Consider the following 71,850-nt stretch of genomic DNA (forward strand, 5'->3'; position numbering starts at 1 on the left):
TGTGTTCTGAATGATTGTTTAATGGTCACGCTTATGTAGATATCAATTATATATGTGTTAAATGCATAACCAGGTAGGTCCATAAAAGTATCACTTGTTTCATTATATTTTATGCTTTCGATAGCCACATCGACGATAGCCAGCATGTTAAAGTTTTTTCACGTCAAGTCTTTGAAACTTTAAAAACTTATATAATTATAATGCAAAAACTTGAAATCAAAGTAAGGAATACTTGTTCAAAAAGCAGCTGTATTGATTAATGGATTAATGTATAAAAACGGGACAGAAGTAAGAAATTTAATACCCCTTTTCACTAAAAAGGAATTCTACAATGGTTTTGGTGAATTTTAAATGTTTACTTATACAATTTCTTTCGCCATTGATTTATATTATTTACATAAATGAATAAATAATGTTTCTTCGTTTTCTTGCTTCTGTAGTTTTCAATTCAAAATGTGGTTTCAAGTAGATTCAATTGTTTTTGTATACATGGGAATTAAAAAGATGGAAAATGGATGATAACACGAGATGAACAAGGAATTGTAAAACGGTATACAGTAATGCAATGCAGTAATAAAAGTAGGTACACTTCGTTCTTACATAAACACTAAAGGCTTGGGGACACGAGAAGTTTTTTTCGCGTTGGTGCAATGCAACACGCTCCATCCCACCAAGCTGAAACGCTTTCTCGTGTCTACACCCCATTTTTATTTCTACCAATAAAAGTGAAATATCTCGCTTGTCCCAGGGACAAAATCAGCGTGTTTTTGGGTATTTCCCTCACTTTTTGTCCCATAAACAAAAAAAGAAACCATGGGACACGCACTTTTTTTCTTGTGTTGGTGGGATGGAGCATGTAAGAGCATGTTGCATTGCACCAACGCGAAAGAAACTTCTCGTTTCCCTAAAGGCTTGTGCATTTTTTTTGAGACTGCACAATTTTTATTTTCAGAGTTCATTCATATTCATTAGAACAGCTAGGCTCGTCAAAAATAAGAACAATGTTGAGCCTGGAATTGCTGAATTTCAAGCATGAAAAAGATGAAAATCAACTTCTTCTAAAAAATAAGAACATGATGAGAACAATTTGTTTCTCAAAGTGCCAAAGAAAAAAAAAACAGCTGAACCTCAACAAAATTTCACTGGTTCTTATAGAAAAAGTGTAATTAGAGTCTGCTTGGAGATTATGATTTTCGTACAAGAAATTTATTTATTAGAAACAGCAAATATTTGCTTTGAACAATGCAGGAGTTCATCTAGGTTTCGAGATCATTGTTGTTTGCTCATTTCAGCATTATCAATGATAAAAAACTGTATGTACTTTTTTGTCTTTTCCATGTGACTTTTTCTGTTAAATGATTTTGAGATAATTTCTTGATATGGGCAGAAAAGATTTGAGTAAATTCTTCCCGTTGGCAATTTCTTCCCCATTTGGAAGAATCTTCCCGATCGGGTGTAGACTGTCAGTGATGTGTACATCTTGAAAAGTGAAAAATAGTTTTATTTTACAAGCTCATTTTACTAATGGCACTTGGATGTATTTCTTATATGTATAACACGGTTTTTTTAAAGAATAAATTATATGCAATTTTTTACATAAGAACATCCAAAATTTTCTTGTTTTCGCCATTTTGTAATTATTTTTGTGCAATTTCCTATTGGGTGTTTTACGTAGAGTCCGTGTGACCTTAACCCTATTCAACCTAGGCTTTTAGGGGCGGTTCAGAACTAGGGGGGGGCTTTTCCTGTACCACCCCTTAACTTTTGATCTAGTGGGTCTTTTTGGATGAAATTTGGCACACAAGATCCTTGTCACGTAAGGTAACTTTTGACAAAAAATTTTTTGATGACGTCACTCATCATGCCCAAAGTGAGCAAAAACCAATAATTTACATTGTTCTGATAAATAGCTATTGTATTCTAACAAAGGCTTTAGAAAAAAGTTGGCTGAGTTAAAAATGCTTATTTTATCCTAAATATTCAATAAATTACGGTTTAAACGATATATTTAACATTAAAAATAAATTTGTATTGGAAAAGTGTCAATTTTTGTGACACCTTACTGTCAGAAATGTCATCATGCTCAAGGTGTGAAAATATTTAGGTGTCAAATTTTTTTTTATTTTGAAGCAAAATAAAAGTTAGGAATTTACAGAAAATTTCACGGCAAAAGCTCTATTATTTCAGGAGCTATTACCAATAGTTTGACTGCCGAACAGAAAGAGCCCCCCCTGAGCGCTTATGTTCTTAATATTTTGGCCATCGAAGCCTTACGTTCTAAATAGATAATTTTTTCCTTATGAATAAAAAACGTGTAAAAACTTTGGCTTCGATGGCCAAAATATTAAGAACGAGTTAAGAACATTTTAAGATTTTGATAGCTTGTTCTTATAAAAACGTGTATGATATGACTGAAAATGTTAGAAATATTACGATCAAGCTCCTGTTATTGGAACTAATTTTCGCGGGAATTAATTTGAAAAATCCCTAGGAAAATGAAAGAAATTTGTCCAAAAAAAGGCAAAACTGCGAAAAATTAAACCCGCGAAATGCAATTTTCCGATTTTTTTATTTTTCGACCGTTGATTGAAAAAGTGTTCAGATTTGGGGAGAAGTGGAATGTGGCTAATTGTGGAAGGTCTTTTTATTTGACCATTTCTAAATCTTTTTGAACAGAAAAAATATTTCAGGTTGGCATATGTGCTTACTTTATGCTTAAGAAATCTGCAAATCTGAGCCTTCATATGCTATAAGCGTTCTGCTTATAAAAAAGCATATAGCGAATTAAAAATAATGTTTATTTTGCGGACAATTATGCTTTTTGTCCAGTTTGGAATTGTGATTTTTTTCCAAATTTGACGAAAAAAAACTTACAAGTTAGTTTCCCTTTTTTGACACCTATTCATCAATTTGCCAAATTTAAAACAAGTTTTGAGACCAATGAATTTTTTTAATTGGACGATAGGATACGATTGGATAGAGAAGTTGAAAATTGCTAGCGATTTATGGTCTTTTTATTTATTTATTTATTTATTATTTGTGATGTTGCCTAAGATACTATAAAAGCTACACCATAGAGGCAGTACACATTTTTTATTGAACATCCAAAGTTTTCGAAGCCTTTGGATGTTCTTAACTTTTCGAGTTTTCACAATTTCACAAATCGGGTCTATTAAAGTCCATAAAACCTTAAATTGTTCAAAACTTGTTCCTAATATTTTGAATATTTTAATATTTCGAAGCCTTATGTTCTTATATAGTTTGTTCTTATAAAAAACGTGTACCTCAATTCTCTCAATTCCGAACAACCAAAATCTTTGATCGAAGTTTTTTGAAATTGTCGGTGTGAATGCACTTTAGATCAACATTTTCCTTGAATAATTGTGATGATGTGCGACGCTTAGACGGTGTTTATCCGGATTTCAAAAATGAAATTAAGAGAAGTCAAAGTACCTCGGTATGCGTCATTTTTCCTATTCATTTCTAAAAAATTTGAGTTTTTTTTTTTTTTTCAAAAAAAAAATCATAGTGTTCTGAATTATCTTTTCAACGGAGGTACACGTTTTTTTTTATAAGAACAAACTATATAAGAACATAAGGCTTCGAGGCCCAAAAATTTAAGAACATTCTAAGAACATACTAAGGCTTTGGAGACTTAAAAACATGCAATTTCTTAAGAAATTACATCAAAATGCTCAAAAAATGCTGAAAATAAGAACATTTTAAGAACATTTTTAGGCTTCAATTCCAAAAAACTAAGAACATCCGAAGTCTTCGAAAATTTTTGACGTTCTTATAAAAAAAACGTGTATCTGGTTTGTTGGATTTAAAGCGTTGCTTAAATGATGGCAGGCAAAACAAATATTTGTGCACACGAATGAACTTTAATCCTTTTTCAAATCAGAGTCCTTCGAGCCGATTCTTTTGTAGCCTGGAGATCGATGCTATGATTTTTTATTCTATATACTGATGGCGAAATACATAGCATGGTATGTGCTGAGAGTTTGAATTTCCCAGATCCTAATAATGGTTGAAAACATAGCCAATCAAATTTTTTTATTCTTTTACTGGTCACACTTTTTTAGAGAAAGCGCAACTTTTGAAATTTGGTTTTTGTTTTATTAATGAGGACAGCGCTAAATTTCCCACTGTAATTTTTTTGAGGCAGATTTGTGCCCCACAGGTCATACAGGTTTTTATAAGATACTTCACTAATTGGTCATTTGAAGTAATAAAGATGACGCGTTCTTTAGAAAAGGTAACAAAATTGTTTACTACATGTTAACGACCAACCGAATCGAATAAGAGCTTGTAAAAACTCCAGCTTGTCCCCAAAAATACAGGACGGTTCTCTTGTCTAATTCTTTTGGAAAAATCAATTAAATTTTTTTTTTAATTGCAATTTCTTAAAAAAGAACCATGTCATTTTCATCGTTGCGGACCCTAGCGGTCCCAAATCTTTTTTTTTTCTTCGGAATTCAAGCATTCACAGCGATTGTTATTTTAATCGATTTTATATGCAAACCAGAATGAGCATGCACTGTAATTAAGTTTAAAGCGTTTTGATAACATATATTTCCTTAGGGAAGAATTTGTTTCTAGAGAAAATTTATCTGATGATGTCTTGTGCTTGGAGACACTTCGTAATTTTTGATTTTTGAAGTGAAATCTATGGAATTGAATTTGTGATTTTTGGTATACGCATTAGCGACCCTTTTTCTCAGCTTTATAAACTTTTCAATATAAAATAATTTTTCCTCTAAGTTCAAATGCACTCTTGAAATAAGTGTAAGGTAAACTAATTCTTTACTTTTTTGTTTTGTGTGTTGTCATGATTGTATGTGCTTTTTAATTAAGTTGATGTTTGTCTTCATATTGTGTTCTTGTTTAGCGATATCAAACTGCATCTTTTGTAAGATTTTTTTTTAAGTGCAAAAAATATTCTTCGTTTGCATTTGATTTCAAAACTCCTGGTCACGAGAAGTTATAGGAGGTAGGTTATTAGTCATTCTTTGTTTTATTTCTATACGTTTTCGCCTTCTTTGAAGCAATTTGATGGTGTTGTTGTTTCAACGTACGAAAATAGATATATATGAAAATGATGATCCAGGAGCAGCCGGCGGAGATTTTTTTTATAAATATGTGTTCTTATCTTATCTTCTAGGAGATCATGAACTTTCAATTTTGTATTCAAATGATGTTCTGATTTCTAGGAAACCTTAATCGCACTATTTGTCTCCCTAAACTTATGACTATTTTATGGTTTGATGTGTTCTAAAATCTAGGAAAAACAGTTTGTCAAGATAAACTTGTAAGATATTTGTTTTTCTCCACGAAAGGTGTGTTCTGAAAATTTCTAGGGTTACTATAGGCAACAAGATTACATCAATATTCTCTTGATTATACTCCTGTATCCTTAAAAGATGTGTTCTGAAGGTTTCTAGGGTTACCTAGACAACAAGAACACGTTGGATGACCTTAATTATACCCCTGTCTCGTCAGAACACATCATTATTTCTAACTGATTAATTTTCGAAGATCTGATCAGAACAGATCAAAATTTCTAGCTGAAATATGCTCTCAGAACACATCGGAAAAAAGGCTGCTTTCTATGATTGGGTATCTAGAAATTGTTGAAATACAAAGTAGTAGCATTACTTTTGTTAAACTGACTTTAGTTAGTGGTAGAAATTAAAAACTGGTATAAGATTAAAATGTTTCTTGCTGAAAGATGGAATTATTTTGCCAGCAGTTGATTTTACGGTGAGATTTTAACTCGGCCGGTCGCTTTTTAAAAACACACTATCAAGTTTTGTTATTTTCTCTTAATTGTATCTATTTATAATATCAAAAATTTGATAATTATTTTCAATCTTTCATCGATCTATATAAAAAAGATAAGGTCAACATCTCTGATGATATATTTTTTAGATCGGAAAAAATTTCAACTATCGCAACAATCCTATAACAATCGTACCGGGATGAAATTGGAATCGATAACCTAAAGAATAACCAAGAAACCAATAATAAACAATAATCACAATGGCTTCAATAAAGACCACGATGAAGCAACAGATATCAAACTTAGTACACGGTCTTATATACAAGCCTGGTATGAGCAGACTTCCATGGCCTTTTGTTGTTGTTGCCTTCTGTACAGAGGTAAGGAGTTATTTTCTTCCCTTTTTCTCGCCGCTCTTCTCACTTATTTTAAATCAATCCTGTTGTATATGACATAGGGCACAAGCGTCTTTTGGACGTCCAATGTACGTTTGTAGGACGTCCAAAGGTCTTAAAGCTGTCCATTGAATGTCCATAAGACGTCGTGTGCCCACAGGGAGGACATAGGGCTATTTTGGAAACAATACCCCTCTTTCCTTGAGCAGCTGGAAGCCCTTAGACACTTACCGGAATTTGAGAGACCCTTGTATTTTCATCTAAATTTTTTAGACTTTCCTTTGATCTCTGAGTACCTATTACTAAGAAATTAGAAATTTTCATGAACTTTCACATATCCCCTTAGCTTTTCTTTGCGCTCTGCTTTTGGACAGGCTCCTGACACGGAGTAGAAATTTATTTTAGAATAGCCAAAACATTTCACTGACCAAGCAAGTGTGTTTAATCCATAGATCATTTTCCATAAGCTATAATTTAGCAAAATGTCAAGAAATGAACTCTAGTCATTAGATTCTTTATGTACTCTGGATCTGTATGACTCTAGGCTGCTGGCATCCACTAACGGATTCGTGCTCCTTATAGAGGATGCTTAATAAGCGATATTTCCTTTGTCCAGAGATTTGCCGCCTTTAGCCGATATACGGCTAAAGACATTTTTAGCTGGCGAGTGTCTACAAATATAACATTACGTAATGTTTACATTTTCTGTGAGGCACCAAATCATAGATTGGAAAATATATTTGGATTTTGAAAAAAAAGTAGGCGGAAGGAAGTTTGCTTCTTTTTCTTCCTCCTTTCTTGTTTAATGTGGAGATTTTGTAAAAGAAAAGATTAGAAATTAAATTTATTGAATTTAAGTGCCCTGATTGATGTATCTTCTGTGTGCACCAACAAAATTTTGCTTCATAAAACTACATTTTGATGCCTGAATTTGGACTTGTATGAGTGTATATTTTTTTTACCACACTGGATTCTTTGATCACTTTGGCTCCAGATAATTGTTTTGTCAGTTCTACAGATATGTTGCAGATTATTTCAAGGTATTTTAGTTATGTATATACAGTACATTTTGGGGGTTGTATTGAATATTTCTGACATTACTTCTTTATGATTCTACAAAAGGGAGTCTTGGGGAGTGTTGTTGTTTCTTCAGCTTTGGCATTCCACTTTTCGATACTGTGTGGCCTTTGTGTTTAACTTTTTCATGTACTTAGCTTCAATCCTTTTGAAGAGATTGGAGTGTTTTTGGTTGTTTTCTTTCACTTTTTTGTTCATATTTGTATTTTTGAGCTTCGACCGAAGAGCTGAAGGAAAAGTCTTGATAAATTTACAGACCAGATATCTTATAAAAGCAAAAGTCAAAAATAAATCTACAGACTGTACAAAATGCGCGCATCAAATTGTTTTTTATCTTTCTTTCTGTTTTGTTTTTCTGGTCTGGGATTCGAATTTCGAATGTAAACATTTTTTACTCGCTAAGATTCTGTAAAATACATCGAATTAAAAAAAACCGAATCGGAAAGCGGTTGGTAGATCATTAAGCAGACCTATACTACCAGGGGTTTTGTAGAAGTCTGCGATTCAGACTAGTATGACTCGAGCACATGGATAACGCAATTTTTTTCGAGTAATAGGAGTTCTAGTTATTGTGACTCAACAATTTTGACGTTTCAATGGAAGCCAAATTGTATTGTAATGTCTTGCTTTCTACATAGTGCACTTTCCTCGCTCTCTATTTTCAGCTTGTCTTCGGCATGACAAGGGCCTCAGCGTACACCTACCTTCCAAAGCTTATCAAGGTATTAATTTAGACTTTTATTTCAAATTACGTTAGACAATAAGGCTATATTGTTCAAGAAAACGAGATTTTGATACACTTCTTCCAGTGTTTCGAAAGAAAATGGTCGGTGTTCATGATTCAAAATGACATGGTTCTATTTGAAGCGCAACGTTTCGGAATATTACATGAGTAAAAGTAAAAGAAACGCATAAACACGTCTCGTATGAATAAACGTTCCAACCTTTTCATTTATTTTAGACTTTTGGCGTATCAGAGACAAACACAGGTACAATAGTTGATACAAACTGCAATCTTATCATAAGGGTATCTGTTATGAAAATAAAAGTTATGTAGTTTTTCACTAGACCTGTTGTTTTTTCATTTTGTAATACCGAAAATCGTAATTTCGAAATGATACCGTTATGAATTTTTGATCAAGTGTTGTTAAAATGGTGCTGACAAAAAAGATTTTTGAGATCGATATGAAATTTTATTTTTTGATTAAGTTTACACCATCATTAAGTTCCCAGCTGGCACACAACGTCAAAAAACGTCCATTAGACATTCATAACGTCCAAACAACGTTGTGTGCCAGCTGGGTTGGTACGATTTTAACAGGCCTTTCAATGGCACTCCAAGTATTTTGAGAACACATTATTTTTGGTTACTGTGTTTTAGGAAAAACGATGGGCTATATTGGATCGTCTCTTGTTGTTGGCAGTTTTATTGCAAGGTAAAAGCTTAAGATTAACTCTTCTATAAGACTGATGATTTTTCTGCCCACTTTTCAAAGAAATTGCTTCCTTCAAAAATAACTTTGAATAGATTATGATGGGCTTTGATGGGCTTTTTAATTTATTTAGATTTTTTAAAGGGTAGATTTTAAATTTGTTCATTAATTTAGTTCAGTATTCACTGCAGACGATTTAAAAAAAAAAATGAAAAGGATATAAATCTTAAAGCTCACGATAATCTCGTCAAACTTGTCTAGATTTTTCTGACGCACTCAATATCACAATTAATAGTAAGTTCATAAGCCAACGTTTAAGCATATTTACATCTAAGAATGAACAGTATATAATTAAACATGAGCGAGATAATGTATCTGGAATTCTCTACGGCTACAGTTAAAGCGGCGAGGGAAATGGAGAGTAAGGCAAGTTATTTCGGGTGAAAGCAAGTCCGATATTTGATGTACGGCATTATGTTGACTTTGCTTATACGGTGTTTTGGTGTTTTTCCCGTACATAGAAAACGACATGTCGCCTTTGGTGACGACCTGAACGGGCTGCCCCGCAACCGCAACCGTAGAATATCTTCGATACATAATCTCTCTATACTCTTAGCATGTACAACTTTTGGTTACCTATTAAAAACACTATATAGGGAAAAGTTTACTTACGCTGACATGACTCCCGCTTAGCAGCAAAACGAGTAAGCACTTCAATTGCAAAGAAACAACATTTCATTCAAGCAAAAGCTTTTCCTTGCAGTTTTGGAGTTGGTTACTTGGCGGATCGTTTGAATAAAAAGCATTTGCTGATGTCATCACTATTTCTTGCTGCAGTTGGTTCGCTTGCTTTTGGTGTCACTCAATCCATTCCATTCGCAATTTTTGTGAGATTTTTCCAAGGAATACCAGGTACGTTGATTTCACCAGAAAGTTTGCTCCGTGATTTTTTTAATATTACCGAGTTTATGTATGTGTGTTTTTCAGCGACGAAGACGGTAAGGTTCTAATATGACTAGATCATAACCAACTGAGGACGAGTGTAAATCAGCACTTTTACCGTCCTCGATTTTGCGGGTCAGAACTGTGGGTTTTTCCAAATCGCTTCAATCACTTTGCCGTCCTCAAAAGTGCAAATACATAAACCCGCTATTGCTCGTTTGGGAAAAACTATACTTGTGTATTAATTTTGAATTTCCTTATTGGTAGGTCTTCTGGTGGTGGCTCAATCTTTACTACTCGACCAATGTGACACTACAAACAGGGTAAATATGTAATATTTGATCCATTTTTGGCTTTGAGATATTCACATCTCGGGGGGGAGATTAAGCAAATTAGGCACGGGGATGTGCCGCTGGTCAGGGTCCTTTTCTTAGGCTCTGAAGATATCTGACAGGGTCTCAAATTTACTAATTATCAAATTGTATATCTGAAAGGGTCGACTTTTGGTAATTTTTGACAATTTTCAGGGTGGAAATTAGAAAAATTTCCAATTTTTCGTCTTTCGTCTAGATTTAGTCATTCTAGTCAATTTTCAGGGTGAAAATGGGAAAATTATTTCTCTCTAACAGGGTCCAAAAATTACCAAATATTCATATTTGAGAGGGTCCATTTTTCAAACTCCAGTAGCACGTCCCCGTCGGCCGTCAAGGTCAGTGCCCCCTCTGGGGCTCACATTTCATATAGAATAAGAGCAACAAAGACACGCTTAAGAATTTCCATCAACATTTCCAAATGGATACAGATAGAGGAACTATTTCTTGATGGTTATCTGTCAACGTATCTCAAATACAGTACACTTTTGTATTTTAACCAAGTCGTCTTTAGCACTTGGCAATATGACTATATCTTCCTTTCCTAAGATTGAATGCGTAAATGCACAATTTAATAGTATTTTGATTCTTTCGACGTGGGTTTTACTTGTCTACTTGTAAAAGAAAAAATTGATTGGAAATAGCCTTAAGAGACTCTGATGAAAAAATACAATACCACATAGTAAGACAATATTTAGATCTAGTATCAAATTTGGTTCTTAACGTTAGTTCGTTTGATTTTCAGTCGGTTGCAATGGCTTTCGTTTTGGCAGCGTTTTCAGTTGGAATGGTTTTGGGTCCTGCCATTGGAGGTTCGTGTTTTTGACTTTTGCTTAAAGAGGTAATATAATGTGAATGAATGTGGACCTTTCCAAAACAAAAGCTGCTATACTTTATGTCGACGAGGTCTATTACCCACCCCTAATGAAACAGTAGCGTAGACAGGAGGGGCGCAAAATTTGTGTAGGAGAGCAGATTTTTATGACACTGATTATCTATCTATAATACTAGGTCAGCGTGTTTCAAACACACTGTTGGCGATCGCTTATTTCCGACAAAATCATCGGAGAAAGAACCTTCTGTAGTACGTTCACTAAGAAATTAATTTTCACTTTGTCCATTTATTTGTTTAGTCGTAGAAGGCAAGGTTTATTACTTTACACCCTGCGATGCGGATCTGTCTCTGATAAATTATGGCAAGATTAGAGCAGCTAGACGATATTATAAGTCGAGTAAAATGGTCGAGTGAACCTTACCTCCTTAAAACCTAATACGATCGTTTTTTTTGTTACTAAGGCCATGCAATTCCAATTCAGCAAACTTATTTCACTATCAAAATCGTTGTAGTAAAAAACAAAATGTTTACGCATGCGTTTTAAAACAGCTGTGAAATTATTGTCTCGCTTAACGAAGTAAATCAATTTAACAGCTCTAAGCATAATGTGGCATAATGAACATGGATAAATGAGACGAACATTGAAATGATAGGGGAATGACGTCATAAACAATACAAAAGTGATGAATACAATAGACTACTTAAGGCTGTTATACATTTTATTTGATCTGCAACTTTTGCCATTATTAGTCGGTACATAACACATGATCAAAGCAAAAGTAAAGCGTAGACCCTAGAGAAAAAAGTTACTTTGAGGAAGGGGATGGGATATAGCCTGAAAAAAATTTAAAATCTCTCCTATTCAGACAAAATGTAAGGAAACTAATGAGTTTATAAAGGTAAGCGAGTCAAACATTTACTTTCGATTTCAAAAACGAGATTTGACTTGTATATCTACACTGTTAAAATCGCCCTCAGGCGATCGATAAAAAGATAATTGTTGTGTCATAAAAATCTGCTCTCCCACACAAATTTTGCGCCCCCTACTGGAATCTGGATTTTTATAGGATATAAAAATTACCCCGTTTTTTTTACTCCTTTCTATTTCAATCGCGCTTCTAATTTTATTCCTCAATTTGAAATTTACAAAGAATTTAAGTTAGTTCGACGCTTTGCTGTCGGGATTTCTTGTACTGAGTTATAAAAAGTCATATTTTTTCTGTTTTGTTTATGTGGTTTCTTACATTATATACTTTCCTGTCAAAACTCTTTTTTTCATATTTAAGGCTTTTTGGCTTTCCCGGATGATATTTTCAATGGAATATTCAAAAGTCAGTATATATTTTCTTCGACCTAAATAGCTTTAATATGACATTTACATGTGACGAAGCCACATTAATTTTAAAGATGCTAAATCTATATTTTCACAAACGATTTGAACCATCAGTGCATGACCTGATTCCTCTCACAGGACATGGATCGACCTAGGCGAAGGTACATTAACTTGGAAAGCACTGAGTGGGAATCGAACCGCGATCTTTAAGGCTAATAACCACTACACTACTATTCGGTCTTTTTTTTAGATACTGTTTTCACGGAATATCCAATTTTACTTCCAAACCTGGTCATTGCAGTCTGTTATATTGCATTGCTGATTGGGACGTCTTTTATGTATTATCAGCCTTACTACAGGTATGTCAATTTAAAAGTTTTGTTTTTAAACTGAGATTGATATCGTTTGCTTACTCATCAATTCTAATTCACAAGCTTTTTCACATTGGATTGACACAGATGTGAAGCAAGAGTAAAAGAAAAATAATTTTATACACTGTCTTGATACGAAATATGTGTCTGATATGAAACAGGAACACTCATGTAAAAATAAAACCTTTAATTAATAATTTTCCTAATGACAAAGATATCGAGTGAAAGTCTGCGACCGCAGTCGGAGGCAACCAAAGGCATCTCTTCCAATAGCTACCTACCTGAATGTAGAGGAGGGCGCGACCGTTTCTCCCTGGATATCTCCACTTATATCATTAATCCTTTTCTTTAGTCACTGACTGATGCAGGTCTTTCAGATTGAAATATTAAGGGAGCGGTCATAAAGTATCTACTAGAGGGGGGTGGAGGATATTTTGAAAAATCCAAAAAAAATTTCGCACCCCCTCCCCTAACCTGGAAAAAAATTTCGAACCCCCCCTCATAAGGTCCAATATTTTTTCGCACCCCCCCCCCCCCTACTAAGAAAGTTTTTACGCGAAAAAGAATTCATCCAGATGCGGTACAAAGAGTATTATTTATTTGTGTGACAGTTTTTTATGTCAAAATAAGGTAAGGGAGATAGTTTAGCCCTGTTAAGTTAAAGTATAACAGGGTTAAGACAAGAATCATCAAGTGGTTTTCTCTGAGCTTCTGTAAAATTTGGAAATTTGGCTTATTTTCCCCAGTAGCGACCTGGCTTAATTTTCTGGGGGTGCAAACTATGAAATTGGCGCCCCCGGTATTTTTTGTCCTTACTTGCGCCCTCCATTATTAAGTGAAAATATTAAACTGTAAGAGCAGTATGGTTGAAAGTAACGCCCGGAATCTTTGAGTCAAGAAACTTGGAATTTGTTTTTTGTAATTTGAAATGTTAAGGTGTTTTGACATTAGCAGATGCTAAGGAGGCGCCACCATGGTTTGCGCCGACGGGCGAAAATTACAATATTTTTCACCCCCATTTTAGCTAAAAGACACTTTGTTTTGACAAATTTCTTTTAAGAAGTACTTTTTCAAACCACTCTGATGAGCTGTGAGAGCCACTAATCTACTTCCCTCACCTAGCTCAATGTTACAAACCAAAAGGGTAAGGTGACGATGCCCAAATAATGCCAATATGAAATGTACATATATCCAATGAGATAAATTATGAGTTGTCGGCCGTAAGGGCGAAAAATTTTTGAAATCTTCAAACGTAAAACTATGAAATTAGACTTCCTACATTTTCTCTTGAGTTTCCCAAAAAAAATTGGAACCCCCCCTAAACCCTCAAAAAAATTTTGGAATCCCCCCCTAAACCCTCGAAAAAATTTCGAACCCCCCCCCCCTAGAATCCTCCACCCCCTAGTAGATACTTTATGACCGCTCCCTAAGCATACAAGTAATAATTTTTTGTATGAATTTTGAGAATTTTTATTTTTTATATAAATATTTGTTCGTTTATTTGGACACACTGTATGCAAAAACGGAAATATAAATCGGTATAAAGGAAAACCCCATTATCAATGGTATCCTTAGGATCTGTAGTATATTCTCTGGACGCATAAATTTATTTTTCAGGAGGATTGCGCCATCTGAAGCTGACGAAGAAGCAAAAGAAGAAGCCTACGTAGAAACAGTGAAAATGATTCTTCAAAGTGATAATGAAGAAGATGAAGATGAAAAACATGGCAGGAAAAAAAGTCTGTCTCAAACAATCAAATCTTCCAGATTTTATAAAGTTATTACGTGAGTACAAATGTGTTTTTTGCTAGCCATAATTAGGCTCAGAATTGGATCTTAAATGGCGGTTTAAAAATAGGGGTATTTAGGCAAAAATGGGCACTGTGCATATGCGTGCCTTAAGGGTTTGGTTATCACCTTCCCAAAGTCTCTCTAAGGGTTACCAAAACAACAAAAACTAACAACAGTCTCTCTAAGGGGTCGGTTTTTTTTACAAACTGAAGTTAAAAAAGAGTGAAAAGTCAAGAAAGTAAGAAAGTTTTTTGAAAGTATTGGAGAATTTATTTTGAAAATCGAAAAAATCTTTATGAAAACGTCTCTCTTATGGTCACCTTTTTAACAATTTTTCACGACGCAATTATAAAAGCTCCCTTACGAAAATTATGTTTAAAGTCAGTTCACTTTAAGTGTGAACTTTTATTTACTATACCATGTGGTAATTAGTGTTTTCTACATTGTAGCAGGGTGGTAGCAAAAAAAGAGTGCGAAGGACTTAAAGGTTTTCTACGGGAATAAAAGGAGATTATTTTAGGAAGTGTGTTCATGCTGAGGCAGATAAATTAAAGCTACTTTTTTACACAACGATATCCTGCAAACAAGTGAAAAATTGAAAGTTGTTTCGAGATGTGACCTAACATTCTATTACTTTTGTAAACAAAAAAAAAGTTGATTTCAATTCATGATATTCATGACGTAATGTTTTCTACGGAAAGACCCCGGTTTTTGCCAGTAGTAGCAAATTTTATACAACTTTTGTCTAGTTTAAATTTGCCACAACTGGCTAATACCAGTTTTTACAATTGAATAAACAATTGTTTACAAAAGTAATATAATGTAAGGTCACATCTCGAAACAACTTTCGATCTTTCACTTGCCTGGAGGCGGCCTGGAGGATATCGTTGCGTAAATAAGTAGCTTTTTATTATCTGACTCAGCATGAAGACACTTCAAATTCTGTCGCTTTCTTTTACCCCCAAATACAGTCTTTAATTGTTGTTCATTAAAAGGAGTTGAGAAAGTAATACTTTGATCTTATATGTAGGGATACAAATTTTCTCGTATGCGCATCATCTTATTCCCTGTTTGGTTTCACTGCTACTGGCTTCAATCAACTGTATCCGTTATGGGCTTCAACCATCAAAGTGTATGGTATGTATTCCTTTAGCTCATTCTCCCGCCTGCCTACCTTATCATTTTTTTTATGAAATGAGAATTTTGACAATTTTTTATGTTTGCTAATTTACCTCATTCAACTCTACACCTACTGCTTATTGGTTTATTTTTGGAAGCAACAATCATCAATTAACAGCACCGACAAACAACAAACTTAGACAAGCAATTAGATTAAATAAGATAACTAACAACAACAATAAACAAAATAAACAAAGACGGTCTAAGATCTTTTTTATCGTCCAATACACCTGCCAACTATCTTTTTAGTTATTTTTTTGCGATGACAAAATGAGAATTTTTAATGTCGCCGTGTGTTGACGGCGATTAAATCCGTTTGTATTTCTGTGTCGGTGAGCCCCATACTTCCAACACAATTAAGCACGTAGAATACCATGTAGAATATCATTTTTGATATACATATATTCAATATCTCGAATCGTTACCCAGCTGGCACACAATGTTGTTTCAACGTTTATGTAACGTTCACAGCGTCCATATAACGTTAAATGAACGTTGAAACAACGTTGTCTGCCAGCTGAGTATTACTTGAAATGAACACGTTTGATGGTCATTTCAGTTGACAATACTTTTTAAACCTTTCTTCATAACCCGAAACTTGCTTAAATCGAACAGATTTGTGTTCCCTTTGCGTATTCGAGTTAAGACTCTACGTAATAGTTATCGGACAGTTGCGAGTACAACATGAGAAATATTTTACGAGTTCGGAGATTTTCCCGTACAATATATGAAAAAAATCCAGAACGAGTGAAATATTTCCATATTGTACGAGCAAATGTCTGATAACTGGTTTATCGGTGACCCAAAAATGCACTTTTTGTGTTGGAAAAAAGCGCAGGGCACTTTTGTAACAAAGGGACTAGATAGACGATGCTATCGTCCGTTTAAAGGTCAGTAAACGCGGGAAAAAATTCGGGCGTTAGGGCGGTTTACGGGAAAAAAGTGACGGTAGAGTTTTGGAACAAACTCCACCCGAATTTATCACGCCTCTCCTAAACTATTCCCTTTTTTAGTGATCTTGTGTAGACGATAGGATCGTCTAGACGTTAGATTACTGCTACCGCTACAATGCAACGACGTCTTTTCGTCAATTTATATTTTTACATGTAAAATACAAGATATATTGTACACTTTTAAACCAATCAGATTGCTTATATTTTTTGGATCGCCGATAATGTATTGTATTCTTTTTGAAATATTTTAGGTGGTTTGAATTTCACTACCCAGCAGATTGGCAAAACATTGATGTATGCTTGCATCCCTTTGATCTTTTTCCTTGTCATCATAATATCGAAGGTGAGTGAACCAAGCATTTCAAAAAATAGATCTTTCCCAACGATACGGAGACTAATTTTTACAGGTAAAATATTCTATGCACCATGGGGGGGGACTTTCCTTGACGTACCGTTGAAACTTTAAAAGTAGATCCTGTCAAAAATGAATGTTTCAAAAAATTTGGATAGATTCTCCCATTGTCAAGCTGAAAAGAGTTAAAAAGACTAAAATTTCCACCCTGAAAATTAACAGAGCCTAAAAAATGGACTCTGATCAGTGACCCAATTTTGCCTTGGTGCCCCCTCCCGGCTCTATACGACTGATTCTGAAATTGTTGAAACTAAACAAAAAAATGGAGGGGACAAATTTCGACCTGATATTACCATGTAACCCTTACGTGTGTGGGGGGGGGATTCATGCAAAAAAAAAAATTTAAATTTGCAAAAACTGCCGCACAAAGGGTAGTAATTCCCTGAGACTGAGCTATTAAAGCAATTTTTTTAAAGTACACTGTTTGAGTCTGAAATTTTTTGTTTTTAATTTTAGCTGACACATTGGCTTGGGATCAAAAAGGTAGGTCTACAAAATGAAATATATTTGACAGAATTCTTTACTCAGAATAGTGGGGGGAATGGGAACTCACAATAATGGGGCATTGGTACAAAAGTAACCTCGTTGTTGATGAGCCACAAGTGAAAACGCATTGCTGTCGAAGTTTAAATGATAATAGCTGATTGCTATTTGTTTTGAATACTTTTGCATTTCAGATGTATCTACTGAATTTGTTCATGTTATCAATTGTTTTTGCTGCTTTCCCTTTCTTGTCCAAAATTCAAAATGAGTAAGTTTTTTAAATTGTGAAATTTTTAATTAAAAAAAGCTATTAGAATTACCTTTTTTCAATCGATATATCTTTGTGACCGGGTAGAGAGTCGGTAGAGCATTCGCCTGACAATCTAAGGGTTGTGGGTTCGATCCCCGGTCACCTCCAACTCAGTGGATAAGTAGCTTAGATTGGGTAATCTGGTCTAAGCGGTAAGTTACTGGGAGCTGAGAATAAGTGTGGCGCTCCACCTCAGCATTCGATCTGCCAGGTCTAGCGCAAATAGAAAAGGGGATAGACTCCCTCACTCCCGGTTCCACCGACAGCCACCAGCTGAATATACTTACTTTACTTACTATATCTTTGTTGATGTTTTGAACTTTTTTTTCATTAAAGATATTCATATTATTTCTTGAACTCAATTTCATTCTTCTGAAATCAATCAAACGTGTTCTCATCCTCACTGAAAGTATTTATTCTTAAACGGCTTGGTTTTTTTTTAGGGGTTTTTAAATTATAAACAAATCAAGAAGATTATTTCAAGTTCTTTCTGGATCAGTTGGCCTTAAGGCTTGGGGACACGAAATGTTATTTTCGCGTTGGTGCAATGAAACATGCTTCATCCCACCAACCTGAAACGCTTTCTCGTGCCTCCACCCCATTTTTCTTTTAATAACATTTGTGCTTCTCTCATTTTCGTCCCAGGGACAAAATCAGCGTGTCTTTTGGGTATTTCCCTCACTTTTTGTCCCATGAAACAAAACAAAAAACCATTAGACAAGCACTTTTTTCTTGTGTTTGTGGGATGGAGCATGTATTGCATCAACGTGAAAAAAAACTTCTCGTGTCCCCAAGCCTTTAGAATCCAACATCGTTCTTGTATTTTAGGAGTTATCTTTGGCTATTCATTATATTATCACTGATATTAGTTCGAATATCGGTTGGTTGTTGTTTTACTGCAGCATGTGTGATAGTTGCAAATTGTGTGGATAGATCAATGTTGGGTACAGCTTATGGTTTATTTAACGCTGCTTTGAATTTAGCCAGGTGCGTAAGATTTAATGAAGATTTTTTGCTACGGTAATAAGTTATATTATCTATCGTCCTAGGGCCTTGTCAACCGTAAGAAAAACGCTGCTCGGCAGGTGTAACACTTGATTAGCTGTTTTAAACCAAGATGGTTGTCAATTACGGAAGAGCGCCTTCAAAAGTGTTTTAATATAGAAGTGTGTGCTTGGATAAGATAAGAGTGCTCAAAAGTGCTTTGTAAATCAAAAAATAATCTTTTTTTTTCAAGGTTCAAAGTGCTATTTTTCTCACAGAGAAGATTTTTTTTCACCATTTTTAGCATTTTGAAAAGGGGGGACCCTATGGTCTGTGACACAGAACTACTCTTATTTCTGTGGTCGAGTCTTCTCACCAAAAGGATATCTACTCAAACTCCACACCGATAGACCATTCAGAGACTGACATCTCTCACATCGCTATACCTACAGTGAAAAGCACAGGTCGAAATCATATATCGACGCTGTGCCGACCAATCCAGATTCTATTCAGCGCGCAATCAACGTAGAGAAAAGCAACCATGACGACCATCCAAGATCTTGGATGAAGTTCAAAGTTGATATTTTTATTCCTTTCGTTGAAAATACAACCCAAAAAAGTCATCAATGCTTTTTAAAAAAAGTCAGTGATAGAGAATCATAACATAGAGCCTATCTGTTATTTTGATTCAATCAAAGTGGCATTTCTATAATTAAAAGTTTAGTAATTACTGTTATACATTTGGGAATCATGTAAAATATTTCTTTCGAAAGAACCTCATTTCAATTACACTTTGAGGTTTCTGGGGAATTCGTAAATAGTAAACTGCATACTGATACAGTCTGCTAGACATTAATATGGTAATGTCTGCTCTTCATCTTTGATTTTTTCTACAGTGGGGGGGGCACTTAGGCAAAAATAGGTACGGGGACGTGCCCCTGGTCAGGGTACCTTTTTCAGTGTTGCAGAATTACTGACAGGGTATCTAAAATTGCAAAATCCTGATCTGACAGGGGCGCAATTTCATGATGTGTGTCTGACAGGGTCTGTTTTTAGGGGCAATAAATTAGAGTAAATTTGGTTTTATAAATAAATAAAATAAATAATTGAAAACAATAACCGCTAGTGGCACTAGACTGTAGCTAGCAGCAAGTGACAATGAGTCTAACCTAGGGTCTAACGAAAATGACCGATTGAAAAAGAATGTAATAGCACAACTAAGTAGTTGCGCCGGGCTGTAAACGAAACAAAAACTTGAAAATTTCATAAAAACTCAATAAATTTATAAAAAAAAAAAATTAATTAAGAGAAACATTAATTATTGCTAACTCTTGAACGAGAGTTAGTCAGTTCAATATCATTTGTATTCAGTTCTCTACTCCAAATGGAATGGGATCCACGAATACATAACAAAGACGATCTCAACAAGCTGAATGATATTTTTGATCGAATAAACGAAATTCGAAATTGATTCATGGAGACGTACACCACGTTTTTCAGCAAGCATCACGGCCAATCTTTTGTAGAATGTTTGGCATTCACGTCCCATACCTCCGTTTGTAGAAAATACTAATGGGGTGAAGGTACCATTTTCGACACTGTTCACACGTTCATTGTAATGTCTCTTTTTCTCGTTTTCGTTTCTTTGGAAGCACTTTCTGAGCTCCAAACCCCTGTACCTTTGAGCGCTTAGGTCAAAGACCCTAATATCAAAAAATGCTCTTTGGCCAGGTGTCCAGAACCCAGTTGCGCTAACGTCAAGTCGTGCTCCTTCGGACGTATTCGCGGTTTTGTGCGTCAGTCCTTCGCCGTCAAGGGTGATTAGTCTCGGCTCGTTTCGTACGTTGACACATACCTCATCCAAAAGTTTAGCAGTGATATCTCGTACCTCGTTATGTCTAAGAGTAACGTAGCCTCCTTTCTTGCAGGACAGAGCATGGCTGATATCAAAACGATTACCACAGACACATTCACTTGGTAGACGGGGATACTCCAGTCATAACGAATTCGCAGTGCATCGTGAAACTGTTCCTTGTTAAGATCATAGCCTTGATCTCTGATTGAAGGTTTGGTCAACCAGTTCGATGCTCCGGTTATAGAGCAATTGGCTTCGTGGATTCGTTTTTGATCATCAGTCATTTCCGCCCTGATACGATCTTGTTTGTCTTGATTTCTTCGGGTTTTTCTCAGTTTTGATCGCTGCTTTAGTTTTTGTTCAGTGTCATTTTGGTGGTTGGAGGTTTCAAAGTTTGGTTTTGTAGATGTTTGGTGAATTGTCTCGAGTTTTCGTGTTCGATGGGTGCGATCTCGCATACGTTTTTGAGACCGAGGCCTCCCAGTCTAGGTGGTAATGATAACAAGTCTCTTTCTAAGTCATTTACAATTTTACCCCCTGTAATGGCTGGAATGAGTTGGTGTCTGACGATTGTTTCGATGGGTGTTAAGTAGTTTTCCATTTCTGGAATTGTTCTTAAAAAAATACGAAAAACGATGCTGGTAACCGCTGGTGTAACACGTGTATGCTGATTGTGGTTGAGTCACCGCTATTTCTGAAAGAAGAGTAAGTTCCTTGCACCATTTATCAACAATTTCTTTACAGTAACAGTCTTTAAAGTTTATACTACCAATTACTGCACCGAGATGCCTTTCACCGTCTTTCGAAACCTGGATGTTCGTTTCCCGGAAAATTTCTTCAGCCTCGTCTAGGTATTCCTCTTTAACGATAAGCCACGATTTAGTCGGCTGTGGGAAGTAGCCGAAGTGAGGACCAACGGTTGTAATTCGTGACCACCAGCGTTTTAACGAGAGAAGCTTTCCAACAGAAGTTATATCGTCGGCGAATGCTGCCATTTTATCGGGGATATCTGCAATTATTGATAGCATTATATTCAAAAGAGGTGTTATTCCAATTGCGTACACTGCCATACCGATCGGATCTCCTTGAGTGGTTCCTTCATTTGACTTAAGCTCGACACCACCGATAACGAAAAGTCTAGCTGGAGAGCGATAGCAGTTATTTACATAGCGAGCAAATATCGGACATAGCACCTGGACGTTGTGAAGTAGAGCTTTCCGGTTAATGTTGTTAAAAGCGTTAGCAGCATCAACTAGTATTACTGCTTCGGCTGCTTCGTTTTCAAATACAGATCGCATCGCGTGGATTGCTGCTTCACTGCCACCTTTCTGGCCGGAACACATCTGTACTCTACTGCCACCGACGATAACGTCCTCTTTAACGACTGCCATTACGAGCTTCCCACTGATGCGCCTCAAAACCTCTCCTACGCCGATTGGTCGTACTCCTGGTTGTTTATCGAGCGGGACTAGTCGTGCAGCTAAGAAACCCTGTAATGATTCATCGTTAGTTTCTTGGGTGCAAAGTTTTCGCGTTAGCTTTGCGATCGATTTTCGAAGATCCTTTCCACAATCGCCGTAAACTTTCGATGTAAGTGGTTTACGCCATCCTTCTGCGTCCATACCCGATGGTCCCGATCCACCTTGTGTCGATAAGGCTGCTTTCGATACCATCTCTTCATCAATACACTCAAAAACAATCGGATCTATATGCTGAATTGGACCATTGAGCAGGTTGTTTTCATTGGTATCGCGACCTTCAGGATGTTTTTGTCGAAGGAGATTGATCGTTTGATCGTCCAGTGGTAGCACGCCTCCACTCATGTTGTTGGTGAGTAGTTTGATTGCCCCGTTAACATCGCCTTTTTCCATTTTTATCTTAAATTGCTTCGATAGAGCTTCAATAGTTTTCTTTTCGACCGGTGTCACAGTAAAATATTACTCCCCAAAATTTATACACTCCAGTCATTATTTACTGGGAAATAATTACTCCCCAGTAATCTTTTCCCAGGAAATTATTACTTCCGGGAGTATAAATTTACACAAAAATAATGACTCCCTTCGGGAAATTTTGACTCCCCTGATAGTATACCAAAAAACTGGCATAGATCACGATCAACATTCGGTTTCCTAATCTTTTTTTTCCTGTTTATCATGAATAAATAACAAAAACAATATGGAAACTTTTACTGTTATTTTGACATTTAAGTTGAATTTAAACTTTTTTCTTGAGTGCGATTTGCTTGGGTTAGAAAATTGAGAGATATTTTAAAAACCTGGTACATCTTGACACTGCAACACTGTTTTCTTTATTTTGAAATAATTCTTGAAATTTAATTCAAAAAATTCTTGTTCGTAGAGCTTTTTCTTGGCGCAATAAAAATTCTAATAAAAAGGAGTATACTGATCCCCCCCGTTTATTCAACCCGTCTATTATATTTTACAGAAATTTTGGACCTCCTCCCCCTTTTATATTTGGAACCCTCTATTATTCGGGTCCTTAGAGTAAGATATTTCAAAAGGAAAATGAACATAAAAAATCGCTACAGTGGGGATAGCATTCTTTGATTTTTCCCCGAACGGATGAAAATATTCTTGGCGTCACCAGGGGTACAGTTCAACGGGATGGGTGGGGGTAACAACGGGTCACATTAACTTGTAGATGATTTTATGGCTAGGTTTTCTTTTACAGCAACCACAACAATAAAGTTTATGGATTACAGTATGCATACATTTTTAAAACGTCTCTACTTAGCAAGTGACTTCATTGATTGGAATGTCCAAATCGAATGTTTAATTCGAATATGCAATAGCTGGAATTCACCATGGAGTCATAATTTACTGGGAAAATAACACTCCCCCCTAATTAGAGCAAATAAATTTGCAATTTGAAGGGGAGTAATTTTTTCCACGGGGGAGTAATAATTTCACAGGTAATTATTACTCCGGGGGTCATTTTTTCCCGGGAAATTATTACTGAGGGAGTGATTTTTTCCGGGGAGTAAAGATTTACGGTTACACCGGCTTTGGCAATCTCGATTTAAGCGTCTCGGCCTCTTTGACAAGGGCTTCGATATCTCCTCTTCGCCATTGGAGCAGTCTCCTCTCTAATGCTTCGACGTGATCGTGGGCTTTGGAAGTTTTGCTTGGTTTCTGAAGAAGCAAAGCTGGCATTATATGGACAGCTTTCATCGATACAACTCCGAGAGGACTATCTTCGATCCATGCATTGAGTAGCCTTGTCACTTCTCGGATGAAATCTTTGCCTGTACGTCCACTCGGTAACTTGAAAAGATTTTTTCGCCAATAAACTATCTTTTCATAACTATTGTTTATCAGTCTCTCAAAGTCAGTTCCTTTGATATCTCCCCAGTAAAATCTCTCTGGGATTCGCTCGATGTTGTTTTGAGGTTGCGGTTCTGGTTCTGCTTCTGCTTCTGGTGGTAACTGGACTCGATCTGCGACTATTTTGCATTGTCTTTGATGTTGAAGAGCACCTCTAGCAGTACGGAACAGTTTTCCACACTTTACACATGGAACAGACGGTTCGTCTTGATGCGTACTGTTTACTGTGGCGGGATCACCGGCTTCTGCAATCATGGTTTTCTTCTAAATCAGCTTTTGAACATTTTTGTACTTGATTCTTTTTCAGCAATTCGTTGCGTGATCAAATTTTTCAATGTTCAAAAATAATTTTCACAAGATTGACAGTTAAACGTCCGCCATCTTGTGTTGCCACCGTTTCTGTCAATGAAATGTCAGGGTCTGTTTTTGCCGTTTTTGCATGTAGAGTTCTTTTGCAAATCGTTTTAACGCGGTAGTGAGCAGACCCCTGCGAGGGGCAAACAGATTTTACTAGATGTTGCAAGACTTTATTGTAGATTTTGATTCAGATTTTTTATTTCAACTGTTATGTTTTGTTTCTTCCCATATCGTTAAGACATTCCGCTGTAGGCTTAGAACAGCTGTAGAACAGAATAATACTCTCAACTCTTCTGTATTAGTCTCATTGACATCCTCTCGTCCTCTTTGTAAAAGCGTCGTTTTAAAGCTTATACTTGCAAAATAGTCCTTTAAAATCTAGACTTCATCAGTTCTGATTTTGAGACCCTTACCGTAGGATCACATAAGATTCCGATTCCTGCTATAACATTCCACTTGCCACTTGAAAACAGATGATAGTTAGTTCCGACTAGTTGAAAACAATGAAACAAGTTGGCCGATTATAAAAATAATCAAAACATTACTTCTTTTTTGCGTTTTATGATTTGCCAGCTTGGATTAATTCACTTTTTTCTGCCCGTATGCCCGGGAAACTAGCGGAATGATCCCGGAAAAGCACCAGTAATGCTAGAGCGGGAATCGGAATCTTATGTGATCCTACGGTAATCCTGGAAACGGATATCTGAAATTTATCTACGTTCATTATTACGTTTTTTGAAACTTTAGCGTTCTATTTGTTCTTGTACACCTATAATATTGTACCTTTCTAGCCTTTGAAACACATTTTGTGGAAGTAGAGAGTGACGATTGTTATACTTTACGAAAAACGCGAAAAACGTGTATAAAGAGTAGGTTTTTAACATAGAATCTGACAGGGTAGGTTTTTCAGGGTAGAATCTGACAGGGTATAGGTTTTTACAGTAGAATCTGACAGGGTAGGTTTTTCATCGAATTTTTCTTCTGACAGGGTCTATTTTTCATCAAATTTTATTTCTGACAGGATCGACTTTTGAAACTCCAGCGGCACGTCCCCGTCGGTCGTCAAGGTCAGTGCCCCCCCCCGGGGGTTAGATTGATACACATGTGTGATAAAATTTCTATCATTTGTCTCCAGAGGTTGAAATACTCTCAACCTCTGATACTCAAGGTACGCTATACCCCCTTCTCACAGACCCACTGGTAAACCTTCACACTGGTAAAATTTGCAAAAATATCATTCCCTGTAGAAAATCCCCATTAAATTTTCTGACTTAAAAAAAAAAGAATTGAAATCCTCAGCCATAGAAAAATGGGAATTTCAATCCACATGGAGTTTCAATCTGTTATATCTAACCTACTGGCTGAAAATATCCTACCGGGTCTGTGAGAAGGGGGTGTATCGCTAATCGTCCCAGGTATCACAGAAAAAGTCAATCTCTAGGATGGATGTGAGTTCGGACCCCTGAAATCGTTAGATAAAAAACATTCTTTCTTTTCAGTGCGCTGGCTCCATCAGCAACTGGTACATCATTTTCATGGTCATTGCTCAATGTGAAAGGTGTTCCAACCAATCACCATTCACTGGGTTTTCCCTTTGATCAACATTTCGCCTTCTTACTGATGGCTTTGATGACATTCATAGCAACGATCATTGTTCTCTTTATCAGATATGACGAGGACCAAAAAGAAAAAGTTTAAAATTACGCTTTTTTGTGGATGGATAACAGTTTGAATTGGCTCTCCCTCATTCGATCTTCAACTGACCAAGAATCGTAAGGCTACAGAGAAAGTTGTTTACGGGTCCAATGTTTAAGATCAAATTACAAAAATATTCGATAAATCAGAGGGAGTTAATTTCATTTCATTAAAAAAACAACTTTATTTACAAATAGACTCAACATAAAAAAATTTGATTAAAAATCGTTGGCCCCCTTTCATAGATGAGTAATATGAAAATTTATACCATATTTTTGTAATTTAGAGACTACAGTACGCTTATTAAAGAGCAGTGATTTCAAGTGTACAATTTCGAAAATTGAAGTTAGCCTCAGGAGGGGGGGGGGGGGTAGAATCTACCCGCTGATGAAAATGACGAAAAAGGTTTTTGAGACGATTTGAAACTTTCTGACCTTTGATAAAATCTTAATAAGAATTTTTGTGCAAATCTTTAGGGTCATAGGTTGTCTAGAAACACTAGAAACATGTGACATAAAACCCACTTAAAACTCAAAATTTTGAAATGCTGATAATTTGTGAACTATTTACTCAATTACATTCAAATTTTGACACGTGATAGGTATTGACAATTTGAATATTTTTTTCAAATCAAGAGATTTTTTTTTAAATGACGATGTCATCAAAAAATTTTCTATATTCAGTATGCATTTTAACAAAACATCCTCAAGAAAAACACAAAAAAAGACAAATTCTACCCCCTCCCCCTGGGTTTACAAAAACCTAAAAAGCTCAGCGTTAATAAGGTTAAACCAAGGTTTTTACACAACAGAGGAACTCTTTAAGCTATATTGAGGATTAAATAAAATCGAAATGTTAATTTTCCTTAATTCATTCTAAGAACTAACAGTTAAAGTTCCCAATAGTAGGGCGAAATTTGTTCGTTTTTTTTGAGGTCGCTCGAATTTTTTAGGTCAAAGCACTTGTTATACATTTTTGGAAAGCTAAGGGGTAGGGGAATCAAAATAACCTGGGTGCCAATTTTTTTTCGGACACTTTGGTGTGATTTTCGGACAAATACGACGGTCTCAGGCAAAAATCATAGGGTGAAAAATTAATGAAAAGTGTCCGAAAAAAAATTGGCACCCAAGTTATTTTGATACAGCTGGCACACAACGTTTTTTCGACGTTCATCTAACGTTCACAACGTCCATATAACGTTAGATGAACGTTGAAATAAAATTGTGTGCCAGCTGGGTTCATTTCTGAATTTTCTTAATTTTTCCAATATTTTCTAATAAGCACCTGACAGGCAAATGCGACGCTTAGGAAGAAAGAGGCCCCCATGCGGTTTGCGTGATGGCGTGATTGGGACTTTTTTCTTTCGTAATGGCGTGATTAGAGATTTTTTTGGCGTGATGTCGTGATCAAGATTTTGGCGTGATGCGTGATAGGGCAAAAATTTGAGGCGCGATGCGTGATTTGGGTTATTTTTCGCTATTTTTTGCGTGATGACAAATATTAGCGATTTTCGTGATACGTGATGGAGAAAATTTTTTTGCGTGATGGCGTGATTAGGTGATTAGGGGTGCCGCTGGGGGGGGGGGGGTCAAGAAACGACACTTATTATTTAAAGTTAGCATTTTCACCGGTACGGCATGTATGAAATTTAAAGTACTTACACATATACATTGTAAATAAAAAAAATATTTAACAATTTATGTCAAGCTCGTTTAATGAATATTGTATGGATTTTCTAGTTAACAGATACTCATATGCACGTACAAAGTTGGTTATATCCTAATTTATTTGATGTTTTGTTTTTAAATAAGAGTGTTATCGTTTGCTTACTTATCACTTTTAATTGACAAGCTTTTTCACATTGAATTGACACAGATGTGGAGCAAGATTGGTCATAAAACGTTTTATGCTAATATCAGCATAATATAACAATAGCAAGACACTGTCCTGATATGAAATATGTGTCTGACATGAAACGGGAACAGTTATGTAAAAAAAACCTTTGATGCGGACTTCAACGAATCTGACTTTAATCGATTTTTCTTATCGCAAAAATCGATTAATCTTGAAAAGGTGATTATTTCAATTAGTATTTGAAATTGCGTTCTTATGATCAATACCAATAAGATATTCACTATCAATAATTATCAGTGTCAAATCTTGGAATTTCTTTGAAAAACAAGCTGTGATTGCAAAGGATTGATGCCTGTCAGCAATAACAAACAACTTACAATTAAACTTTAACTGTGATACTTACGGTAAATTCCCAAAGATTATGGTTTAATAGTAAGAGGCTCCAAGTAATTTTTAGACCATCGTCGCCCCGTCACTCCGTCGCTCCGATAGAAAAACCCCCTTCTCACAAAATATCGTCCCCGGTGGAAAATTATTCTCCAATTGTCCCCACTGAAAATAATCAAATAGACCAATCCTCACTGTAAAATAGTACAGCACCTGACCCCGAGAATGTAGGTAAAATAGTACAGCACCTGACCCCGAGAATGTAGGTGAAATTTGAATCAGATGCAGATGTAGATTTGCATTTCAAAAAATATTGAATGTTTTCAACAAAATTTTAAACTTCCAAAATCCATCCATCAAAAGTATGGGTACATCAATCCCCATCGAGTTTCAGTCTGTTATTTTTATCCCTGCTGGCTGAAAAAATTCTACCAGGTCTGTGAGAAGGGATATGTATGGTAAAGAAAGAAGGGGTTTATGAAAAATAATACAAATTTCTTGGTATTAGCTTTTAGAAGGTTCCGGTGTTTTATTACTAATGCAATTGCCAATAACCCAGTAAAAAGTTCTGCAATCAACTAAGAACTTATACTCATTAAAATGGTATTCAAAGTTCTTGGTTTTTATTCAAAGAAAAAATTAAGATAATGATGCGTGAGTGGTCGTTTTTTGTTGCTTGAAATTTTGAGCAGATCGAATAAAAGTATTTTGAGTGATCACTAAATTTCCCATGTGCAAATTTACCCGGTTTCCTGAAAAAAAATTGGGATTGTGTATCAATTTCAAAGCATAATTGCACGAACTTCCGCTTTGTTTTGGGGCCTCCTTAAATATGGGGTGCAAAAAGTTCAATGACCTTGTTTCATAGAGGTCAAAAAAATATTGCTATAAAATAAATAAAAATAAATAAATAAAATGTGCGAGTTTTGTAAACAACACATGGAAGTGATCAAATATATTTAATGATCTTCACAAACAAATTATAAAATAGACAAATAATTTTTCAATCTCATTCTTCCGCTACTTGGAAAAGAAAATTCACATTGATGCTTCTTCTCCACTGTGCAAAAAGCCCCTTTGAAGAAGAGTGAAATATTTCATATAAGGCGAAAATAAAAAAATGTAGTGTTTCCGGAAATACGGCTGGGTGAAAAAAAAATTCTGACTCGGCCGCAGACTATGGGTTCATCTAGGTATATGGTTCATCAAAAAGAAAATCAAGTTCAAGCTCTCAAATTTCGTTTGGTTAGATTTCCCCGCTTGTAAATCAGGTTGTTCGTTAGTAGTTGATACATTAGTATTCAGGGCTTACTTCGTATTGTTTGTACATAAAAGTTATCTTTAAAGTCCTATTTCAATGATCTTAAGTTATCAAAAATAACAAAAAAAAATATTTTTTTCCGGCCGACCACACGAGAGCTTCTTTCCTCCACCCGCATTCCGGAAACACTACAATTTTTTATTTTCGCCTGAGGAAAATGGTCCAAAGCAAGACACTATTGTTGATGATGTAACTATAAATTCAATAGTTCTGATGAAACTTGACAAAAAGAGCTTAAAATGAAAAATAATTCTTCGAATTCATTCTTATCCCACAAAATTTTGTTCACTACCTGGAAACAATTTCGCATCGCTACTTCTTTCTCCGTCGTCTTCAGATTCGCAGAAAGAAACTGCGGTGAAGAGTGCTGAATTCCATATAAGGGAATTGGTTTCTATCAAGACACTCCATCGTTGATGTGACAGACATCATGGCATCATTACGCTTTATAAATAAACTTAACGATGGAGAGTATAGACAATACTTAAAGACTGGCTTAATATTGCTAGACGCACTTCGCCGCAATTGGTTTTTAGTGGCATCAATGATTAAATTTGCAGTTCTAATAGTTTTAGTTATCATATTCCATTTGACGCTTCTGCAAGTCATACCTCCGATAAAATCAGGTCAGACATTTTTCTCTTTCTTATTACCATTCTTAATATATATAACTTTTGTAGAATTAGAATTAATCTTTTAACTTTAGGCTTGAGGACACGAGAAAGTTTTTTCGCGTTGGTGCAAAGCAACATGCTTCATCCCACCAACCTGAAACGCCTTCTTGTGTCTCCATCCCATTTTTATTTTAATAACATTTGTGCTTCTCTCATTTTCGTCCTTGGGACAAAATGTGTGACAGCGTGTCTTTTGGGTATTTTCCTCGCTTTTTGTACGATGAAACCAAAAAAGAAACCATGAGACATGCACTTTTTTTTTGTGTTAGAACTTCTCGTGTCCCCAAGCCTTGACAATGAAAGGTAGAGGAAGCTAAAAATAAGAGCTAGGAGAATCACATTATCAAAATGTAGATTTTGAATATATTGATACATCGGCATTTATATATAGATCTAGCGATCTATAAATAAAGCGACCGTAGCATGAAGGTAGAGCATATAGCTACGGTGCGCAAGGTTGAGGGCTCGATCCCCAGCCGGGTCATACCAAGTATTCCCAAAATGGTACTTGATGCCTCTCTGCTGATGCTCAGCAACTAAAGAGACGGGTCAAGGGTAAGTAGAGAAATCCAGGGAAAGGAGTGGCGTCCTCCCCTACTTTCGGGTAGACAGCTAGAGAAAAGGGAGCCTTCGGGTCGCCCTCGACTGCTTACTACATCGGCATTTTTATCCGTATTCTGGAATTTTTCTTGATTATAACTTCGTCGTATTTGGTGTATTTGACATAAAACTAATTTCTATCCTTGGAACTACAATCATGGTCAGAAATGTTTGAGAAAAACACAGGAATTTGCAGTAAAATGTAGAAAAAAGCCCCTTTCCCCAGCTGCAATGTTCAGTCCGCAAGGCTGTCACACCAAGCGTTGAAAATTGAAAATGGGGGAAAGGGGGGGGGAGCCGCTTAGAATTAGCTTTCGTCTCAACATTTTTGTTCATGATTGTAGGTGAAATATTTAAAATCTAAAAAGCAAAAGTTGTTGTTACCACAGTGCAATGAAAAAGTTTAATAGGGTTTAGGTGAATCATATGATATGGTTTCAACAAAAAAGTAAAGAATAATGCACATTTGTCATCGTGTACACCACCCCCGTTGTAAGAAAGTTACCGTCCCCATTAATTATAGAGCTTCAAACCGTTTTTCAGGCTTTCAAAATTGGACGTGGTCCTTCTCTTGCGACTCTACAACAAATCTATACAAACTTTCAAAAATATTTACCTGAAACAATCTCCTCTATACTTTACTTTTAGAACATTTGTGTATTTTGGTAAGATGGCATTGAATTCAACTTCAAAAAATCTTCATGAACATGTTCGTAAATTGAATGTTCAGTTCGAGAGAACGAACCGACCAATCATCAAAGCTTTTGGCGAAGAAGTCCACCTTTTCATGCATATACATCTGAGAGGTATTACCCTTTTTAATAAAAGCGACCAAAGCCTTCGGATGCTCTTAACTTTTTGAGTTTTAAGTCTAAAAATGTTCTCAACATGATCTCCATTTCCTTCATTTTGTTTTGAATCTCTAAAGCCTTAAATGTTCTTAACTTTTAGTATTACGATAATCTTTCAAAGAAAATTGTATCCGTCTCATCAATAGCCAAACCCTCAAATAAAGAGAATCCAAAATTAGATGCATTTTTAGCCTGTAATAAAACTTTCTTCGTAAGAAACATTCCGCAAAGACTGTGTCTTGAGCTAGTGTAGTACATACAGGCTAATGGTCTTTTACAGAAGAGAACATTGCAAAATTACACTTGGTTATTCATAGGATACGACAAAAATGGTGATGGAAAACAAATGCATGCTGAATATTATGATAAATTTGGCGCCCCAATGAAAAAAGAAGATTCTTGGCTTGATGGGTAAGCATAATGAAATGAGCAACTGATATTTTTAATAGTTTGCATACTGAGAATAGGTAGGTTTAAGTTCCAAAAAAAAAAGAATGCCTCTAAAAATTTATAATGTGGTCCTCTATATCATTCGAAGTGTCGATAAGGTTTATTGGCTAAAGAAACACTTTTTATTCACACTCAAAATTTTGAACCTATTTGAGATCAGCTATTTGTAGCATCGTCTTTTATCCCCAAACTTTATGTGGCAATTTAATTTCGTCGTTATTTTCTGCTCAGTTTTCGGTCAGTTGAAGAAGAAATAGCAAACCATTTTAACAAGTGTCAAACAGATGGGTTTGATTTCCCAATGCCAGCTGCAGTCGCTGGCGGTTCTCATCTTTACGCCATGTATCATTATGATAAACCTTGGAATTGGACTGGGTAAGTTTACACTCCCCCTTTGGTATGATTCCATTTCCCCTAGGTACGATTAACCTGTCCACGGTTTATGTTTACCTTGTTAATTTTACCTTTCCCCATAGGTAAGCTCACCCTTCCCCTGGGTAGGTATATCCTTCCCCATAGGTAAGTTCACCCTTTCCCTGGGTAGGTATATCCTTCCCCATAGGTAAGTTCACCCTTTCCCGTGGAGGAGTTCCTTTTCCTAAGGGTAAATACATCTCTGTCTCACAACCCCGGTGGAACTTCTCCGTGCAGTTTGGGGAGCTCAACCAAGTCTGTGGTGATGGTTTTGGAGTGCATATTTTCTATTGAATTTCAAATACGTGTGGATCAAAGTTAAAATCAAAGCTACCTTTTCAGTGGGGCTGAAACTGTGGAGTACTTTTCCCATCAAGGACAAAATTTCGGCCGAATTTTCTAGTGCCACCGGCTTAGTGACACATAGTCGCGCGGCTGAGGTCGAAAAAAGTGGCTAGAAAATGATTTTCGTGATACACCTCTTAGAAGTAACTTTTTTTGGTGGAAACTCGCGAATTAGTATATGTAGATTCCAAAATCAAAAAGTTTCCACGATATTATCGTGCAAGTAACGACTAATTGGCGATTTTTTGCGTTTCCAGGCAAAATTGCAAGGCCTGGAAATTCATGATTTTTGGGGGGTCTTCAAATTAAAAAAAGACCTATATCACATGATAGAGCTCTTCAAACTGAGCAAAAAAGTGTATTACACCAAAGTCCCAACTTCTCTAGATCAAAATTTATTGGCCTATTTGTGGTGAAAAACCGATGGAAAACAGGGAATTTCCCCACAATCTGCATTAATTTATGCAAAATTAAACACCTTTTTGACCACAAATAGGCCCATAACTTTTGATCTAGAGAAGTTGGGACTTTGGTGTAATACACTTTTTTGCTCAGTTTGAAGAGCTCTATCATGTGATATAGGTCTTTTTTTAATTTGAAGACCCCCCAAAAATCATGAATTTCCAGGCCTTGCAATTTTGCCTGGAAACGCAAAAAATCGCCAATTACTCGTTACTTGCACAATAATATCGTGGAAACTTTTTTGATTTGTAATCTACACATACTAATTCGCGAGTTTCCGTTGTTTTTTTTGGAATCTAAAAGATGTATCACGAAATGAAACGTTTTTCGACCTCAGCCGCGCGACTAACAGGGTAAATTCACCATTTCATCTTTTCTTCTGGTTAATTTTACCTATTTTTAAGATTTGTGCCTGGTCAAAAGAAATGGTGCTGTCATAATGAATTCTTTCAAAACCGACATTTCATGCAAATCCGTGGTAACGAGGTAAAAAGGCGGCCTTGCAGTGTTCTACGTGTATCGCTCGTGAAATTCAAACATCATACATTATGCAACAATATCGTCTTTCACAAATTAGCCTCAAATAGAAAAAGTACCAATGTTCTAATATTTCTATACCCCTTGTCTTAGTGCCCAAGTAATAGAAAAAAGAATCACAAAGTACGCTAGAGATACATAATCCATCTGACCGTAAAAGACCAACACACGGCAAGATTTTCAAAAAGCAAAAATCGGTCTTGTTTGCTCTGGGGTGGTATAGGCTAATAATTTCCTTGATATTTAGATCCAAAACAACTTATGGGACTATGATCCACACGCAGAGAATGAGGGAAGTTTTGAGTGGGATTTGAAGTATGACCAAATCGTTCCCGATGATGAATATCACGGTAAAAGATTTATGATACATTTGGCGATCCTATGTTACTAGTTTTCATTTTTCACACCCACTAAACAACTCTGCGATGTAATTGACACAATTTTGATATATTTTGAAGTGAAAATTTGATAAAAACTAGTCTCCCCAGTCCTCTCGTTCAATGTTAAGTTAAAAAGAAGCATCGTTCCCTAGATCTTCCAAAATTAAACGAAAATACCAAATACTTTGATTGTGTGCCAGCATTGAATTAGGAATTTAAGATATACTATGGAAATAGGCACTTATTTAGCCACTATTTGTCTGGAGCTCTTTGATAATGTTGAAAAGATAGTGGAAAATCCTGGGATGGCTGTCAACCTTCAATATTGCCACTAAGGAAGGGACCTTTCCACTGGTTTTTAAATGACTTTGATCTACCATGGTTACACAGTTTGAATTTTAAAAACTCTTTCATTTTACGTAAGGTGGTTATTGGTTTTTCAATAACCCATGGGGAAGATATCTTCATATCATTTCCTTGAAATCAATGCATCCTGAACCTCAATACTGCAAACGTTACAATTACATTGTTCATCCGTTGGCTTACCGGGGAGCTGAAACAACATTAGTGGATGAATCAGTCGATGCAATGCAATGGTCCATCTGTAACGCTAATAACCCAAAACATAACATAGTTCCAGAGGGAAGGTATATAAGTCAAATCACTCTAATTCTGTAAATTGAACTAGAATATTGTTTTCATCAGCTTAAAAGTGGCTTAAATTACTCTCTCTCTAATTCGAATCTTTCTCTAATTCGACGAAAACTTTTGGTCCCATCGAATTAAAGAGAATCAACTGTACTTTAAATTATGTATCAACGTACCTTTTAACCATTCTAGTCCAATTTCAAACGTTCTCTTGTCTCCATGATAGAGGTCCTCTGCTAATAACAAATTGAAAAAGAATTAAAGCCCACCCGTTGCTTAAAACCAAAAAACCGTTGCTCTTACACGAGGTTGCTCAAGCTTTAATGTTTTTTCTCAAAAATTTCAGGTTCTTGATTGGTAAATTTTCTTTTCATAAGTGATTTAATGAGGATCAAAATTAAATTTTTAAGACCGATTTTTCTCAATTTTCACTTAGGTCTTGGCCAAACTTTGAACCTCTTGTAATCAGTTACAGGGAGTTCTTGCTATAATTTTAGCTTTTATTATTCGAATCCTTTTACATAATTCAAATTAATTCTCAGTTCTCGTTAAAGAGGAAACCTCATTTAATATTTTCTATAATTCGAATCCTTTGGAAATTTGAACAAATGGAATTTTTCATTCGAGTTTGTATTAGCGTTAGTCGGCGACTGTACCCTTTCGGTTCTACTTTACTCAATGGAGATTATGTCTTATTTTAGATCGACAGTGATGACCTTTCCAGCTTTTGGTGCAGATCAGTTAAGTCGATGGGGAGATAGATGTCACGGTGTAGAAGTCTTCAATGATTTCACGTAAGAGAATATCCTTAATTGATCCCTTCTCTTCAAAATATACTATACACACTGCCTTACTATCATGATACTACATCGGGGAAAGCAAAGATGGGCCTAAGTGAATAAATTTTGAGGCTAGAAGCAAAGATCTCTCCTATTGAACCTTCCCTTACTATTTTTCCGAGTAATTTTTTATGAGATTTTTTGTTCTTAACTTTTTGAGTTTCAAGCCTAAAAATGTTTTTAACATATTCTTAATATAATTTCTATCTATTTTCTTAAGAAACTGAGTGTTTTTGAGTCTGCAAAGCTAAAATAACTTGTTCTTAATAGTACCTCTGCCTAAGGCGTCGAAGCCTTATGTTCTTATATAGTTTATTCTTATAAAAAACGTGTAAATTGACAATATGCTATACTGTAGGCTTTCGTAATGGCAATACAATAGGCCTCAATTCCCAAGTATTTTAAATCCTTTTTTAGATACTATTATTCAGCATCACCCTTGGATGAGACAGATGATCCCTGGAAAGGTGGTAACGGTTTCCTTTATAACAAAGAAGGAACACCCAATAATTATTTCCATTGGTTCAATTCGTACCCCCTGGAATTTGGTGAATTTCTGGTGGAGACTTCATTGAGATACGGAAGTTATATGCAAATGGTGTCCGCCAATGATGCTATGTATGTCCGAGAGACAAGAGAAGTCGATAGAGGTCAGTCCCTTTTAGTTTCAAAGATCCATGAGGATCTTGGTTTCTTTATACATAAATGCACAATAAAGTCACTGGCAGATTTAAGAAGCAGAATTATAAAAATGCAAAAACAAATTCATCATTTTAGAAAGATTTTCTCTTGAGTTACCAAAGGACCATAAAATTTTATTCTCACGTAGTGTGCTCGACATTGAAAAAATGAAATTCGTGAAAGTAAACCATATAGGGATGCCTAGGCGCTATCTAAAAGAGCGAAAAATTTCACTTTGTCTTTCGCTAGAGGAGAAAACATAAAGAAATGGGCTTTATTCTCTCTCCCCTTTTACCGTCTACCTCCCGCCCCTTGCTTTCATCATGAAAAGCTTTCTCCAACTTGAAGTGGAACCTAAACTGTAATCTTTTATTTGAACCATTTCAGAGACGAAAGAAACGACTGCAGTGGTGCGAACTGAACCACGCCAACATACAACTACAAAACTCAAAATTGATCATCAATTCCATGCTTTGACTTTGAAGAAAACACCAAAGGAAACCTCGGATCCAAACAATCCAAATCGCACTTTCCTGGGCGGTATGCCGTATGAGCAGGATACAATTTTTGGGTATGTTTTTAAATTTTTTTCTGTGTCCTACGGCTCCAAGTTTTATTTTAATTACAGGCCGCCTAGCACTGCTATTCTAGTAATAACATTTATAAAAGGATGCAGTGCGGTAAACCAGAAACATCAAAATGAAGAATAAAGTCTACAGATTTCATATACAGACCAATGTAATTTGTTCACTAGAAGCGATTTCGCCACAGAACAGCGCATTAAGTAGTTTAAGAGAACTCTGATGACAACGGCAGTCAAGTTCGTTTGTCACAAATGAGTTTTTGATTAGGCAGGAAAAAGTCTTACGATTAAATAACTCAAACTTATACTTGACTCTTGAAGGTACACCACGTTGATTGATCCTGAGATGAAACTGAAGCGTGTAGTTTACGGACCACCACCTTATGTACCTCAAGTTGCTCAGCTTGATGAAGGGGAAAGTGAAGTCTTGGATTATTTAATCAGCGGACATTTTTTCGGACACACGGGTGAGCAGTTGACACTTTCTAATTCGACGTTCTACCATTCAATACGCTCCGTTATTCGAGAGTATTAAAAATCATCGTCAACAAAGAAACTTTCATAAACGACACTCTATTATTCGATTTGTTCCCTTATTCGATGAAAATCCAAATCCCCTTAAAATCGATTTAGAGAGATACAACTATAGCTTCTATACCACTAAGTCTTTGACGAAGTCCTTCCTTTATACCCACAGATATCTTATATAAAACACTAGATGGAGCTACTCTGTCCCTAGCTGAAGCAAAACAACCCACCATGTTTGATAAAGTAGACCAATGTTTGGTGCCGGCAATTTGATCGATCAAGCCCATCTTTTGTCCGCGTCTATCAGTTTTTTTTGCTTGGTTGAAAAAATTGCTGGTACCGAACTGTGACTTACTTTCAGCAAAGATGGCGCATTATTTTGCTTCACCTGCCGTTGCTTTGGAAATACAGAGTAGCTCTATCTAGTGTTTTATATAAGATATCTATGTTTATACCTTCTCCAGGTATTTATGAGATTTTCAACTACCGTGACCGACACAACAGAATCCAACAAAATTACCCAATCATTATTGATCAACAAAATCCAAGAGCAGCTATCAATACCTTTATTGACGATCTTCACGTGTTAATTCTAACCATGCCAAAAGCTCAAAAGAAGGGTGAAGAAAGTTGTAAATCTCAAATTATTGCTGAACATATTATTTGGCAATTCACCGTTGGAGTTCATAAGGAAGATACTAAACAGATTGAATGCCATCGTGGATACTTCAAACTCAATGAAGACTACCGAACAAGATTGGATTTGACTGAAAAGATTGACGAGTCAGAAGTAGCTTGGATACGCATTCAAGCTTATGATGTGAGGAATCCACAACGCAGAGCTTGGTTCCAACCTATCAAAGGACCGATGTTCGGGAAAGTCGATTGTAAGTTTACTTGCTGTTTGAATTCGTGGTTCTATTGACTCAAAAGTCCGTTTTGACACTGCCCCCAGTTCCCAAACCCCTTTCTCGCTGACCCTTTCATCTCTACTTTCTCCAGGGACCAAACCCCTGTTCCAATTAACCAATAGACCTTTTTACAACTTTATCCTGCAAGATTTTGCAAACGACTCGAATTTTTTCAATATAATTTTCAACTATATCTTAGCTACTTATGAAAAGTACGTTAAAGGAATTTGAATGGGAACTTCCGGCCGGTATCGATTGGTTGAAAGGTTCAGCTTGTCAAAAATCATTGGTACACGTTTTTTTAATAAGAACAAATAAGTTATGAGCGTTTTTAGCTTCGTGGGCTCTAAAACACCCGATTGCTTAGGAGAATGGACATATGCTCAAAAAATGGTGAAAATAAGAAAATGATATAAACATTTTTAGGCTTAAAACTCAAAAGGTTAAGAACATCTGAAAGCTTAAAAGATTTTTATATGTTCTTATTAAAAAACGTTCTCTTTATAATTTATTTCATCTGAAAAACAGGGAAAAGGAAGGTCGATTTAAAAACAATACTTAACCCGACGGTCCATAATTATGTGTATAATATGGCTGCAACAACAGAGATGTATAAGAGTGAGGATTTCATCGTGTATCGGCCTGAAGATAACTTTGAGCCTGAAGCTTGGAATGCATCAAATTTGGTGTTTGATTTGGATAGAATCCAAGCAGAAGAAGAAGATCATTTGTGTGTCTACAACCTTCAAGTTCATTCATTGAAACAATTGTTTGGTCCAGACAACAAGAAAACCAGAAATGCTTCAACGGAGCTTCCACCAACTTATCTTCAAAACATCTGTGGTGTCATGCAGTTGTCGAGCCAGTATCCAACCAAATTGGATTTGAACAGCAATTGGGACAAAACCACAGTTAAGGATGGAAAAGCCTTCTTCTATATGGTTGACAAAGATGGAAAGCTAAAAAATATGCCAGAAATGTCAAATACAGTTGAATGATTTTGTTGTTTCCTAACCAAGATGACCGACTTTTACAGCACATCATATAATTGACTTTATAGTAGTTTTAGTTTATGAATTTACTGGCATTTACAGTCATAAATATAATATTAACGCAAATATATAAATCATGGTGTTTAGTCTACTCGCTTTAAGTGTGTAATGATTTTTGTTTTCTTGTGGAAACCTAGACTAGAGTCTAAGACAAATCACTATCTAAAACAACACCCCAAAGCCGAAGAAAATTCTCAAATGGTTTTATTGCGATAAGAGTTTACAGCTGGAAGAGTTTGCGCGGTCTTCGAAATTATCCCGTCCATTTTTTTCCGCATATCGTCATAACGGCTGTAAACTCCGTGCATGTATATTTTCCCGCCTTTATTATCCCTGTAACGGACGATAACATCGTCTGGTGGAAACCATGTCAGTATAATCAGACACAGGGCGGTTTCCACATGGTAGTGACAAATAGTTTGCACACTTCACACTTAAATTTGTGGGAACAGCTTAAGGGGGCGAATAGATTCGAAAACAGAAGTTTTTTCCTAGAGCGGAGTAAACTGTGATGAAGGTGTTTACGCAGTGTAATATCACAATGATCTTTTCAATAAGCACAAAACCGCTATCCCACTCAAACCGTACAAAAACATAATATCCATACGCTTATTTGGGGGTAACTTTGCTCTGTTTGTAATTCAGCTAATGCTTGTCCGGGGGGTTAGACCTGCTGTCCGGGGGGTTAGACCTGCTGTCCATGGGGGCAAAAGTCAAAATGTCCGGAGGGTAAATTTCCAAAAAATGTTATATTCCCCCATCTAAGTTTTGCATTACACATTTTGTTTTTTTTAAGAAACACACTTTTAAGAAACATGAGGCTCAGAATCCCTAAAAACTAAAAAACATCTACAAAACATGCTGAGGCTGAGAATGAGAAAATACACATTTTTTAGTTTTTTTTTTAAAGAACCTTCCAATCAAGGCAAAGTTCCAGAAAAATACTTACATAAGAGTACTTGAGAAAGTCAGAAAATCAATATAGAAGAAAGGAAAGTACCGTAGATTAGTCCATTAGACTATTGTATTATCGACATGCGTCCTTTAAGCTTGACAAAGTTTAGAAACATGTAAGAAACATTTAAGGCTCAAAAGGCCAATTTCTTAATAAACATTGAGGCTGCTTGGTAAAACTGGTTTCTTAAAAACAAACAAACGTGTATTTACAAATTATTTCATTACTATAAAATCATTTAAAATTTACACTTAATTATGAACGAGGTGACTCGACCCAGGATTCAATACTTGTTTTTACTGATCGGATGGTCTTAGCTTGTTTTAGTTTTTGGCAAGGAATTGACATTTTCATAAAATATGTCACGAACATCACTTGCCTCGTTTTGAAATTATTGCCATGGTGATTACCTTATCGGGGAAAAAAATGTCGGGGGAAAGTAATGAATTTGAAATTTTGGTCGAGAGAAAGTGACGACAATGCCTCTAGGTGACGGATTTTTCTTCAAGGAAAAAAAAACCCGACTAAATAAAACTCCGATATTTTTTCCCCGATGACGTAACTCCCAGTGGGTTTTATTGAAAGTACTATCTACCTTATTGGTATATATTTTCGCGTGTTACAAATTTTCGCAGGTACTTACTTACTTACACGGGAGTTTTTTGGCCAATTTTCGCGAAATTTAATACTGTTTAAATTTTTCAAAATTACAAAATCGCGAAATTAAATACACGCGAAAAAATTGTTCTTAGTATTTTGTTAGCATTTTTACATCAAAAACGTTGTGTTTCAAGCAAAATCAGTCTTTTTCTTGCTTTATATTCCCACTTTCTGAAAATACCTACTTTAGTGAATCGCGAAATTTAATACACGCGAAAATTTTCCAGAAGTCGGCAATTGCGAAATTTAATACACGCGAAACACGTTTTTTCGAAAAAATTTCGCGATTCGCGAAAATTTGTAACACGCGAAAATATATACCAATAAGGTATTCATAAAAATAGATCATTCAATGTCTCAAGGGACATAATCACCATGGTAATTATTTGAATACGAGGCAAGTGATATTCGTGACGTAATTTATGAAAAGTTTTCTTGGAATGACAAACCATGTGACCTGAGTCGAATAGTCCTAAAAAGTTTCAGATTTGTCTTTCATTTGTTCAGTTTTTGTATGATTTCTCAATGTTCCGATTTTGAATTCATTTTCCGATGTTTTTTCCTTGGTTTTGTGTGAAGTAAGCGTTAACGCAGAAGACTATCTTGAATTCCAAGCTTTTCGCACTTCATCATTGAAGAGAACGTAGAAAACAAAAACAAAAACACCTTGTAAAGTATTCGTGATACAAAACAGCCATTGTAAAGGAGCATGTAAATCACCAACAGCCATGAATCCGAAAATCCAGGTCAATCCTAATAGAACCATACAAATCATTATAGCCTTCGCTCTTTTCCAGATCTGCTTGTCTTCTTTTTGTTGAAATGAAGCACGTGTTTTGAAATGACCATGAACCTTGCGCATGACCATTATGAAAACAATGAGGTTGAACAAAATGATGCAAGCGATTGGAATGATCGTCGAATAAATGAAAATGCCGCCTTTCATGATACATCTAAAAAAAATCTTTTTAATTGTAGTCTTTTCCAAAATAGAACCCTGTCTCTTAGTTCTCCTTTTTATGACAATATGTCAACACTCACGACTGTATCAAGTCCATTATTGTATGGTAAAAAAATAGGGGAATCTGAATCAGTGAATTTGAATCACTGTCTAGATAGAGCTCCATCATCAAAACTGCGAGGCAAACAAGATGTATTACCAAGCCATCGGGAAAGGAAAAAATCAGAAAGTTTTGCAGATAATGAAACTCTTATTTGAGTGTCCCCTAGCTACGAGTCCTTATTGATTGTTGAAAGTCCTGCCACTTACAGTTCATTGTCAGGTCTGTCAAATTGGCTTTTGGTAAATCTTGACGTTACTGCAGCAGCGACCATCGGTAAGCCTAGAGAATACACAAGTCCCAACTGTTATAACTATCTTTGATGACCACCCAATAAATAATATATATTTCATCTTGACAGTGTCAAAAATTACTCAAAAGTTGACAGCGTTGCTTTGTCTTTTCATAGAGCTTAAAACAAAACCAAAAGTTGAGAAACTCACCCCAAGCAAGACAGAGACTTGCATAGTAGCTTTTCATGTTATCTCCTTGAAAATTCTTGGTCGCCAGAACAGTTTTCTTATACAAAAAGATCGCTTGGGCGGCCGTCCAACAGAAAGTTGCCATAATCGTGAAATGTAAGATGGCAGACAAGTTGTGGCATAAAATAGTCGAAGAATGATGAAAGTGTTCCATATTGGTGATAAGTATAAACACAATAAGCAGAAGAACCAAAGCTATGCAGAAATTTATGATCATAAATTGACCGGTTTTACGACGGGTTTTTCTTTGCCTACAAGGAAATAATAAAGATACGTCTCAGCCCTTTCTATTCTATAACGATTGAAAATGTTCTAGATTCAAAACCCTTGGATTGAAAATGAAACCATTTATTTTCCATACTAAGACGCTTGACCCGCGTGGTTTTGATTGCAAACGCTAGATTGAAAATAAATTCAATCCTTCATTCTAAATGAACCTCCCCCCTCCCCAGCGGACCATCAATTCATGCAATCACGTAAATTTCTTTTCCCAAATTCACGCATTCACACAATGTTTTTTTCGCAATTCACGCAATTCACGCAATTTTTGTTCACACAAAGCTTTCCAATTCACGCATCCACGCAATTTTTATTTTATTTTCATGCATTCAAGTGAAAAAGCCCATTCACGCATTCACGCAAAACACTGGGGGGGGGCTAAATGCAGCGAAGATAAATTGTCTTGAAAGTTTCACAAGTTTTAACAGCGATGCAGGTCCAATTTTTAGGGATTACATCACACGTACGTGCTTTTACACGTTATCACAAAGCTCATCATTAGTTGGTTTATGTATGTGTGTTTTTCTACGACGGAGACGATTAGTTGCTGAATTGTCTAGATCCTGACCAGCTGAGGACGACAAATTGCTTCAGTCACCCTACCCTTCTCAACAGTGCAAATGCATAAATTCGCTATCAACCTTATCGGGTCGGGAAAACTAGTACTATCAATTTTGACCGAACTAGAATTTAAGTTAAAAATGTTTTCTTTTGTTACAAGAAGGCATTCTATGTGAGAATTAATTTATTTTCTTCCAGTCAGATTCTTACCCAGTCGAACATCCAAGAGCAATAACAGTGGCCAATAACCCAACGATGGATAGAACACAACCAATCAAACTAACATAATTCAAAACTTCTTGTGATTTCAACACATCTTCATCTACTTGATAAACATTGAAAAGAATGGCGAAATTTGTCAAATGATTGCATTCACATGTGACCTCATTTTTCGAATTCACCAAGGTTGTGCAACCACGAGTTGACCAATAGTTACCGTCTATTGAGTAAAGAAAAAAATTTACACATCATTTCATTTTGATGTTTTTATATCACATGATGAAAAAATTAATTGGATACCAGCTGGCACTTAACGTTGTTTCAACGTTTTTCTAACGTTATATGGACGTCGTGAACGTTAGAAAAACGTCGAAACAACGTTGTGTGCCAGCTGGGATTGCTCCAGGTAAGAAATAATCGCCAAAGAAATGAAAAAAAAAAGAAGAATTTAAACCTGTTTCCCAGAAAACGCATGTCCCGTTTGAGGCATCGCACTTTGTTTCATCGATTTTAAATTTCAATTTTATTGGATCGGTCAAATTTTCAATATGCTGACTCTTGATTGATGCTGACATAATGTAACTGCCAGTTTGTGTTTTGTTTGATGGCGTTGTACTGAAAAAAGTGTCTTTTTTATACGCAGTAGATATGATTTTGATGTCGCTTAGTATATCAGTGAAAGTCGTTTCTGGGATATATATGGAAGACACTTGACCAATATTGCCAACGACGGTAAGGTTGTCATGGTTATTGAACTCAATTTCAATTTTCTCATCATTGTCAAAACTTTTTATATTTGTTGCTTGCGACCTATTCTGCGTTTGGATCGAAACAGCGAGATATTGTCCGGAATAATTGAACGAAGGTTGTTGAATATTTTCTGTGATTTTTTCAACAAAATGAAGAAGTTGATCTTTGTTTTCGTTTTGAATGATTGAATCCTTGATTGGAATGATGTTGTCCAGAATCTTCAAAACGTTTTCTTTGACCTGTAATATTAAGTGAATGGTGACAACCTTAGACACTAAATTAAAATTGCACTTCACGTTTTTTTATAAGAACAAACTACATAAGAACATGAGGATTCGATGGCCGAAATGTTAAGAACAAGTTAAGAACATTTTAAGGCTTTGGATACTCTAAAATACCCGATTTCTTAGGAAAATAGACAAAAGTACTCAAAAAATTGGAAAAATGAGAACACGTTAAGAACATTTTCAGGCTTAAAACTCAAAAGACAAGAACATCCGAAGACTTCAGAATTTTGGATGCTCTTACAAAAAACATGTACATTTTATATCGAAATCTCTGTTTGCCTTTTTCATTAAATTCTTTGGAATCTATATGTAATCAGGGATATGTTATAGCGGAGCTGGATAACGGACATTTGAAAAAGCCTTGTTCTATCTCTGTCCCTGACATTAAAATTTGATATGAAATTAAACTTTTTTAATTACAAATTCGTGGAACTTGGATTTCTTTTTAGCCAATGATTCTGCTGCTGCATTTATTGTTCACGATTAAAAACTTTTAATTATCAAGAGGGTCTGTAAAACATTGGTGAGTGACAATTTAAAAAAATGAAAAACATTGTTTTCATTAGTAAAGTTACAAGAAATTTCTTCTGTAAGATTATAAATAGCTCTTTTTCATTTGAAATACCGCGCTACACCGCGGGGTGCCTCACTTTCTAACTGATATTTTCAGATAGCAAGTCGGTATGTCTGATTATGGAAAAAATTTCAAGTCAATTGAAACAATATTTGTCAAGATATTTACATCCGAAATTTTTAAAGAGAAATCATGAAAGCTTCTCAAATTCATAACACACGTTGATAAAATTAGATTTCATTTACAAAGAAGCTTTTGGGGTATCTTTTGCAAATATTATTTTGATGAAAAGCGGGAACATCATAGCAAAATATATGCAAGCGTACTGCATGAATACTTTGTCTGCTTCATTTTTCTTATAAAAACAGAACACTCAAGGGGACAGATATGGATTTCTATTATGAACAGTTTACAATAGAAAAGACTAAGGAGCAATCCGCTAAGGAATTCTCGTCCTTCATCCAGCTCTGCTATAACATATCCCTGATGTAATTCTGCATCGATTGGTGTACAATATTTAGATTTTAGGAGCCTCTGAAGGTCAGACTTACGGTTAAACTCAAGAATTAATGTTTACCTTTGGTGCAGGAGCTGTTATAAAGCATTACCTCAATTTTTGTGTCTTGAATGTTCATAATTTTTTCAAGAACTTTGATTAAATTTTGAACGGTTTGCTTGTTGTTGATAAGTGATGTATTGGACGTCAACTTGCTAATCTGTTTTGCAAATTCGCCAACAGTCTCACTGTCAATTTTACTCTGAAAGGTAAATCGTGAATTCTGAAAAGGTCTATTCTTAGTATATGAACAAAAATACTCACAAAATGATAAAAATATGAACATTTTAAATGACTTTAGGCTTGAATCTCAAAAAGTTAAGCACATCTGAAGGCTTTTTGGATGTTCTTATAAAAGATATGTGTGGACAACTAACTCACCAAATCAACATTTAGAAGTTGCTTTTCCTGATCGTTCCTTCTGCATGAGGATATGTCGAGTGGTTCCCATTGTGCTACACTTTTTGATCCGTTGACGAACGCACATGCTCGAGACAATATTGTTGCTCTTTCAAGTTTTTTAGCTTCGTCTGTTTGACCATAGATACATGAAAAATTTTGCACCTCACCCACTTGAATCGATTTGAAGTGATAAATCTCGTCTATAGCTTTGACAATCTTTTCTGCGGGACACCGTACTTCAAATAGAATAAGGAAAAAGTTCTGAATCGACGTCACAGAATAACTTATCTAGCGTATAATTGCAACTTGTCGGGCTTTATGAAGCAAAATAATATTTTAAGGAGAAATAAATCATCATCAGAAACATTTTGTTCAATTTGAAAAATAAACTTAAGGGCTCTGACCATAGTGAATTTTTCATAATTGCCGTGTTTAGAATGTGTTTTCTGACTGATGTAACCAAGCTTTTTACCGAACAATAAAAACTTTTGCGGAAAATTTTTGTAAATGCTTCTTTGTCTCGAAATCTTCAAAATAGTGTTTTTTTCATCAATTTTTCATCTGGATTTTGCTTAAAAAAAGAGTCATAACTTTTGACACAAAATTTTCCGCAAAATTTAAAATAGTTCAATTCTTTGCGGACAGTGTAAAGAAATTTTGAAACAAAAAGGTTAATTACCGGCATTCAAACTTAGCTATTTAAAAATGAATTACATGATTCTTCAATCGTGCAAAAGGTTTTAAAAATTTTAGATTTAAGCTATAACTATTCTTAATGACATCATTGCATAAATTAATCAATTTTATTATCATGAAAGTAATAAATGATGATTCATTGCTATTATGGGAATTTAGTTCCATAAAAAAATGCAGTGAAACAGTATAACAGAGGAAGAAAATGTGCTTACAGAGAACTTGTTTTTGAGATCGTAATCCCCAAAAGAGATATTTCTAAATTTTGGATGCTATTATGTAGATATTGACTACTACAACAAATCTCTATGGACGTTGTAATTATTCTGCCGTAATTAGCATGATGCATACTTTATAGAGAGTTTTGATTTAAAAAAATGAGGTCTTAGATACACAAAGTTCGATACTAAATATCTGACGAAGGAATTGATGTTTCACAATTCTGTAAACGCAGTTTTTTGCTAGTTCCTAAAAGGAACCTTCAGCCAAAATATTGACATTAACTAAAATATTGATTTTTGACTATGGTCAGAGCCCTTTAGTAGCCACCTGAAACAAATTTCATCAAAGTGGCGTATTTCTACAACGAAAAATTTCTGCAAAGTTTTTTACACTTTTTTATTAATGTGTTTATTTCTTGCATCAAGGACGCATCACTACACCCCCTTCTCACAGACCCACTGGGAACCCTTTCCACTGGAAAATTAGCCAAAAAATCCTATTGAAAAAGAAAGTAGATTTCAGGTTCACATCTTTCGGAAACTTTGGTAAAATTTTCAAAAAACGAGTCCCACGTAGGAGAATATCATACCATATTTTTCGGACCTCACCGGCAAACCCCGGTTGGTCGGCAAGGGTAGTATATCCCCCGGGGCACCGTTGTATCGAGGGCGACCGTCTAATAATATTTGCGTTCTTACCAGTTTCACTCAGTCTGCAAGGTGTTTCAGAAAGATGTTCATCAGAGACATTCCGTGACCGTGAGAATCCATGTAAGCAGCGACAGACTTGAGAAGAATCGTTTGCCAGTCTATATGAGTTATCACCGCACTTCATACATGAACCGCTTGTGAATGGTGGATCAAAATAGCCATCCCTACAAACTGAAAATGATAAAGATTTTCAGTCGAATGTATAAGAATTTTACCGTGGCCCATATATGACATGCTATAATCGGGGGTAATAGCATAATAAACACAAGATAATTTTTATGTCCACATAACGAGATCATTTATGTTGACATAACAAGATAATTATTGTGCAAGATAATTATTATGTCGACATAAGATAATTATTATGTCGACATAACGAGATAATTATCATGTCGACATAACGAGATAATTATTATGTCGACATAACGAGATAATTATGGTATGATAATTATTATGTCATATATGGACCACGGTAGAATTTCGGTGAGAAATTGATGACATAAAAGGTTTCAAATACACACTTCTTGAGATAAATAAACTACGGGCCTCGTTTTCAAAGAATGATCACTTCAAATCAAACGACATTTACACACCCCAATAAGTTTTCCCAAATGACATTTTTCAATTTTGATACAAAAGCTAAAACTTTTGCAAACATTCATTATGTTTGAATGCATGAAAGGATTTTTGCAACAATACTTTGAGGCTGCGTTTAGACCAACTGGCATTTGTAATTTGGCATTTGCTCATGGGATTCGATTTTAATAGCTTTTCCATTGTATTTTCTGCCATGGCATTTAAGGAATCGTCTTTTTAGAGTCATTGCTGAAAAGGTGATTCCCTCAAGTTCAACTGAATTGAAAGATCAAACAATCAAAAACTGCAGTCATTAAGACTGAAACTTTTTGCCGTAGGGCTAGGCTTAGCCTGGGAATCCAAGCGTTAAACTTTGTTCACAGTCTAGTTTATGATATTTTTGCTGCTTGTTTAACGCTTGGCGCAGGTAACTCGCCTGCAGGGAGATTTTTCCCTGCAATGCAGGTTCGGCCTGATTGGCCAGCTTTCGGCGTATTACTTACCAGTACTTTCGCGCGCATTTTGATAATTTCGATGCGCGCGCATAATTTATGGAAAAAGCTGACTCTGCAGAAAAAGGAAAACAAATGAAAATGAAAACATAGATTCATTTAGAAACAAAATGGCTGTTGGCTGGATGTCTAAATACATGTGGCTGATGTTTTGATGTGGTTTTTAGTAGTTTTGAAAGTCCTTAGAACTTGTGAAAGAGTTTTTATAGTAAGTTGATTATGTGTGTTTACATGGGTTTCCAAAGTTCAGAAAGTCTGTCAACAAGGGTTCACACACAGACTGTTTATCATTCTGTATCAGACTAATCTACCTGCACCAAGCTCTATAATTTTAGAATTTTGTGAGGTGAGGTATTTTTTGTTTTTTCTAAGATTATGAGCTTGGATTCCCAGGCTAGGCTAGGCTATGGCAAATCTTGCAAATTTTACAATCTATAGAAAGAACTGAATAGAAAACGTGGAAATACTTTAAAAAATAAAAAATGTCATTTTTTCTCTTTGTTTTGGTTCCTTTGTTTGATTTGAAATGCCAGAAAAGGGAATTCCTTTGCTCAAAATGGCATTTCAAATGCCAACGAAATACCAACACGCTGGCATCATTAGGCATTTGACAAACCGAACAATTGCGCGGACCAATAGAATTCAAAAGAATACTGCAAGCAATTACAAATGCCAGGCTGGCCTAAACGCAGCCTGAGAATAACAAGGTTTTGAATGACTTTATGTATATCGAGACGCGTTTTATCAAATTAGACATTATCATATTTTATCATTACGAATGATAATACACATCCCTGTGTCATACACGCTTTTTTTTAAATAATGGTGTAAATTAATTTCATCATGGATATTTTTAACTCTTTTGGGAAAATCATCCTAAAATATTTTTACAGCATTGTAGTTTAGGATCCTAATCCCTAGACTAGATTTAACATTTAGTACATACGTCTCAAGCATAAAATGGCATTTTTCTAAAAGGGAGCCTAACTTGGAGGTAATTGACAATTTATAATTGAAAATGTTCTAAAAATGGCATTCTTAGCTTGAGTAGCAAAATTCCATGATGGTGATATTCTTAGCATTATTGTTAATTTTTTGGTCATTGTCATCATGGACATTCTTATAAAGTGTATTCTTATAAAAAAAAGCGTATAGGCCCGGATGTATTCCTTCACACAGCCAAAACATCCTCCCTGGTGAGCAAAAACATCGCTGTAAGCTCATTCCTATATAAATATCCACAATCTCAAATTCTCAATAAATGACTGAGTGCAAATTCTCATTTTAGTTTTGTAAATTCATTTTACCCCCACTTGCATACTGTTACTAGAAACTAATCACCCTGAGGCAGTGGTCTTATATGTATCTGAATATTTAAAATGGCGATTGATCAATTTTTCTAAATTTGGCGGGGATTCAATTTGGTGAATTCGGATTTTAGAGACGTGGAAATTGAATTGCTATAAAATATACAATCAGGGACAAAATACTTGGCACAAACGGGAAATTCACCGGGGTGTTTTGAAACCACAATCGATTTGTAAGTGCTCGAAAGTTGGTTCGAAGGGTAGAGTTTTAACTCTGAGTCTTAACGCTAGACTTCATACTTAGGACCTTAGGATCTGAGGATCCAAAAGTTCAAAAATGGTCCAGTAGGGCTTGAAATATAGCCTAGAAACCAATAAATCCCTCCTAGATCGAAATAATCGATGAAATCAAGTAGAGGGCCTGAAATTGACATTCTCGCTCGAACTTCAATTTTTGAAAAATGGTAAATTAGCCAAAAGTGCAAATATATTATGGCACGGATTGTAGTTAAAAGAAGGTTTCCGCCAAAATTATTTCACTTAAGGTCTGGGCCACCATTTTTCTTCGAATAGAAACATTTGAAAACTGAATCACGCCACCGCCTCAAATGACAAAAGAAATTGGTTTCTGAAACAAAAATCGTTAAAGAAATTAATCAACAGTTTCTGTCTTGACAAAAACAGGTATAGAAAACTTTTAAAACTTTTCATTGTAGTTATGTGATGGTGACAAAAAATTTTTTGTTAAGATTTCTCTGATGTAGGTGGGCCACTTGAAACAAAGTTTAAAAATTGGAGTGCAACTTGTTTATGTTTAAGTTTGATTAAATTTATTTCAAGTAGCCCTCACCTTTTTAAATTTTTAGAAGTGAGATTACCAAAATAAACAAAAAAATCTGCTCACCACATTTCCCATGAAGTTTCCCATATCCATTGCTGCTACATTCAGCATATAAAGACGTTGACAGATTTATCGAGTTTGGTATGCAACTACCGTTAACATATTTAATCGAGTCATCAACTGGTGCAACAGTGAATGGATAAACTACATTGCCTCTCTGCGATTTAGAACAAGTATTAATCCAAATAGACGCTTCAGAAATGTTTCCTATGAAATTTCTAGAGTAGATTATAACGACAAGAGTTTCGGGATTATCATGCTCAGTTGAAATGTCGATAATTGGAGAAAACTTGATCGTAGAGTTACGTTTAAACTCCATTTGGTCAATATCAAGAACAACATATCTCTCTCCTGATTTCATACTCATATCATAGAAAGTAAATCTAACAATAACTTTTTCGTTACACTTATTTGTCGGTGTAATGTTACTGCACGATGCAAATTGGACGACAAAATGTCCAAAAATCTTTTTCGCATCAAATAGGTTCATATGACCTGCCTTTTCGTTAAGATCGCACATGTCGGTTTGTGATGATGCTACCCATCGATTTTGCCGAAGTTTCCACGGAACACAACCACTATCTCCAAAATTTTCTAAATCTTGGTTATCCTTTAGTAGATAATACCGTTCTGACATACATTGACCGATAGAAAGTGTGACCAAGAACCAAAGTTTCTCGTCAAACATTTTAAGTTAGCTGCAATAAAGAATAATTATGAACCAAAAGAATGCAAGCAGTATTAGTATGACTTCGAAAAATAATTGCGTTCGAATATACAACCATTTAAAGTGGGGGCGTACGGGGTTTGCGATTTCCGAAATACCGAATAATTTTTCCAAAATTTCCGAAATTCCGTAAAAAAAATACTTGCAATTCCGATACCATTTTTTGTGGTATTTTTCTTTGTTTTGGCTAATTTTTCATCAAATTTGATTTTTCATGCATGAATTCCGAAAAAGGGGAATAAAAACTTTATAATACCGAAATTTCGATGCAAAAATCCATGGGTTTCCGATACCGAAACAATTTCAGAATTCCGAAATACCGAAGGAATTTTGCACGATTTCCAAAATTCCGAAGAAAATAGGGTTGATTTCCGCAATTCTGAAATACCGTACACCCCCTTTAAATAGTACTTCAAGATATAATTACGTTCCAATCTACAACCGTGTGTTCAATGATAAATTCGTTAATTGAAAATGTTGGTCTGTCACCACCAACTTTTATACACAAATTTCTTAACGGGAAAAGCGAAAGTAGCAAGATGACGGCAATTGAAAGGCACAAACAAACAAATACAAAGCTTGTTGTTTATTTAAACGCCAATCAAAGTAAGAAAGAATAAGCAGAGGTCGTGTACTGTTATTGGTAAATAAAAACTAAGCTACTAATTCTTTGTATTAAATGTCATAGGTTTTGCGGGGATGTAAGGGGACTTTTTTCCCAGAATTCTTTAAAAAAATCATCGAGTCTGTCAGAAATTAATTCTGTTGTCATTTTTTTCTATTGACTTTTGACTTATTTTACTTTCACTCAAAACTAAAAAATTTAAATGTGAAACTTTTCATGAGGGAAATACACGAGCTGCCAAAAATTTTGCGGGCTACATTTCCCGAGTGATATCCTCCGAACTGTCTACACTGTTCCAGAATCACTAAATTTGAAAAAAAGCTTCTATCAGGGTCAAAGTTTTGGACTTTGTTATTTTCAACTTTTTGAATAAAGTATATTAAAGAAAAGAGTCACATTCGAAAGAGTCCCGTTTAAGGTCGAGGGTTCAACCTACAGCGTAGACGATGTTAACGTCCGTTACAGTGATAGTAAAGGCGGGTAATATGGTGGTATGGCGTTATGGCGGTATACGGGAAAAAATCGGCGGGAGAGTTTCGAAGAAACCTCAAACTCTACCGGCTGTAGAAGATGTTAACGTCCGTTACAGTGATACAATCATGGACAAAATATTTGAGACAAAGGGGATTTCCCGGCAAAATTTTAAACACCACAAATGATTTTTTAGCGCGTTAAACTACAGTTGGAAAGTAGAGTTTCAACTCTGAGTTTTAACATGAGACTTATGGACCTTAGGATCTCAGGATTTAAAAGCTCAAATTTGCTCGAATAAGGCTTGGAATATAGCCTAGAAGCCATCAAACTACTTTAAAATCAAAATATTCAATGAAAGAAAGTGGAAGTGCTAAAATAGCAATTCTTTAAATTCTGAAAAACGTTAAAATACACTTATAAATCTCAATATATTTCGACCATGACTGTAGTAAAGACGGGAAAATATGGTGGTGCGGTGGTGTGGCGTTAAGGCTGTATACGAAAAAAAAAATCGGCGGGAGAGTTTCGAAGAAACGGCAAACTCTAGCAGCTGTAAACTCTTTTTGGCAAAAAAATCCGTTTGCGATTTTTTTCGGCGTTGGGTTTATTTCTTAGATAGTGATTTGTCTTAGACTATAACATAGTCAACGTACAGCGGTATGACCTTGTCAACCTTCAGGGTTGTTTCCCACTCGTAGGGACCATATGGCAACGAAATTGGAATCAACCTCTTTTTTATGCATCATGATTTTTGGCGAAACCGGAATAAAAAGCAAGATATTGCATACTTTTTAGAATATGCCAATTTACCACGAAAAAAGTTGATGCGTAGGTTAAGCAAACAAATGGTTAGCTACTGAAAGTCAAAACCTTCAGTATTGCCACATAACAACATGAAAAGAAAACATAATATTTATTGATGATTATTTTAATGTCAAAAGCAATTTAAGTATCAACTGATACTTTTTCCGCCCAACTAAACTAAAACCCCGGGGGAGGGGTACTTACACAAATGGAGGGTACGGTATGTGCCACCCTTAAGGGTACCTTTTTTGAACTTCCAAAGTCCTGCTAAGGGTCGGAAAAATCAGAAAATTAAATTTCAGTCCCACTAAGGGTCAAGAAAATAGGAAAATTTCAACTTTTTACCCCCTGAAAAATCGAAATTTGGTCAAAATTGGTCAAAATTGGTCAAATTTGTCCCGCTCAGGGTCGTAAAATTTCCAAAATATTGTCTCCTTTTTAATCCCGGTAAGGGTCCAAAGTTCGAAAGTCGAGTGGCACCCCGATGTTGTACCAATTTTATCAGAATATTTTATTGAGCAGCTGTACTAATTTTGATGAGAGGGATAACTTTCCAATTAAAAGTAGAATTTTCTATGATTTTGTCAAAACCGTCTTGTTATTTCTTAGGGTGGCAGTGATTGGGCGTTATTCTCTTGCTGTTGGGCGTTAGTTCTACAGGGGTTTATCTTACTAGCAGTTAGAGAGAAATGAAAGGCCAAGTTACTGAATGTAAATGACAAGTCTTTAAACTCCAAACCTTGCGTTGAGAGATTTTCTTCTGTTCGTAGACTCCATTCTCATAGACTCAGTAGGATTTTCCAGCAAACAGCGATTACAAATAACTCACTGAAAATCGATAGGGATAGGATGGGGTCTGTGAGAAGGCTGTGTGTAAGAAATTCTTTGGGAAAATCCATGGAAAATCAAATTATACACCCCCGTGTGAATTTTATCCTCGTTGCCAAAGGTCAATATCGAAAGCGTTGGATATGATGGGGTCTGTGAGAAGGGGGTGTGTTGGTGCTATTGGGAAAATCCATGGAAAGTTAAATGATACACCCCCGTGTGAATTTTATCCTCATTGCAATGTCAATATAGAAAGTGTTGGAATGACGATGCATTACGTAGAAGTGTTACTCAAATAACAAAAGTATGAAAACACCATGACCATAAGCATGATTATTTACATACAGTCTGTTTCTGTAATGATGCATGCGTAGGGTGATACAGTCACTTTCGTTCGGGGTTGAGGATGGCAATATTTTGTCCTTCTTTATGAACTTTGTCGTTCTTTTTGTCTATTTTAAGTAAATGCAGGATTCTTTAGATAAACCACCTCGTAGCTTTATTAGAACTATCATTCTATAAAAATAATGATTACATGAAGTAAGTGAGAATAAAATAGGACAAAGACAACACCCCTGGCTCACAGCCGCGGTGGAGCTTTTTCCCATAGTAGTGGGGAGATGAAAGTTTCTATCGAAATCCTAATTGGGATAGAAATTCTATTAATCTTAGGTCAAAAGGTCTAGTGGGGATGGTTTCGGAGTGCAATTTATTTCCATTGAATTTGAAACGGGGAGGGGTGAAAGCAAAGTCAATTTTCCAGTGGAGATGAAATTGTAGGGTATTTTTTCCATCGGAGGTGAAATTTTAGCCGAAATCCAGGTGTCTGTGACACCTGGGTGTAGACAAGAGCAGTTTTAAGAATTAGCAGGCCCTAATTATGGTTTGACTGATGAGTTGTGAGCAAATTAACCTGTGAAACAGTACCAAGCAAAGAAGAAAACACCAGAGTAATAATAAAATGGGGCTTTTGCTGCAAAAAGTAATAATACACGTTTCTTAATAAGAACAGGCTATATAAGAACAAAAGGCTTCGATGGCCAAGATGGCAAGAACAAGTTAAGAACATTTTAAGGCTTTGTTGACTCTAACACACGATTTCTTAAGAAAATGGACAAAAATACTCAAAAATGGTAAAAATAAGAACATGTCTAGAACATAGGCTTAAAACTCAAAAAGTTAAGAACATCCGAAGGCTTCAAAAATTTTGAATGTTCTTATAAAAAAAGACGTGTATTCGAATCTCTTCGGTTTTTTTTGCTGCAATTTTTGATCTATTTAAATTTTTCTATGGGGATTTGGGACCAACTTTGATACAGTCAACATTTAAAACATTTTTGTTTATACGAGAAAATCTCCTTTGTTGCATTATTTTCTTTCGATAAGCTTAATCATCCAAGGCTTTTCAAATATTTGTCATTAAAAGCCCACAAATATCATAAAGGATGACTATCAAATAATTTTACCTTGATTTTACCCATCTACTCAAATTCAAATTTTACGAAAATTTGTTTATGATGTTGGGACAGAGGAATGTAAAGAGATGGAAAAACAGCTTTTCTGATTACTCAAAATTCAACGATCACTTCTATTGAAAATTCTATCGTAAATTAGGTCGTTGATTAGGTCATTAAATGAAAGTCCAGAAAAGACGGCTCGCCATACAAATCGGACGGTCTCTACATGATTTGACGATAAAAATGAAAATTGTTTTTCCTTTTTTGCCGATTACTAGTTCAATTTTTAAGAATAAGGAGCAATATTTTTACCAATGTATAACAAAAGAAATTCTTAACGTAATGATATTAAATTGGTTCTTGTAAAACTGTCAGAAGTCGAGTAAAATCAAAATGAAGTTATAATTTTCTCGAGCTCTAGCTTTCCATATTATGGTGCGGTCATGATGCGGTTATATCAGTAGAATCGCTAGGAAATTCTGAGCAAGAAGATATAGGTACCTTTTCGTATAGGAGAGGTGTACCCAAAATATAAGCCTTAAAAGTTTGCGCATAATCAGGCTTGAAACAAAATAATTTTGTCACAACACGCTAATTATGCAGATTTTTTATAACGACAACAAAAGAAACCTATTTACTCGACATAAACTCCCTTAAGGGCAAGAGACCTGGTATATGACGAGCCGTTTTTCAATTGATTTCAAGAAGCTCTGTTTTTCCATCTCTTTACATTCCCCTGGTTGGGATAGGCTGGAGTTTTTACAAGCTCTTATTTGATTTGGTTGGTCTTTAACATGTAGTAAAAACTATTTTGTTACTTTTTCTAAAAAACGGCGTCATCTCTATCACTTCAAATGACCAATTAGTGAAGTATCTTATAAAAACTCCAGCTCATCCCGTTATGTTTGTTTCACATAAAAACCTCTGTGTCATAGACACGGTGGGACCTAATGGAATTTTTATTATATGATTGTATCGGCTCTGCCCCCCACGGTAACGCGAATTTTATTTTGCCATGAAATTTGTTCACAAATGCTTGTGATTAGAACAGGTTTTGGAAGGATTGTAGAGTTAATTTTAGGAGGTGAGTTGTAGATAGGAAATTTATATACAAGAAAAATCAGAGTGTGCATTTTCTATTCCCATTGAAATTTTGATAGGAAACTCTATTCGCACTCTGGGAAAACCTGTTCCATGGAGGCTGTGAGGCAGGGGTGTACATAGAAACAATACCAGAAAGTTTGAATCTTTCTAACCGTTGCATAACAGACCGATACGTCAATATCGCAATATTTATTCTAAACCGTTCCTTCAATATAAAGGATCTCTTCTACACTTTTTTTTTATTAGAACACCTAAAATTTGGCTAAGCCTGGATGTGCTTAATTTTTTTAGCAATTTTCAGCCTTAAATGTTTTTAAATGCGTTCTTAATTTTTCAGACTATTCTAAATCAACAATATCATCCAAACTGAGGCTGGGCATGTTCTTACGATGTTTTTAATTTTTCGACAAATTTCAGCCTCAATGTTCTTATAAACTGGGTTCTAATTAAAAAAAACGTGTATACCCTTTTAACCTTAATACATGATGCATCATCAAGTAAAAACATTAGGCACTCAGCGATAGACTAAATTTTTGAGAGTTTATAGTCGTAGAGAAAGTTATGGGACTAACAGTTAAGTTGTAATAGCTTTTTTGTATAAAAACAAATTATATAAGAACATAAAGCTTCAATGGCCTAAATATCAAAAGAACAAGTTTAAGGCTTTAGAGAGTCTAAAACATCTGTCAGTGTTTTTTACACTTTTGGCAAAAATGTGAAAACTAATTTTCGTCAAAAACGGTTTTTTCAGTCTAAAATCACGATTTTTGAGTATTTTGGGATGAAAACTTCTAATAAGTTGCGAATTATCATTTCAATTCTGTTGAAATTTTTTCCTCGAGCAATACTGGATGAGATATTCCAAAAAATTAGATTTTGTGTTTTTCTCATTTGAAATTGTTATATACAAATTTCAAAGTTCTAAATACGATTTCCTTACACCTTCATCCCTGAATTTCGAAAAACACAAGCGAAGAGCACTTTTTTATTGCTTATTCCGTCACAAAAGTTAGTTAAAGCTAAACATAAATTTTTAAGGTTTTATCAAATGATTTTGAGTTCTATAACATCTAAACTTGGTGGAAAGTCTGCTAAGTCGTACAAGATTACCCTAGAAAGTTTTTAGAATGATATTCCAACCCTTACAGAGTCAATAAGTATTTGAAATTCCATTTAATTTGGACTATTTGATTATCGAACAAAGAAAGAATTTTTAGCATGAACTCATAATACATATCAAGATAAAGTTAACGAATTTTAACAATAAATACTAATGAAATAATCTAAAGGAGCTGAGAAAGATTAATATTCCAACAAGAAATATCAGAAAAACCTAACCATAGTAACCTCTTTGAGCTTCTTCGGACTATTTCCAGTTTGAAAAGCTTCGAAACATAATAAGTATCAAGAACTCGATTAATTGTAGAAGTAAGATATTTCTAGAGTTCAGAAGGATGAAATATTCCGTTTTTAAAGGGTTACCTAGTTCTAATAATGCAAAGAAGTCGAAGTCTACGAGTCACCCAAGCAATGTAACATTTCGAATTCCAACAAAAAATATATATTTTCTGGCATTTTTCAAATGTTTCATGGAATAAATAATCTTTGCACGCTCTAAACTACAATACTTTCGATGAAAAGTTTCTTTGTCATAATATGAAACAAGTCTGTAAAAAGGAGCACTTTTGAACGAGAAGCTCAGATTATGGATTATAACTTGACATGAACGTAAATATGCTTCTGGGTAATTTATTTCGTATTTTTTTAACACAAGAACTAGTTAGGAATATATCAATCTTAGAAGGCTCTCTATCACAAGTAACGCTTTATCAAGTGATTATCTAACCTTCTCTTCGAAAGGATTTGATGAAAACATTCGAATGTAGCAAGTCATTTAGGATGAATCATTCCATCCGTGACATGCATGATTTTTTGTAAATTTGGAATATGTCATTCTAGAGAGCTCCAAATGAATTTATATCTTACCCTACGGATAAAGCAGGCTTTTTACTATCAGGTGGTGTAAAATTATTCTTTACAAAAAGTTACTTCTGAAATGAGACCTTTTCTACCAAACTAATAAAAAAAGAGTACCGTGATAAGGGGTTATGCAAAAAGTGAAATACGGAATCCCTGCATTCTCCATTTCCAAAAAAATGTTAACTTTTCAATTCTAGGGATGCTTGAGATTGAACAAATGCTTGCTTGAACATGATTTCTCAAATACTACCCAATAAAATTTTGAATGAAGTTAATGATTTATCCAACGAAAAAGTGGAATAACTCCTCCAGAATTGCTCTAAATGGAATAATTCTTCCTTTTATGGATTGCGAACGCTTAAAGGCTTCTGACTGCCAAATTTTAGCCCAAAAGCTTAAAAACTCAATGAGCTATTGCCGATGGAATATTTCTTCCATTTCCCAATGGAATAAATTTATGATTAACTGCTCCAAAATTTGAAAGATCGTTACTTTTAGTTCAATAACTCTATATAGTTCATTTAAAAAGGAATGGAATCTTTAATCTTTTCTCTCTCCAATAGAACCACTAAATTTGATAATGAACGAAAACTTGCTCTCTAAAATTTGGTTTTAAAAAAGTGCCCAAATTTTCACGTTTTTGCCAAAAGTGTAAAAAACACTGACATCTTATTTCGTAGGCAATTAAACATAACACTCACAAGATGGTGAAATTAAGAACATCTTAAGAACACTGTTAGGCTTAAATTCAAAAAGTCAAGAACATCCTAAGGCTTCTGAAAATTTTTTAGATATTCTTATTAAAAAACCATGTAATAGCTTTTTGTATTACCCTACGATTATCTTAAACCTACTTCATCACAAATATTATATTTCACGAAATTGAAAGGCTAAAATCAACAAAGTTCAGATAGGGTTGAAAATCATTAATGAGAAAAAGATGACTTTTCAAGTTGACAAGTTCAGTTTATAAAGTGACCGACTTTAATTTCACATTCAATGGCGAATTTTTATTCAACTCCAAATTGACAATACAGGGCCTTTCTCTTATGTCGAAAATTGTTTTTGACTAAAATAAATTCACACTGAAATTCTACTGGTTCTGAAATAAGAAAAACGATAAAAAAATATGTCAAATTAAAAAATTTGTTCGGCTATTGGGTTTTGTTGACTAATTTTTAGGCTAGTTTTTTATTTATAGAATGTTTATTGTGTTATGGTTCGTACAAAGTGTCGAGTATTCACCTGATTTAGGCTTCCTTGTTATGGATTACAGGTCAATAATCTCTCTCTAACAAAAGAACGTTTATGACATCCTTACCTCAATGAGCCTGTGAAAATGGCAGATAAAATGGAGGGGCTAAGCTCTAGTTTAGACGGCCCACTTTTTGCCCTGCCTATTCTAATTGAGAATTAAAGTGGGCATAAAGTGGGCTGTCTAAACTATAGCTAAGTGCTGGTGTGGATTTTAGTTCTATGCTTAAAAAAGGTTAAAACTCCAACAGAGAAATTTTTTCATCCGGGATGAGAGCTCAGTGCATTTTTCATCATTGATAAATTTTAGGGAGCGTATGGTCTTATAGCCCTTTTTGTCGTTTTTTTGGTGTTTGAAGAAAAAAGGAGCGGTACACATTTTTTTTATTTACAAGAACAATCTTATAACAGCACCACCCTCAGATTTAGGCCCTCAAAATAATAGTTCTATTGTTTAGAACAATTGATATTTAAGAACAATCTCAGGCTTAGCCAAACTTTACAAGTTCTTATAAAAAACAAGCGTTAAAAAAGTGGTTTTCGTCTAACAGGCTAGTGTTGACGCTGATCCAAGAAAAATGTCTCGATATTTCGGTGATCGCGACCCAGTACGGGACCGGCACACTCGGTGTACGCCCTTTCGGTACGGGGTTTCGATTAGATCTCTAATTTGTGGAAGTGTCTTGTGAATTTTATTGCATCGCCTGTGCATCACTTTTACTGATGACTGTCAATAAATATTTACAATTTGATCAGCAGGTTTCTTGTTGACATTAAGTCTCTCACGTCAATGGGGAAAATCGATTAACAGTCACCTTAAAAGTTTTTTTTGTCAAGACAGTCCATAAAGTTTATTGTTGGTCGCTAAAAATTAATCGCAAACAGTTAGCCTATACTAGACGTCACGGTTTTTTCTCTACGCCGAAACGGGATGAAAGTTTCCGGTTTATTGGTGAGGTGGTCGCTATTAGACAGTATAAAACATCGAATATGTACCTATAAATCAATGTTTTCTAACCTCGAAGTAGTGTACGGGGCGAAAATTTGTTAACCTTTCTAAATATTATAAGCTAAAGTTGTTTCAATATATTCTCAGTAAATAGTCAACATTGATTCTTTGCACATGTTTCAGCTGTTAGATTTGGTAATTTTTGTTTGTCTATTTTTCAACACATCTTCGATTATTCTTCCACTTTATCTCTCTTGTACATATTGTAAAAGTGAAGCTAGATATTTTTGTTGAATTGCTTGAATGTATGAACTTATTGAATGCTGGTATTTAAACGAAAAATTGCCGAAAACTAAGCAACTTTACTTACAGAAAAAAAGCTAATAGAAATTTTGTTTTCGCTGATCTGGCGCTGTACAGAATACTTATTTGTCGCGTCGCAGTGTATCATTTATACACTGTAATACTCACGGACCGTAACTTAGGGAAAATATATAATTTTTTAGGTTTCTTGTACATTTTTCTTTTCAAGACTTCAAAGGATAAACCACTAAGAAATACCTTTAATATCATCATGTGACCTCAGTAATATCAAGTTTCGTACTATCCCACTCGTTATAAGAAGTTCTTGAAGTTGTAGAAAGGTAACCTGAGATCAGATTGTGATTGCTTTCTGTCCACCACACTAAAGCTCTAAAGGGATTGGTGAAAACATAACAATCTGACGAAATCAAAATCGTAAGGACCGCGTTCGTCTAAAGGACTGGGAATGACAACAAAGTTGTGGGACTGTGTTTTTAATTAGGGCGCCATATCAGGAAAATTTAGTTTTTGACTTTCCATCGCACAACAAGATTCTTGTAGTAGAATTTTCCGCAGTAGGACTATTTTTCTCAGTTGGTTAATTATCAGAGCTTTCACCGTTTACCGTGCCCATAAGAAAATTATGAGCAGCTGCTATCAGGTTATGGGAAGGGAAATCCCTGTCATTCAACAAATGTCTATTATAAAACGGTAAACTATCGCTTATTCGAACCTTCGTTATTCAAATTTTTCTATATAATCTGGTTTCCAGTCCCCATCAAGGAGAAACCCCTCTTAAAATACATTCTTTAATTAGAATCTCCATGTAATTCGAACAATATAAGATTCCCTGTTTGAGTTCGAATTAGAGAGAGTCAAATGTATTTGCCTAAATCAGAAGTCTCACCTGATTTACAGGTCACAATAATAGAAAACCTAAAGGAGGTCTATGCCAAAGATTTATAAAGCCCGAAGGGCTAGATATCGTGCTTTTACTGAAAAGTGTGTCGAGGTTAGGTAGGAGATCCTACCTAAGTCACGTGACATTACAATATAATTTCAGCGCTTGACCAATCAGAAGCTTCGCGGGCTTTCGAAAACAATAGCAGCAATACTTTTTGCTATATTCACTTTTTTTTGATAGGAAGAGCTTAAAGCACTCCAATTAGCCCTTCGGGCTTTATAAATCTGTGGTCTATACCCAGGTGGCATACAACGTTGTTTCAACGTTAATCCAACGTTCACAACATCCATCATATTTCATCGTCAATGCGAAAGAAAGACTCGGCGATAGAGAATCATAACATAAACAGATAAATATCTGTCTATTATTTCGATTCCATTGAAGTGGCATTACCATAATTAACAGTTTAGTAATTACTGTTATACATTTGGGAATCTTGTAGAAAATTTCTTTTGAAAGAAACTCATTTCAATAGCGCTCCGCAACGCCTACGTCATAATTATTACTTTTCACTTTTTTTGACATTTGTACGAGTTGCAATCCCACAATTCAATGCGGCTCAATTAAAGATACGTGCAAGTTGTTATATATCTTTTGTCAAATGATGCAATTAACGTGTAAAAGAGATTAACGCAAAGGTTGATGGGATTGGAACTCGTACAAACACATCGAGAGTAATGATTATGTCAAAAATAAAATCTATTTTTAGATTCAGCGCGGTGCGCTATTAAACGTGGAGGTTTCTGGGGGAATTCGTCAATGGTAAACATGCATACTGTCTGCTAGACATGGCAATATTTGCTATTCATCTTTGATTCTTTCTACAGTGATTAGATTGACACATGCGCGATAAAATTTCTATTATTGGTCTTCAGAGGTTAATATTTTCTTTGAAAACTCGGTTGCATGAAAATCACCGAATCGCCAAATGAAGTTTTTTTTGACTGGGAATTCGATGAATGTGAGAAAATATTTTGAAGTACTTTCTATTGAAACTTGCAGAGAAACTTCTCCTGTTCAGACATATTTCTGCAATCATTTTTGTGTATAAATTTGCTCCCCTAAAATAATATTTTCACATTATGACTGCAAGACTGCATCACGGATATAGAGGAAGTCGCTTAAGCTTAACAATAGATTTATTACAGTTGGTTTTTTTAGAGTGTAGTCTTCAAACAGGCTTAGCATAAATACATTTTGGCAGGGGATGATTTTCTATCTCGTCACGCTATTTTGTAAGAACCAATAATTTTGGCAGGGGCTCGGCTTTTACTTCGAAGGGGGTGATTCAAATTTCAGTCATTTATTTACCAACCCAAAGGTACAGGGATTTTAATCGAAGTCACAAAAGTTTAAAAATTCTACTTGTATTCTATAGGAGAGAATTTCAAAAGATGAAAACAAGCATATTAATTTCTATTCAAGTTTTTTTTCTGTTCATCGACCATTGTTCGAGTTCACCATATTTTTTCCTCAATCATCATCATGCAGCTCCAGAAAATAACTTCACAGAAATATACGATGGATCTTGTAGTTCTTGGACAGTCATTCCACCAAGTAAACTAGTTGCAGGTTATCCGAAAATGTGCTCTTTAGAGACGCCTAGCATTATAGTTCCCAAAGGAATTGATGAGGCGAAATCAATTTTGAGTTTATTCAAAATATCTGTTGGGAAATGCACCTTGGTTGATGGGAAGTGTCGTGAACAACTGGAATTTGATGTTGTCATTACTTTTAAAGATAACAAGGAAAAGTTCATACAACGTGCTCTAATGCCAAACTGGACTGTCACAGAATCAAGAGATTTTAAAACTGATTCCACAAAGCAGATAATCAGAACCATAAATTTACCAAAAAATCAACGGAAGATTACCAGTATCAAATTGACTATAAACTCAAAAAACTTTATAGGTAGTATTTTACAAGTTTCACTTTGGACAAATGCTTGTTTACAAACGATCGCTAGCCATGCGGTATTTCCGTATTCTGTTACACCCGGATATACAAACGGAACATGTGTCGAGAATGCGGTATCATTGTTACCATATTTGAAAGGTGATTGTACTTCAACTGGTTATCAATCATTCTTGGGAATCTGTCTTTGTGGTACTGGATATATGTCATCCGGTGATCAATGTATAGGTAAGAAAATTTAAAGATAAGTCCTTTCTTTTCAAAAGAAACAACAGGAGTTAAGAGTAGACTATTTTGAGGACATTTTATATGGTACACTCCCTTCTCATCATCGTCCCCAGTGCTTTCTTTTCAAAAGAAAATACAGCAAATAAAGTAGAACTTTTTTGAGGGCGTTTTATTTACGCCAATGGTTCCATATGGTACTCCCTTTTCACAGACCCGGTGGGACCTACTCCCACTGGAAGACTTGGCCAAAATATCGGTCAAGTACCAATTTTTTTCCCCACTGAAAATAATCAAATAAACAAATCCTCATTGCAGAATATTGTACTATTCTTTTCATCCCACTGAATATTCTAACTTAAAAACAATGGAATTGAAATCCTTAGCCATAAAAACATAGAAATATCTATCCCCAATAAGTTTCAGTCTATGGTTTTTACCCCGACTGGCAAGAAAATTCTTACGGGGTCTATGAGAAGGAGCTGTTGGTAATAGATTTATTAAAAGAAAACTTCCTAGCAAAGCTTAGGACGACTATATTGTGAAAGTGCCATAATTTCATAGCAATATTATCCTCACAGTATAATACTCTATGCGAGTTTAAACGCCAAACATTGTCAAAAATCATTTACTTCTGTTTTTCAGCTTGTCCATCCAACTACTTCAAAACGAGTTTTGGGTATGGCAATTGTACAAAATGTGGTATGAACTCATACCGATTAGAGAATAGCACATCACAAAATTGCCAATGTAAAGAAGGATTTGTCCGTTACTCCAACGAAACGTCTGAATTTTCAAAACCTTGTCATGACCGGAACAAGATAGGTAAAAATTATCCATAACCCTATCACCAAGGATTTATTATACACTGGATGTACAAGTAAGAGATTTTTGCCGATTTCTCGTGTACTATAGCTATGTCCGCAGTAATGATATTATTGTTCACTCTCCTTCCCTCATTAAATGATTTTTCGATACATTTTTATTGCATTTTTTATCACAAATCACTCATCCAATTCCCAAAAGAGACTTAAAACTTTCCTGTGAGAGTCAGATTCTTCCACTTAATTGTTAATTATAAGTTGTTATGACGTTTCAAGTTGTGAAAAAGATACAAAAGACGTGTTGTGTATAAGAAATTTAATGTTGACACCAGAAATTTTCAAACTTCAACCTAAAAACAACCACCTTGCCACCACGTGCCTCCAAAAAATTTTCATACTACAGTGGAACCAAGACACTCAAGTCTTATGTATGTTAATTTCAGCTCTTCTGGGGACAGTCTTGGAAAGATATTTCCAATTGAAAATTTCGTGTCACTATAAGCATTTTGTCTGAATTTCTTGTCTAATGATGTTTTTCTCACATTAGATTTCACAAATGTATCCAGCTTGAAATGCTAGCCTTACTTTCAAACTTTTTTTCTAAAAATGTGCGAAAAGAAAGAGCTAGAGAACTTTTTAAAAATAAGAATGATAAATATTTTTAGAAATCAGACATCTTCGAGCCGCCATGACAGTTGTCCTTTGCGGACAAAGCTAGAACATCAATTGTTTTCTGAAACAATGATAAAATACAATGATCGCTCTCCATCGTTTTATGAGTTGTTTATCCAGTGTATAATAAATCTTTGCTATAACACAAAAGCCACAATCGGGCTCTTGTTGAAGCGTCCTGCTTTATTTACAAAGTACATGGTAATGACTTAAGGGCGCTTGACGTCACTCGACTATAGAATTATAAAGCCCAAAGGGCTAGATGTCGTATTTTGACTGAAAAAAGTGCCTACCTAAATCATGTGACATTACAACAGAATTTCAGCGCTTGACCAATCAGAAGCTTCGCAGATTTTCGAAAACTTTGGCAACTATATTTCTTGCGATGTTCACTTTTATTATTTTGCCTACGATGTCTTAAAGTACGACATCTAGCCCTGCGGGCTTTATAAATCTATGCACTCGACCCTGGTTTAATCGAGGTCTAATTCGATTCTCATTTCGTATAGCTTTAAAGACAAACATTGATTCCTTTCGTGTTTTAAATATTGGACTGAGGAGGAAGAAACTTCGGTCAGGAGTTCAGCTTTTTTGGAATTTTCATCTTAGGAATAACTTCTGTAGGGACTGAAGGGATAGCTTCTGGTATCAAAATGCGTCTTTCATTGTTGATAATCCGTTTTATTTTTTTCCCTAGATTGTCCGAAAGATTCCTTCAAAATCAACAGTACCATTGATGCTTGTTTAAAATGTGGTGCCAACTCGTTCAGAATATCGACTGATTATCCTCAAAATTGCCGATGTCGTCCAGGTTTTATTAGATACAAAAATGAAACTAAAATGTACGAAAAGGCTTGCCATGATTTGAAAGTTTTCGGTAAGTAACAAAGCTCTGGACCTGTTGTTGAAAAATTACAAACATTTGCCTGAAATGGAAGTTACCCGCATGCTTTAAGTATTACGTTGTTTTAGATTCTTTCTGATTCACTGTCCTTTTACATAAGGTTCCTTTTCCCGCACTAAAATTTACTGACTTTTCCGAGATTTGTTCACTAATTTTCTCGGGATAGCCGGCATGAGATTAGAAAAGGTTTTTTCTAAAGGTATGGGAAATCCTGTGTTTCTAACTTTCCAAAGCTCATTTTTCAACTACACGAAATCATGGTCTTTTTCCGCAAGAAAAGTAGCAGAGAATCATAGTACAGGAATGGGTATCTTATACAAAACGACGGTAACTCGGGTTTTTTGTCCATGATTTTATGCAAAACGACAGTAATGAGGAGCGAATCTCGTTTTAAAGGATACTTTAAAGGATTAATCATAAAAACATTGTATTTCACAGGTAAATGTGCAAATGAAAAGATTGTAATGGCAGTTGATGAAGTTTATCATTTTATATCCATTGATATCAATGAAAAACTAAATTTTTCCTGCATCTATGGTCAAACAGACGAAGCTAAAAAGCTCAATAAAACAACAGTATTGTTTCGGAGATGTTTGTTCTCAGACCTGTCCTATAGCGCGGAATGGCAACCACTAGATCTATCAACTTGCAGACGAAACACCAAAGGGAAAACGCTGGAAAATGTCGATGTCGTAAGTTCTTCTTTTTAGCCTTCTTTATGAACCAGTATGGTTTTACTGCCGATTGTTACTATTTTTCAAAGATTATAAAACTTCTACACTTGTGACCGACAATGGATAATTCTTTTCACCCCTTTCTCAAATTAAAATCGCACACTCAGATTGTTCTCCATTGGATTTTGTTAGCTTGAATTCTCAAAACTCCAATAAGGGGTTATTGAGTCTATACGTCATTGACAAGTTTATCTTTTGTCTTTCAGAATGATATTGATAACAAAACTGTTAACGAATTTTCGAAACAGATCAGTAACTTGACGTCCAATACTTCACTGGTAAACAACGAGCAAGCCGTTCAAAATTTAACCAAAGTCCTTGAGAAAATTGTTGATATTCAAAACACTAGCATTGAGGTAATGTTTTTGCTACCCATCTTGGAAAAAGTAGTAAGTAAACCTACGACCGCGAGCGAAAGCTCTTCTCCCGATAGTAATCTACCAGAAGGTAGAGGGGAGGGCGCTACAATTTTCTCCCTGGATTACTCTACTTACCATTCATTCAAATATTGAGCATCAAGCAGAGAGAAATTAAAAGCCATCTCGAGATCTCTTGATTGACCCGGCCAGGGATTGAGCGCCCACGATATTGCGCACCGTAGCCGAATGCTCTACCTTTGCACTTATTCCCTAAATTATTCCAATAACCCGTTACCCTCCTTTCTCATAACTATCATGTACAATTTTGTAATAAGTACGGAATCTTCTGTATGACCCGGCTACAGATTAAACCCACGACCTTGCACACCACAGTCGAATGTCCTACTTTTCCACTATACCATATACTTAAAATTGCATATGCTTTACATACAACTATTCACTCCATATTACAGGTCAAAGAAAACGTTTTGAAGATTCTGGACAACATCATACCAATCAACGAATCCATCATTCCAAATGAAAACAAAAATCAACTTCTTAGTTTTGTTGACAAAATCACTGAAAACATTCAACAACCTTCGTTCAATTATTCCGGTCAAAATCTCGCTGTCTCGATCCAAACGCGGAACAGGTCACAAGCAACAAATATAAAAAGTTTTGAAGACAATGATCAAATTAAGATTCAGTTTGGAAATTCACCTAAAAATGCTGAAATAAGCATTAACACCACAGCGTCGATATACCTTCCTCAATCTACATATGAAAACTCACAAAATGATCTTCAAATCATATCAACAGCTTACAAGAAAGATACCTTTTTCAGTAACGCTATAGAAGAAGAGAAAACAGGAGAGGATTGGGAAGTCGGGAGCTTTATAATGTCAGCATCAGTTAAGGGGCAAGTCGTTGAGGGATTGACAACACCAGTAAACATGACGTTTAAAGTGAATGGAACCAAGTATGATTTGCCAAAAGCCAAATGTGTTTTCTGGGATATAGGTAAGTCACGGAGATTGTGATATCACAAAAAAAAATTATATTTTAATCATTCTCTTAATATTCCCAGCCACCTGTCTTTTTCCTAAATTGATAAAGACAAAACCTTCTTTAAATGTGTAGAAAAACTAATACCATAGTCATTGTAAAAACACTGGTCTGGAAGGCTTTTGTCGCTTTTTATTGTTAAAAGATGGAGCTTACGGTACCAAAATCGATTTATTTTGCAAACTTTTTGATCATGTGATTGGAAAATAGACCAATCCCAATTGAGGAGATTTTGGTAATGTGATCAAAAAGTATGCAAATCACAACTTGCCTTTTGTTTGCAACAAAAAGAAAATGAACAAAAAGCTAAAACAATACATTGCCAGACCGGGGTTTTTTATAATGACTATATGGTAATACCAAGTTTATGCATGTGTGTTTTTTCTGCGACGGAGAAGGTAAGGCTCTAATTTGTCTACATCCTGACTGACTGAGGACGACGGTAAATCAGTACTTTCACCGTTCTCGACTTTGCAGGTTTTTCCGAATCGCTTCAGTCACTTTACCGTCCTCCAAAGTGCAAATACATAAACTTGCTAAGAATTTACAGGCCTTGTAGTAATTTATATAAAATTCTTTACTTCCATAGACGGTAACTATTGGTCAACTCGTGGTTGCAAAACCCTGGTGAATTCGAAAAATGAGGTCACATGTGAATGCAATCATTTGACAAATTTCGCCATTCTTTTCAATGTTTATCAAGTAGATGAAGATGTGTTGAAATCGCAAGAACTTTTGAATTATGTCAGTTTGATTGGATGTATTTTGTCAACGGGGTGTTTGGCTGCCACGCTATTTGCTTTCTCTTGTGCACGGTAAGATTTTCAAAAAAACTTTACTTTTTAAAACATTCGCTGCCAATTACGAGTGGTAGAGCTGTCAGGATGCTTCAAAATGACCACAACGCTTTTGATACAAAAACTTTTGCTTTCTTTAATTGCATTTTTGGAATTAATGTGAAATTCTGCGTCGAATGCTACAATATGAAGGCATATGAAAAAACTCAGGCCATATAGGAGCCTCTGAGAGTCCAACAGATTTTAATGAAATTCCAAAGAGGTCATATTTTTACTTTCTGAAAAGGGCTTAACACTAAACATGTTAAGTCCCTGGAAATTTTCTTCACTTATTCAGCCTTTAGAATTAAGAATAGCTGAGCTTCAGCCAAAATTAATTGGTTCTTAAGAGAGTTTTAATATTTTCAAAATAAAAAAATTATCGTTACTTATCCTCGGTTTTAATATTAGAGGACCTTGTAATTTTGCACCCAGCCAGAGCCACTTGCAAACACTTTTTACCAAAAAGTAAAAATTTAGGGATCGCGTTCAAGTTTTTTAATCGTTTCTGCTCATCATCTGCTCATCTTTTCAGCCACAAGCATACGAGACGTAAAACCGCTCAACTCATTATCATCAATTTCTGTATCGCACTTACTCTTCTCCTGATCGCTTTCATGTTGACCACAAAGATAACCATAACTTCAGGTGTTCTTTGTCATACAATGTCCGGTGTCCTACATTTCCTGCTGCTAGCTACCTTCTCCTGGACAGCAACTCAAGCGTCTTTCTTGTACAAGAAAACTGTCCGCGCGACAAGAAATTTTAAAGGAGAAGACAGGAGGACATTTTACATCAGTTTCTGTCTAGCTTGGGGTGAGTTTTTTTATCTTAATTTAGTCAGATACTTTTAGCCTGGAGTCGTTTATAATCCGTGCAATGAAAATAATATGGGTGTTTTAAGATAAAACGATATTTGTTACAGGGTAATTAATTAATTAATTATCAGTTTGCATAAACTTCAATCTATGTCCCTATAACTATTTTTTTATTAGTCGTGCGTCTATGCTAGACTATTTCTACTGTACAAGGGAGCCACCTAACGCTAATAATTAATTCCCCTGAATTTATATCCACTTACCCCCATTAACCCTTCTTTTTTGCTGAACATTTAGATCAAGTATATCATTCTCATGATATTGGTTAGACCCGGCTGGAGATTGACCCAACAGAGGCTCAATCATAATGCTACAGTCGCTTATGCAACTGTGCCTTAAGCTTACTTGCAAGTTATAAGTTGCATAGCAAAGACATGTATAGTTTCATTTTTCTTTTCACAATAGGTTTACCGATAGTCGTTTCAGGCGTAACTTCGAACTTTACTAGCGCACAGTTCGTTGAACCTGTCACACATTCGTAAGTCTATTTTCCAGACTTAAAATCAATTTATTTTCTACTTTGGTAAAATATTTGTTTTGGTGTAAAAAAATAAAGTGCCTTAATTGATCGTTTTTATTTATGATGTTTTTAATTAAATTCTCTTTCATCACCAAATAACGTTTTGGTATAATAAATGTTTTGTATTTCCATCTCTTCCAACATACACTTCAATTTTGGGTTTGAATATTAGACAAAAAATTCTTTGGCATTGTTAGGAAATTCCGGGGGAAATTCTTGGTCTTAGCTTTTTTTTAGAGCGAGGGATACTTTTGATGTTAATAGAAGCAAAGGGTTTCATAGACGATGTTATCGTCCGGTACAGTGATAGTAAAGGCGGGAAAA

General features: G+C 35.4%; 4 protein-coding genes across 5 annotated transcripts in view; 3 read left to right on the plus strand and 1 right to left on the minus strand.

The window, feature by feature from the left end:
• Window positions 1-475: 475 nt before the first annotated feature.
• On the plus strand, window positions 476-26,425 carry LOC136797861 (uncharacterized). 2 transcript variants are annotated; one of them, XM_067054443.1, is made up of 17 exons: window positions 476-579; window positions 5,932-6,162; window positions 7,920-7,976; window positions 8,216-8,243; window positions 8,636-8,690; window positions 9,451-9,599; window positions 9,897-9,952; window positions 10,746-10,812; window positions 12,122-12,166; window positions 12,419-12,527; window positions 14,157-14,324; window positions 15,361-15,467; window positions 16,714-16,805; window positions 17,331-17,357; window positions 17,552-17,625; window positions 18,496-18,654; window positions 25,707-26,425. In XM_067054443.1, exons 2-17 carry the CDS (start codon window positions 6,043-6,045, stop codon window positions 25,903-25,905), a joined length of 1,512 nt encoding a protein of 503 aa, XP_066910544.1. In that variant the 5' UTR covers window positions 476-579; window positions 5,932-6,042; the 3' UTR covers window positions 25,906-26,425. The 2 variants fall into 2 exon arrangements, with proteins under 2 accessions (XP_066910544.1, XP_066910543.1); XM_067054442.1 differs by lacking the exon at window positions 476-579 and adding an exon at window positions 4,955-4,993.
• Window positions 26,426-30,017: 3,592 nt separating this feature from the next.
• LOC136797862 (uncharacterized) lies at window positions 30,018-39,490 on the plus strand. Its single transcript, XM_067054444.1, has 13 exons — window positions 30,018-30,090; window positions 31,387-31,544; window positions 31,907-32,000; window positions 32,271-32,414; window positions 33,665-33,746; window positions 34,045-34,147; window positions 34,602-34,824; window positions 35,527-35,619; window positions 36,082-36,314; window positions 36,733-36,916; window positions 37,250-37,395; window positions 37,921-38,343; window positions 38,896-39,490. Exons 2-13 carry the CDS (start codon window positions 31,409-31,411, stop codon window positions 39,363-39,365), a joined length of 2,331 nt encoding a protein of 776 aa, XP_066910545.1. The 5' UTR covers window positions 30,018-30,090; window positions 31,387-31,408; the 3' UTR covers window positions 39,366-39,490.
• A 1,582-nt stretch (window positions 39,491-41,072) lies between these two features.
• Window positions 41,073-51,820, minus strand: LOC136797863 (adhesion G-protein coupled receptor G6-like). Its single transcript, XM_067054445.1, has 9 exons — window positions 51,130-51,820; window positions 47,819-48,001; window positions 46,185-46,441; window positions 45,856-46,005; window positions 44,091-44,625; window positions 43,628-43,856; window positions 42,539-42,828; window positions 42,305-42,377; window positions 41,073-41,987 (listed from the first exon to the last, which is right to left on the minus strand). Exons 1-9 carry the CDS (start codon window positions 51,812-51,814, stop codon window positions 41,633-41,635), a joined length of 2,757 nt encoding a protein of 918 aa, XP_066910546.1. The 5' UTR covers window positions 51,815-51,820; the 3' UTR covers window positions 41,073-41,632.
• A 12,018-nt stretch (window positions 51,821-63,838) lies between these two features.
• Window positions 63,839-71,850, plus strand: part of LOC136797864 (adhesion G protein-coupled receptor L4-like) — a 9,850-nt gene continuing 1,838 nt past the window's right edge. The window contains exons 1-9 of the mRNA XM_067054446.1: window positions 63,839-64,737; window positions 65,380-65,559; window positions 66,928-67,107; window positions 67,573-67,826; window positions 68,075-68,224; window positions 68,701-69,247; window positions 69,882-70,107; window positions 70,664-70,944; window positions 71,412-71,484. Coding sequence (XP_066910547.1) covers window positions 63,990-64,737; window positions 65,380-65,559; window positions 66,928-67,107; window positions 67,573-67,826; window positions 68,075-68,224; window positions 68,701-69,247; window positions 69,882-70,107; window positions 70,664-70,944; window positions 71,412-71,484 — 2,639 coding nt within the window. The 5' untranslated portion in view covers window positions 63,839-63,989. The remainder of the gene's footprint in view (window positions 64,738-65,379; window positions 65,560-66,927; window positions 67,108-67,572; window positions 67,827-68,074; window positions 68,225-68,700; window positions 69,248-69,881; window positions 70,108-70,663; window positions 70,945-71,411; window positions 71,485-71,850) is intronic.

This window comes from Clytia hemisphaerica, unplaced genomic scaffold (genome assembly GCF_902728285.1).
Source record: "Clytia hemisphaerica strain Z4C2 unplaced genomic scaffold, Clytia hemisphaerica genome assembly, whole genome shotgun sequence".
NCBI classification, from domain to species: Eukaryota; Metazoa; Cnidaria; class Hydrozoa; order Leptothecata; family Clytiidae; genus Clytia; species Clytia hemisphaerica.

Bases quoted from the DNA above. Each gene is read 5' to 3' on its own strand.
- LOC136797862 (XM_067054444.1), top strand. From the start codon at position 31,409: ATGGCATTGAATTCAACTTCAAAAAATCTTCATGAACATGTTCGTAAA. The intron at 34,825-35,526 runs GTATATAAGTCA...GTCTTATTTTAG, and splicing joins AACATAGTTCCAGAGGGAAG to ATCGACAGTGATGACCTTTC. The intron at 37,396-37,920 runs GTGAGCAGTTGA...TACCTTCTCCAG, and splicing joins ACATTTTTTCGGACACACGG to GTATTTATGAGATTTTCAAC.
- LOC136797861 (XM_067054443.1), top strand. From the start codon at position 6,043: ATGGCTTCAATAAAGACCACGATGAAGCAACAGATATCAAACTTAGTA. The intron at 10,813-12,121 runs GTTCGTGTTTTT...TTCATATTTAAG, and splicing joins TTTGGGTCCTGCCATTGGAG to GCTTTTTGGCTTTCCCGGAT. The intron at 12,528-14,156 runs GTATGTCAATTT...TTTATTTTTCAG, and splicing joins TATTATCAGCCTTACTACAG to GAGGATTGCGCCATCTGAAG.
- LOC136797863 (XM_067054445.1), bottom strand. From the start codon at position 51,814: ATGTTTGACGAGAAACTTTGGTTCTTGGTCACACTTTCTATCGGTCAA. The intron at 42,378-42,538 runs GTGAGTTTCTCA...TGTATTCTCTAG, and splicing joins AAGTCTCTGTCTTGCTTGGG to GCTTACCGATGGTCGCTGCT. The intron at 41,988-42,304 runs GTAAGTGGCAGG...GATTTTTTTTAG, and splicing joins GACAGACCTGACAATGAACT to ATGTATCATGAAAGGCGGCA.